The sequence below is a fragment of the Ursus maritimus genome, unplaced genomic scaffold, assembly GCF_017311325.1.
Source record: "Ursus maritimus isolate PB19 unplaced genomic scaffold, ASM1731132v1 scaffold_31, whole genome shotgun sequence".
In the NCBI taxonomy this organism is placed as follows: Eukaryota; Metazoa; Chordata; class Mammalia; order Carnivora; family Ursidae; genus Ursus; species Ursus maritimus.
This window is the reverse complement of record NW_024425675.1, coordinates 7,042,516-7,114,604: the sequence shown is the minus strand read 5'-3', so window position 1 is coordinate 7,114,604 and position 72,089 is coordinate 7,042,516. Positions and strand designations below refer to the sequence as shown.

Here is a 72,089-nt window from a genome sequence, read left to right as displayed (position 1 = left end):
AGTCTAAGACATGAAGCGATGACCGCACGCCGTCACGTTCCCAGTGCGTAAGGACTTTGATGGATCCACGCGATACCTGTCTATGGCTCACGGGAACCAACCAGACAGATGTGCTTCGAAGGGTCTCACTCTGCCCGTGAAACGTTCTTGCCAAATACCAAACCTGAATCGGATCAAACTTCTGGACCCAACCACCAATCTACAGCATACCCATGAGCCACAGAGATGTTATAAACATCACGGCAGCAAGCCGTGAGGACAATCAGCCTATGAGGAAGTCCACAGGACAAATGTCTAGCTTCTTCAGCTGTGGCACAAACTGTCATGAGGGAGAGAGGAGAGAAGGATGAGGTCGTGGAAAGGGTGGGGGGGCAGAGAGAGAAAGAGAGAGAGATGGAGGGAATCTGCAGATTCAAAGAAGTTTAAGAAACCTTTTTATTTAGCTCAGGATCAAACAACCTGCAAAACGTTAAACTTAGGAGACAGAGAAATGTGCGCATTCGGGATATTTGCTGACATTCAGCTCTTATAGCTAATTTTTAAAATGTGATGATGGAATTATTGTTACTTTATTTATTTTTGAGAAGGCAGGCTGTGCTCATCTAGTCTGTGGTGTTAAAAGTCAGGATGGTCAGTACTTTGGGGCAGGAATAGTGGCTGGAGGGGAGCCTCCCTGGGCCTGGTGGCATCGTATCTTTTTTTTTTTTTTTAAAGACTTTATCTATTTATTTGACAGAGATAGAGACAGCCAGTGAGAGAGGGAACACAAGCAGGGGGAGTGGGAGAGGAAGAAGCAGGCTCATAGGAGGAGCCTGATGTGGGGCTCGGTCCCATAACGCCGGGATCACGCCCTGAGCCGAAGGCAGACGCTTAACCACTGTGCGACCCAGGCGCCCCGGCATCATATCTTTGGTCTCCACCCTGACTCAATTGAATTTTAAGTTTGGGATAATTTACAAGCTGTACTTTGAATGACTTTGCACTCTTCTATAGCTATATATTTTTGTTTTGATTCAATAAAAGCTTTTTTTTAATTTTTTAAAAATTAAAAAAAAATTTTTTTTAATTGGTCATGAGTCGATAGTTGTCCAAACTTGGTAACAGGTACATAGGAGTGTATCACAGAATTATCAATGTTTCTGTTTTAGATTTTTCTATCATAAACTAAAATGGTTATAGTAAATAGACCAAAACTAAGATTCAACTCAAGCTTCATCTTGAAAAACTAAACTAGCCAAGCCAAAAAAAGTTTGTCCGACATTTCACATGATGCAGGTTAAAATTGTATCCGTGCACCAATTCTTAGAAGGAACAAAGTGAACCCTGAGTAGATCAATGACATCTTTGACGGCGCTGAGTTTCACAATGAATCTATAAAGTGGGTCATGTTTTGTTCCATCGCAGTCTTCATCCTCTTCTCCAGGGACCTCCCCTAATCCTTCGACAGTAAAATCACTCTCTGCACCAGCGCGGGGCATCATTCTTGCTGAGTGTCTCTCCCACTGTTGACTGTTCCAGTTCGGCCAGATCCTCATTTGTCAGTGACTTTGCAGATGTTCTGAGCTGTTCTCCAGTATCTATTTCAACACTGTCATGAAATCCCACCTCTTTTGCAAGATTTGAAATTCACTATGCAGTAATACGCAGTCTGTTTGGGCTGTTGCCATTCAGAAGTTTACCACATCGGTCAACACAGAAAGGGTGACCAACAAAACAATGGCCGGAGACCAATTCTGCTTCTTCATTTTAGATAAAAAACACAACATGCAATGTACTATGTATACACAATATACTATAGACAACATACAATATACTATAGACAATATATTATAATTTAGGAAGAAGAGAGGAGAGAGATGATTTAGCGCTGACTGAGTGCCACTATGTGGCCAGTCCACTAGTGAATATTTTCGTGCTACTTAGCTTGGGTTTCCCTCAATAAACTGGCAACTGGGGCCTTTCAGATAGCGAATAGTCCAGTAGCAAGGGCCCCTGTGTCCGAAGGGTTAGAATCTATCTGACATAATGACATTAGAATGACATAAGCAAGCGTTGAAGAATTTCCTGACATTTTTGAACCATCCCTGAAGAGGCTTACATACCTCACATATTCCATATTAAACAAGTTAAGACGTTCTTCCCAGACCCTACAGCCCCAACGGTTATTCTTATCTCTCTGTCCCACCTGTCATGTCCACCTCTCTCTTGATCCCCTTTGCCTCCCTCTAGCTTAGTATTTTGCCTGTCCCCCAAAATGAAGCTCAAAATCCTCTCCCCTCTTTTATATAGAGGGGTTCAGCTTGGCCCAAGCCCCAATCTTCAACCTGCATTCCTCACTCATCACCACTCAAAGCACAAGATGACCCAACAGCCACCTTCATGTCTCTCTTTAGAGGGGCATTCAGGAGACCGGACTTTTTATTTGAGTTTATGCTTTGTGGCTTCTGCTGACCAAAACATCAGTATGTTCCTTCCGGACCCAAACAGTGCTCTCCTCAGGACAAACTCTGCCCAGTACTGCTCTAAGGAAAGAAAACGGAAAACCTATTTTAACATAGGTTATCTCAGAATGGTGTAATTGTGAGAGCCTTGTATTTTCTTCTTTTTTGCTTATCTGTGTTGTTTAAATGACCTAGAATATAAACCTCTATTTACAACATTTTACCTTTTTTTAAAAGATTGCATTGAGCATGAAAAGTTAACATGTGTGTAATAATGTCCGCAAAGCTGACTTTTTACCTAAAAATTATATCTTAGAAAGAAAGACGTATACTTTTTTTGTCTTTATCTCAAAGTGAAGAGGCATGAAAAGTTTTATGTTTATTTTGTTTTTCCCTATCTATTAACAATTGTATGCTCTATTGTTTGATTTTCTCACATCACTTTTGGGAAAATGTTATTTAACAAGAATTCTGGTAACTGTGGTAGCATTGGCCAAGGGGCAGTTTGTAATCAGCACACTGCTTATACAATCAGCAGGGTTTTAACGATTCAGGAAGGAACTTCCTGCCCTGTGTTTAATTAAAACAGCTTCTCTTGAAAAAAAAAAAAAGTCTCTTTCCTGACTAGTATTTACATGAAGAATTGCCCGTGTTAAAAGAGGCAGCAATCTGTGCAACAGCATTATTAAGCCAGCTACGTGTTGTGTTGTATCAATGGCCACTGTCAACAGGGAGATGAGAGCTATCTTAGCCTTGAAAAGACAGAAAAGCCTGTCTTAGCCAGGGTGATCGGGAAGTGAGGTTTAGATCTCCCCACAGTGTGATAACAGCTTCTGGGAAATTTACTCTGGGCTGTGTATCTATCACTAGCCCTACATCAACAAGTTTGCAATCGACTGTGTCATATTCCTACTGTACTTAGCAAAGCTTGACTCTCTTCCTCATCCTCCAGCCAAAATCCTCTCCCGGCACAAAGGATTAAGAGGATGGAGCAAAGAAAGCAAGTTCCAAGTAGATTAATTTAACCAGTTCTCTGTCCAGCAAACCGAGCCAATGACTAATGGTTCTACTCCGGCGGGGAGTGTCCCATGGAAGGTTGTAGAGGTCCCCTTCATTGCTGGTGGTTACCTGGGCCTCTTCCCGTGCCCCAATGTCAGGGTTCTACCATCTGGCTCCAGACCAGATGCCCAGAAGTCACCCTTAACTCTTTCTCCCTTACCTCCCACACCCAATTAATTGTAAGTTCTGCCAGCTTAGCCTTCTAAATTTTTCTTAGTTTATCTCTTCTTTTCATTCTTGCCCCGTGGACATGACAGCTCTTTTCAGTTCTTACTTACAGATAATTCTTCGGAGCTAATTAAGCTGAAGAAATCTGGGAATAAAATTTGAAACAAAGGTTACCCAAGTTCTTTGCCTAGTAACAAAACCAAAAAACTGGCACTACTCTCCTTCAGGTCCTCATTCTCTGTTAGGTAGAGCCTCCAGGGGCCTTGCCCTTTCAAATCCATCAGCTCTTCAGTATCACTCATTTAATGACATCTTCCACTGGCTCACTGTGAACGACAAGCTGAAGTCTGCTCCTCAACACGGGGCTCTCGAGCCTCCCGCTCTGGCCAGGCACTCTAGCCACCCCTCTTCTCACCTCTGCCTCACACTGCCTGCTCCCTACGGGCACCTGCTCCGGTAGCTGTGTCTCAGCCCATGTGCCTGCCTCCAACACACCACTCACATCCCATATGCTTCTCATGACCCACTCCTACTCGTAATTTACATCTGAACTCCAATATCTCTTCCTTCCAGGCCTTTCCTTATTTGCACACTTCCCCAAACACACCCACAGTCCTCTGAACCCCTGTAATGCCTGTGCGTGTCTACACTTGGCACATTGAATTAATATTATTCTTCAATCATCATGCTTTTTCTTATTGAATATTTAGTGATTAAACATGTGAACGTCAAAGAAGAGCCACAGTGATGTTAAAGTTTTGGCCAAAAGATACAAGATTTTTTAGATAGAAAAGATGAATCAAAGAGACACTTCAAGATGACAACATAGGAAGATCCCGAACTTACCTCTCCCCATTGACACTACAAATCTACAGCTATATATGGAATAATTTCCTCTGAAGAAGTCCTGAACACTAGATAACAGTGTCTCTGCAACAAGGCATAAAGAACCACATTGATACGAGTGAAAGAGGCAAAAATACCCCCTACGCACAGTGATCCACAATTGGGAAGGCTCCCCAAAATATGAAGCTTTTCCCTGAGGAGCAAGGAGTTTGCGCCCATATCAGGCACCCTAGCCCTTGGGTCCTGAACTGGTGAGATGAGACCCCAAAATGTAAAATCAATGGAAATTATGTCCGGGGGAACCTAGAATTGTAGGGAACAGAGAACTGTCCTTAAAGGGCTGGAGTACAGATTCATTAGCCCTGGGACCCAGCAGTATGAAAAGCATCTAGACCACATGTGAAGAAGACTCACTTATTAATTAAAGTGACTGCCAGAGAGGCAGGAACCTACTAGGACTCCCTTCAGAGAAGGAAGTGTGGCCAGGTGCCACTTTTGTGATCTCACTCTACCTTGCTAATGCTGGGGCTGGTAGGTATCATTTTGGCAATCTTCCTCTAACCCACTAGTGCAGGTGGGTGTCCCCCGCTACCCCCACCCCGTGGCCACACTACAGCCAGTCAGGCACGCACCCCACCTCCAACACACTACAGTGGCACCTCAGCCAGGCGATTTCCCTGTCCCTGCACACACACCACAGGCTTGGGCTCACCATAGCCGGCAGGCATGTTCGGCCCACACAGGGGACACCCTTGCAGTGCCTAGTGACAGGGGGATTGAGTTTCTGATCCCCATGGGGCATGTTCTACAGAAGGCGTCTCCTTCAATACTGGGAGAGGTAGCTGGTTCACTTAATACAGACAAACACAGAGAATCAGGCAAAATGAGGAGACAGAGGAGTATGTTCCTAACTAAAGAGTAAGACAAAACCTAAAACAAACAAACAAACAAACAAAAAACCTTACTGAAAATGTAAACAATCTACTTGAGAAAGAGTTCAAAGTAATGGTCATAGTGATGCTCACTGAACTAAGAAGAGTGGAGGAAAACACAGTAAGAACTCCAACAAAACTTCAAAATATAAAAGAAAGCACCAAGCAGAAGTTACAGAACTGAAGAACACAATAGCTGAACTAAAAAATACACTAGAGGGTTTAAACAGCAAACTGGACGGAGCAGAAGAACAGATCGATGAGCTGGAAGACAACGCAAGGGAACTCACCTAAATAGAGCAGGAAAAAAAGATTTTAAAGTGCAGCTATCTTAAGGTACTTGTAGGGCAACAGCAAGCTGAATAACGTGTGCATTATAGGGGTTGCAGAAGGAGAAGAGAGAGAGAAAGGGCCAGAGAACTTACTTGGAGGTATAATGGCTGAAGACTTCCCTAATCTGGTCCAGACAAACAGGTCCAGGAAGTCCAAAAAACTCCAAACGAGATGAACTCAAAGAGATCCACACCAACACACATTATAAGTAAAATGTCAAAAGTTAAAGACAGAATCTTAAAAGCAGCAAAACGAACAAACAAACAAAAACAAACTTGGTATGTACAGAGGAAGCCACATAAGGTTATCGGCAGATTTTTTGGCAGAAACTTTGTAGGCCAGAAGGAATGGCATGATATATTCAAAGTACTGAAAGGAAAAAAAACTTCCGACCAAGAGCATTTTCCCCAGCAAGATTATCACTCAAAATAGGAGAACTAGAGTTCTTTGAATAAGCAAACCTAAAGGAGTTGATCATAACACTGACATTACAAGAAATGTTAAAGGGACTTCTTTATCCTGAAAAGAAGTGCTCTAAATTAGTGACGAGAAAATGTACAAAAGTAAAATCTCACGGGAAAAGGTAAATATATAGTAAAGATAGTGGGTGAACCACTTACAAAGCTACTGTGAAGGTTAAAAGACAAAAGTAACAAGATTAAAACTGCAATAATTTGTTAAGGGATAAATAAAGTTAAAAAGATGTAAACTGTAACATCAAAAACCTAAAACATGGCAGGGGAATAAAATTTAAAAAAAAAGAAAAAATGGATCTTCAATGAGGAATACATTCTTAGGACGATATTTAAAGGATGATTTATGAGCAAGTGGTTTATAACTAGCAATTTTCCTATCATCGCAATTCTGAGTTTTTTTCATATTGCCAATTTCCGTTATACAGAGGACAGGGTTCTCTACAGAGATTTATATAAATGGTAATTATAATTCCAGATAATTATTATGAAAATTATATATTTAATTCTTGAGAGGAAATCAAAATAAATATTAAGAAATCCAGAGAAGGTTCTTCTTTCCTAATGAAGGGATATCTCTAAGAAATTGAAAAGAAGAAGGAACAGAGCTACGTATGGAAGAACTACAAGAGTGTCCACAAAGCAAAAGAAATTTCAACATTCTGGTATTACCCCAAATGGAGAGAGGAATTTGTGCAGTTAAAATATCTACAAAGTAGAAGTCACTGAAAGAGAAACTAAAATGAAGAGAAGGGACAAAATAGAAGGACAGGAAGTGTCAGAAACAAAGCTGGAGTGACTAATGTCCAGTTTCATCCAGGTTAAAAACAAAAAGCAAAAGACAATTCTGTGTATTCGAATAGGACATTGGCAGCTGCTCTGTTGAGTCTTTGAAAGTTCTGAGTGGATGCGGGATTCCTTCTGATTCTATTGCTAAATTCTTCCACAGTTGATTCAACCGTGATCTTCTCAACAGCAAGATGTCCCGTTAGTTGTGTTATCTATCGCTGTGTAACAACATACCGCAGAACTTAGTGGGTTATTGTTCAAGATTCCCTGGTTGGCAAGTTGGGTGGGGCTCAGCTAGGCAGGCCTTCTGCTGGTCCCACCTCAGGTCACTCATGGAGTCCCCAGTCATCTGATAGACTGCTTGAGATGACTGATCCAAGATGGCTTCATATGTCTGGAAGGTGGTACGCGCTGCCCTTCTCCAAACATCCTCTTATTCTTGAGGAGACCAGCCCAGACTTCTTTACGTGGAAGTCAAGAGAGACCAAACTCCAATGCACAAGTGCTTTTTGAACCAAACAATGCCATGTGTGCTAATGTCCCATGAGCCAAAGCAAGTCGCATGGCCATGCTCCTGTTTAAAGGGAGGAGCAAACAAACACACTCCGTCCGTTGAGGGAAGGAGCAGAAAAGTCACATGGCACAGGACATCCACAGAGGAAGAGGAGGAATTTGTGACTATAAACAACCTACCTCAAATATCATCTAATTTATTTCTGATGGTTCTGCAACTGTTCAAGATGCCACTAGAATTCATACCTGGCACTTCCGGAAGTGAGGGCCATCTACTGGAGGCCAATAAGGAAATCAAATGAGCAAAGATCTGAGAACAAGATTTCGTCTGTGGTTTTGAACCTGTCTCCTGTTCATTCCCTACCTGCACTCATCATATCGCTTTCTGTTTAAAAATAACCCTCTGGATCCCTGTTCCTGCAGTAGTAAGCCTAAATTCCTTGGTGTGGCATTCGAAGCCCTTCACTATTTTCCCTCCTTGACTGTGGTTTATTATTTACAGTAAGCTAATTGATTTATATTTAGTAAATACACAGTAAGTTATTAGATTTAATATATAATGAGTCAAAGACACTAGAATCGATTCCTTGCTCATTTAAAAATGTCAGTGGTGAAATATTGGTAGGGTAGCCTTCTTTCACAAAATTATTAAGGTTGCCAGGGTGATAGAGTCTCTGCTCTCTTCAAACACGTCTTTTATAGCCACCTGAGAGGTGTCCTCATTCCAACTATTTGGAAGGAGATAGAGCATGGGAGAGCATGCATGGAAAGTTTTAATGTGCCAGGCTTGGAGTGATGCCTCGCTTCTGCTTAATTCCTTTGGAACTTAGTCACGTGGTTACCAAAATAAAGACTTATTACCCTGCTTCCAAATCACTCATTGGTTCCCCACATCTTGGTGTCTAATGCTCTTCTGTCCTTTCTCCAACTGATAAACTCACACTTATCATTTAAGATCTAGCTTTAATGTTGCTTTCCCTGTGAAACCATTCCCAACTCCAGAAAGTTCTTCACTCTTCATACTTATCCCCATCAAGGCACCAAACATACTGATTAGCTAGATGTATTATTAAAAGTTCTGATTACCTACACTTACATAGATTACAAGGTCTTCCCAGGAGGTAGATGCAATATTTACCATTGTCTAGGGATTGCACAGCTTAGTACAAAATTGTTGAGTGAATGAATGCAGTTGTAGTTTCCAATCCAGGTCTTGAGGTGAATCATAAAAACTCCTCCTTTTGCTCTGTGCCCATTCAGTGCTCTTCCAGACTATCCCAAGTCATACCATGGAGCGATCGTGGAAGGCTTGACACTCTCATCTCTGCATTGTGACGAAACTATATCCCACACTTTTTCTTCATGTTCTTTAATATCTGGGAGACCTTACAGATCCAGAAGAAAAGAGGAGCTCTGTAATAGCCAAACCGAAGCTCACTAGTGAGCCTGAGACCAGAGAACCATTTTAATTGCACTAATTCCCTCATCAAAAGGAAGCAACAATATGTACGCTCACTGATGATAAAACACAAATTAAAATAACCACACTTTTTTCCCTATCATCTTAGCAAATATTTTTAAAATTCAATGCTACTCATTGCTGGAAAGGGTGTGACACTTTTCCTCTTAATTTAACAAAGCTTTAAACAGGTTTTCAGGCTTGACACACAAAAATGTGTTGAGACAGGCACTGCCGTAGTCTTCAGATAGAAGTAGAACCTTAGTACAACAAGGAACCAGCTTGGCAGTACATAGCAAAAAAAAAAAAAAATTTAAAATGTTCATATCTTCTGCTTCAAGATTCTAATTTTTGAAATATACACTAAATAAATAAGCAAAGATATCAGCAAAAACTAGGCACACTCTTGTCCGTTATAATAGTCCTTGTAATACAACAAAAACAAACAACCTTAACATGTAGGTTTAAAAACACCTAAACTTTTGAAAGATTAAAAAATACACAGAATGTATAAATAACATGAGTCACTACTGATATAAACAATGGAATAGCAAATAATTGGGGGAAGAAGAGGCAAATATATGAAGAAGTCCAAATTGTTTTATGTAAATAGTCCATTTTCAAGGAGGCGAAGCATAACTCCCCACTCCTGCAGTGTGGTTTCTGCAGAATGGCTTCCTTCCAAAGAGGACCCTGTGGAGAGGAGCGTAATGTTACAGGGGAGAAACCTGACCAAGTCTGCTTCGGCCAGATGACGCCAGTGAGCATCAACAGGGATCAATTATGTTGATAGCATGTGCCCTTGATATGATGCGATGAGAATAGAACTCTACTTACGCGGTCTTCCTCCCTCAAAACCCATAGTCCCAGTCCAGCCATGAGAAAAAAAATATCAGACAAATCTCAATGGGGCAATATTCTACAAGGAAACTGACCAGTACTCCTCAAAATTGTCAATGTCATCAAGGAAAGTCTGGGATTGCCATAGCCAAGAGGAGCCTAGGGAGACGTAACAAATAAACATAATGTAGTATCTTGGATGGGATCTTGAAACAGAGAGGAGACATCTGACAAAAACTAAGAACATATGAATAAAGCACCAACTTTCGTTAATAATAACATGTCAACAATCGTTCATTAATTGTAACAACTGTGCCATATTAATGTAAGATGATCATAATAGGGAAAATTGGGTGCAGGGTATATGGGAACGCTCTGTACTATCTTCTCAATTTTTCTGTAAATCTAAAATTGTTCTAAAAAATAAAGTCTCTTTAAAACTGTATTAAAAACACACAGAATGGAGTATAATTAATACGTAGCCTAATATGTGGATTTACAAATTAAGGTCACTTCTCTTTAAATTATTCAAATTCAGTGATTCCTAGTGTCCATGTGTTTACCGTGAAATTATCTTTTCCTTCCTTATCATCCCCCCTTAGAAACAAAAACTGGGGAAATCTGGCCAGCTCAGAGGGTCATGTTGGCTGAAGGGTTCTATTGCAGCCACTGGGGACCATTGCTGGCAGCGGCTGCTCCCCCGGCCCAGCACCATGCTCGACCACCGGCTCCACTGTGCCTGGCACCGTGCTGTCCTCAGCACCAGCACTCACAGCTCGGGGGGGTGTGGATATTGCCAATTCCTAGGCTGCCTTTATTGTGTATGAAGAAGTTGTGCATGGGCCTAATGACATTGGTAATAACAGTAATGATAATTGCTAACATTTACTGAGTGCCAGGCACTGTTTTAAGCACTTTGTGTATATTAACTCATTGAATCCTCACACCATCCTGAGAAAGTCCTATTTTATTGCATGCCTATGATGATGTTTGGCAGTTTCTTATAAAATTAAACACATACCACTTGGCCCAGCCATCCTGCTCCTATTTATTTACCCAAGGGGAATGAAAATTTACATTTATACCAAAACATGTACATGAACGCTTATGACAACATTATTCATACTAGTGAGAAACTGGAAACAACCCAAATTTCCTTCAACGGAGAATGGATAGACAAATGGAAGTATATCCGTACAATGGAATACATTCAGCAATATAGAAAACCCAACTACTGATCTCCATGCAACATGATTTCATTCTCTGCATGATCAGGATACTGTTTAACATGCTCGCCTGTGCCCTCGGTTTCCCATAAGCAGGAACTGAAATTAGTTGTTGAGCTGTTGAAGAGATTCAAGTTCACTTTCTTAACAAGACTACTTCGTAAGTTCTTCTATTAGGAGAAACAAAATTTCTGATGGTCTCTCTTTTGTGAGGTTAACACCATTGATGATCATTGCTTAGATATATTAATTCACTAAGGATTTGCAAAATGAGGAGATTCTAATTCTGTCATCCACTCTGGAATACTTCTGCAAAGAGAAACTTCCCTTCACTGACTATCTGGTCAACCACAGGCACAAGATAAATGTTGAAAAGTGATTGCACAGCTTAGTGCAAAAAAATGATTAGTACAAATATGCATTACTTTTGTAGTAAGAGAAACAACATATATTTTTTTAAAGATTTTATTTATTTATTCGACAGAGATAGAGACAGCCAGCGAGAGAGGGAACACAAGCAGGGGAGTGGGAGTGGAAGAAGCAGGCTCATAGCAGAGGACCCTGATGTGGGGCTCGATCCCATAACGCCGGGACCACACGCTGAGCCAAAGGCAGACGCTTAACCGCTGTGCCACCCAGGCGCCCCAAGAAACAACATATATTTTTAAACCATGGAGGCAGAAGGGATGCTTTAATACCTGACGAGTTTAAGTCCTCACTCCAGACTGGGGATCCCAGCCTCCACCCCGGACACCTACAATGGTGTGAACCCCTACATTACCAGGCCAGGTTCCCAGGCTAACATACACAACAAGATGCCTCATTGCTTATGATGGAAGCTTGGTCCCATTTGAGGTCCAGAGTCATTCCAGGCAGGGCTGCTGAAGGCATAGCAACCAGCTGCCAATATTCCTGCTGTCCCTCCCAAGCCCCTGACCATGAAAAGCCTGTAGACTTCTCCAGCAGGTTTCTGGTCGAAGGACCAAGCGTTCCTGCCTGTCCCAGAAGCCTGACCACATGGAGCCTTACTGCTTCTCCAGCCACGTGTCTGAATAAAGGAAGAGTCTTCTGTAGGTGGCCCCACTTCCACAAGCAGGAAGAGGCAGTTAGGATTCCTTTCCACAGAAAGAACAGAGAAGAGATTGGTGAGTTTTCCAAATGTCCATGCTGGTAAGAGCAGGCTTACACCAGAGTCATTAAATTCTGGTGCTCGTTCTGGGAGCTGGGACATGCCGCTTCCCGTCCAGGCAGAGCTGGTGACAAATTCAAAAAAGAGCATGGCTCATGAAGCATCATAAAACCCCTAAACAGGGCTCTATGGTGTGATGTATTTTCCCAAACAGTCCATGAAAGACACACAAAGGTGGAGAGAAAATGCAATCCCGGGAAGGGAATACAAAGAGTTTCATTCTGAGTTCCTGTTGGAAGAGTAAAAAGGCAGTGAAGTCACCTGTGAAATTCCTGGGTTTTTCTAGAATTGGAGAAAAAGATGTTTCACCTGAAACTGTGTGTTTTTCTCTAGTTCACAATTTCAAAATGCTTTGGAGAACTTAAAGGGGAACTTCCTGTCGCTCTTTGGGTCAGAAATGTGAATATGCCAGGGGTGACTAATAACTTTCAGTGTCCTGACCTCTGGGACACTAAAATGTCTAAAGATTGTAGAAAGATAGCAACAGGGAAAGTGTCAGTATGCTGACTGCAATTTAGGGCAAAGGCCACAGCTTGCTCTAAAGCTGCTCTCGGTGAACATTCACGTTAGCTTACCAGAGAGAAGGCAGTGACTCACCGGCTTTTCAGATCAGCACAGACACTTCTTAAGCCAACATAGTTCTAGCTTACTCATCAGGCTAAACCTAGAAGTCAATGTCATGGCATCCGATGTAACACTAAAGAAATGGAGACATACAGAACTGCAGAAAGCTGATAGAGCATTTCCTTCTGTCCAGGGCTGTTTGCTCAGCTGGCAATGGGCACACGCCATGATTGATGTCATGGGTAGATCACGTAACGAGCAACCAAGAGCATTTAAATGACCGTGGTGTAACAAGAATGTTGCGTACAGCTAGGCATGGTAAACGAAAACACAAACACCCCAAAAGCTGGGAACGGAGAGGAAAAGTATATCCGTTTTGTGGTTTGGACCTGAACTGGTCCTATGACGTCCAGAGCTTAAATTCTCTTTGTGTCCAAAGGAAAATGAGCAGTAGGGCAGGGCTTGAAATGCCAAGAAGGATGTGACAATGTTTAGTCTGGAGAAAAGAAAATTGAGGCAAGACAGAAGTCTTCAAACGTTTGAAGAGCTGTCACGTGGAAGAGAATTCGATTGTGCTCAGACAGGGGGCAGGGCCCAGTGTGAAATGAAGCAGGGAGATTTTAGCTCCCTAAATTCTGTAACAATCAGACCTCTCTGAAATGGGAGGAGCTGCCAGGAGAATAGAGCTTTTCTGCTGGTGGGGGTGTGTGAGCGGACAGATGCTGGACACACGTCATAATAGCTGCAAAGGCCTGATTCAGCCCCAGCTGAAGCCAGGATTGAGAATTCAGCCTTGTGCCCTCCCGGATGGCAGGTATCAGACCAAGGCCTTTGGTTATATAAACTGAACCCTCACCAGTCCAGGTTTCATCATTCCTTCCACATTGCAGACAAAGAAACTGAGGCTCAGAGAGGCTAAACAGTCTGCCTGAAGTTGCCCCACTATTACGGACCTGTACTCAAATATCGCATGCTCTCCATCACACTAAATAAGACATTAGTCTCTAAGCTTCTTAAGGAAGCAAAGGTATTATTTTTAAATGTTATCGAAATCCTACATTCCTAGAGCCATAAATAAAATTCCCTCAAGTATAAAATCTAATGATTCCCCTTGGGACGCCTAGGTGGCTTGGTACTTAACCCAACTACTGGTTTCGATTCAGGTCATGATCTCAGGGTCATAAGGTCAAGCCCCACATCAGGCCCCTCACTCAACGGGGAATCTGCTTGAGATTCATTCCATCCCCTTCTGCCCCTCCCCCACCTCACTTGTACGCCCTCTCTCTCTCAAATAAATAAGTAAATAAAATCTTTAAAAAAACTAAACAAACAAACAAACAAAAAAACTAACCATTCGCCAAGCATCTGATGGCATGCCAATGGCTCTGTCTGGTAGAAGCCCGGGGGTTTCATAATTAACAAAAGGAAATAGAATGAACAAACTCTTCCTGAAACTTCTACCAGGGATCTCAGAAATTAAAGTTTGTGCTATTCATACCATAAACTCACTGCAGCACTATTTCTTAAACTAGTGGTTCATATGTTTTTGTGGCTACCATCCTTGTTTTATCTTGTGACCATGCTGGCTCTGTATCAGTCATCCTCAGAGTGTGGTCTGGGGACTCTTGGGGGTCCTCGAGGTCCTTTTAGGGGGATCCACAAGCTCAAAGCAGTTTTCAAATAAATATGAGTACACTGTTTGCCCTTTTGGACTCTCATTCTTTTCTCTCTGTGGTGGTTTTTGGCAGAGGTTACATGACCTAAGAGACCACGACAGATTGAATAAAGCAGCAGATGGGAGATTCCACATGTCTTCTGTGAAGCCTGACATAGATTTTCAAAATCATAAGATAATGCCACTTTTTGCAGTAATTTTTTGTTTTTTGCAAATTAGTTATTTTCCCAGAAGTTACTTACGTGTAATTGTTTTATTATTTTAAATAAATTAATGAATACATATTTTTAAATTTCTCAGTTTTATGTTCTAATACCATAAATATCAATAGACACAATGACCATAAACAGGAGCTTTCTGGGATCCTCAATAAATTTTGAAGAGCATAAGTGTTTATGTGACATGTGTTTACAAACTAAGAATTAGTTACTTTACTTTGAATTTCCCACACCATAAAAAGTGTTTACCTGGCCTCTATTTCTATCCATATGGACCTTAAAGGCATCCCTCTAATGGCTTCCAGGAATCTGAATTCTCCCTGTCTCCTGCCAGATAGGGCTCAGACAAGGCACCCCAACAGAACGACAACCCAAAGGCCTAGCTGTCGAGCCACCGTATTCGTCTTTCTCAGTTTTACAGATGACACTAATATATGAAGGTTGTAAGGTTGTAAGCTTATTTCTTGAGCATTTATTCATCTCATCTCATTGGTGCCTCCCTGTGACTTGGACTTCTTGGCCATCTGAAGGATATGTCATTTGAATCACCATGCCACTGAGTCACTGATACTTTTTGTTATACTGTATGCTATATTCAAGAACTTGAACCATTGGAGATTTTACCCTGCTTGCAAGCTAACAATTTAGCATGACACAATTTCGTGGATACTGACAGAAGACATGAGACTCGTGGGTCAGAAACAAAGGACATTATTACTCATGGTAAAAGCAATAGCCTGAGTGTCAGCATTTGGGCCACTTCTCCAAGTCCAAATTCCCACAAGGCAATGAAAAGCGGGCCAGGTGATGCCTGCACACACACTGGGTTGAGTTATAGGAGAGGAGCACTGAGCTTAAGGAACCCAGATATTTTATAATGGGCAGTAAACCTGCCTGATTTTTGTCCCAGAAGAAGACATTATCTTTATTATTCTGGATGGTAAATAAAGCTGTCCTTTGCTCCAGAAGACACTATCTTAATCTTATGAGGCTGTTTGCTATATACATATCCTTGAATAGATGGTATAAAACAAAAGCAATTAGTGCCTTTGCAGAGAAGACAGAGAGAAAATGGAGAATTGTCTCTCAGCAACCCCTGCTTCCATTTATAAACAGTCATCAATCTTGGGCCCAAATTTGCACCACAACAAAATTCAGAAAAAAAATTCTTTTAAGATTTTATTAATTTATTAGAGAGAGAGAGAGCATGAGTGGGCACAGGGGCAGAGACAGAGGGAGAAGCAGACTCCCCACTGAGCAGGGAGCCCAGTGTAGGGCTTGATCTTAGGGCACCAGGATCATGACCTGAGCTGAAGGCAGACACTCAACAGACTGAGCCACCCAGGCGCCCCCAGAAACAAATTCATAGAGATATCAAAGTAAGAACTAAAGAGTTGAAGAGGGGAGGAGAGATTGCAAAGTAAACACCAAATGAAAAACTCATTCTAGAGGGGCCTGGAGGGATATGGATAAAATGGCTCCCTGTCCTTTTCAGAAGGGGTGTTCTTAATTTTCTGTAAAGAAACTTTTTCCTAGACCAAATAAATACAATGTTCAATTCAACATTCACCTTTTAAAATCTACTTTAATTTCTGGACGCATACCCAAAGAACTGTCAATAACTATTTCTTCTGGAAAGAACAACTCTGGTCAGAGCAGGGATGAGCACTCTCACTTTATTGCATTCTATTCCACTGACTTATATGATAATAATTTAACATTATTATTTGGTGTTTGCTTTATTGTCACCATTGTGCAGACTTTCTGGCCAAGGGTTTCCCAAACTGAAGCTGTCCCTTCTCTGTATCTTGATCCAGCAACCTCTCTAGATCTTCCACTTGGCCTAGCATTAAGCAAAGCGGGAGATACCAAGAATGTCTCATGTGAAGAACCCTAACACAACAAATCCATGGGAGTAAGCCTGCCACTCAAAGTGGGTGGAGAAATGTTTCAAACCAATTTGTCCTGGATACTCTTCTTAAACCATCTCAAAAATGCAGACAGACCTCACCAATACCAGGGGAATGGAAAGTGAAAATACTGGACAGAAGTGTCTGTATTTGAGATAGAAATACCATGAATTTCAAATAGCAAAGACAACACGTACTCTAACAATCCTTAAAAGCTGAAGGGGACACTTCTTGTGAAAGTCAAGGCTTGTCTACCTTTATTATCCTTTGTAAATTAGCAACACATTATAATGGAAAGAAGCTAAGGTGAGGAGTCATTAACATCTGGGTTTGCAACCCAAATTCACCACTAATCAGCTGTGTGACCATGAGCAAGTTACTTGACCTCTCTGAGTTTCAATTCCTCTACTTGATTGCTTTAAGTAAGTAAAGGGTTTGTCACAGAGCCTGGTACACAGTGGGTGTTCAGTAAGGTGTTGCTGTGTTGACAGGCAAGGATTACAATTTATTTGTTCTCCGCAGTGTCGATGACACTGTGAGTCATCAGCTCTTGTTTGCTGATGAAAATTTGTGCCCCAACTCAGAGCTCAATGTCCACTTAGAATGGGATGCAAAGTTGGACGTTAAGAATGTGGTTTCTGGAGTCGAACCGCCTAGGTTCAAATCCCAAGTCCACCATTTCCTAGTTGATAATCTTGGACACACTCATAACTTCTCGCTGCTTTAGTTTCTTTGACTGTGAAGCAGGGGAAAACCAGCCTCCTACAGTAAAATGTTAGTTTGCTTGCCGCTTGGACAACAGTAAATAATAATACAAATAACACTATTAATTTGTATTATTTGAAGGGCAAGTCCAGGAGTCAAGCACAATCATTCCCCAAACCTGAAATTCAAAATGAAACAGGAAATGCAGATGCCATTTTTAGAAACAGAAGGGTCTCACTGATTCGGGTGTTTGGAAGAACTGTCTGAGAAGAGGCAGCTGCCAGAACGGAAGGGCTGATCTCCAAAAATTTCCTGTGCTCTTTTTTGTATGTGGAAAAATAAACTAGTTGCCTTCACAGCTAGTTTTTAATAGTCCTGCGTAAGAGCCTCACATTTACATAGCAAGTACTGATCAATCAAATTCATTGTACAAAATACAGCAGGTGAAGAGCTTAACCCCTTACCTGGTAATGGGAGGAAGCCCTTGGGAAACATCGTTCATTTAGATCGAGTCTTTCAGAATAATGGTACAGTAGACCCTTGCCACTCATGAGTAGTATTAAGACCCCAGCCCAGTAGTGTAAGACCCCAAACACCACTACAGGAGCCAATGAGCTTTGTCATGCATCACATTTCTTTGAGGGTCATGCTTTCTTTGCAGATCCTCCAAGCCCTTTCTAACTGTCATTTAAATTTTAAATAGGTTCTGTCACATGCAGTGAAGATTTTTCACAAAGACACGTGCCCTTTTTTCAATTCACAGAGCTACCGAATACACTGTGGAGCTGCAGCCGGGCTGCGTGGACTCAATCCCGGCTCATAGTTCTGGCAGAGGGACCGTGGGCATGTCACCCAGAGCCTCGGGACCTCAGGTCCCCACATCCCACCATAAAATAACAGCCCCAACTTCTCAGGCTTATTGTGGGATCAAAGCGAATAGATGGGTGATCAGAGCCCCGCCTGTGCAAAACCTATACTTCAGTGAGCCTTTGTTTACCATATGACGTCATCCTCTGCCCGTTCATAAAAATAAAAAGCGATTGTACGTCTGCCAATTTCATAGTCTAACTAATATCATCGCTCGGAGTGCGGCATATGTGCCAGGTGCTATGTTATTAGTTCTAATCTCTGCAGCGCTGCTCTAAGATTATTATCTTCACTTCATGGAAAAGGCAAATGAGGTGCAGAAGGAGTCATCCCCTGCTAAAGGTCACCCAACCAGAAACAGCTGCAGCCGGGCGGCCCCACTTCTACAGCCCGACGCCCTTTTGCTAGGCCACGTGGGCTTTCCATAAAACTTTATCCAACACCCTGCACGGAACACCTGCTTTGTAGCAGGCCCCAGGGCCACCCAGATGCACAGACCCGGGGCTCTGACTGGAAGGATCCCCGTCCCCTCGGTCACCGTTTACTTTTCTTTCCCAACAGTTCACCGATGATGACGCAGGTGATAGATAGAGCTTTTCACACCCTGATACATGTGCCTTAAGATCTGTTTGCCTTGTTAGCTGTTGTCATGCAAGATATGTCACCACCTGCCAGGATGAATTCGTAATGTCTTACGGTACTGGATAAGGAATAGGTTTTATCAGGGAAGGCAAAATGAAATAGGTCAAGGGTCAGCAAGAGAGAAGGCATGAGGCTTTACTTCAAGAAATAGGTACAAAAAATTAAAATAGGGGGCGCCTGGGTGGCACAGCGGTTAAGCGTCTGCCTTCGGCTCAGGGCGTGATGCCGGCGTTATGGGATCGAGCCCCACATCAGGCTCCTCTGCTATGAGCCTGAAATAAATAAATAAATAAATAAATAAATAAAAATAGAACAAATACAAGCCAATTTCACAGAGAATATAAAAAAGCCAAAGGTTCTGGAGGTTGGGATTTCCAAGAGCTTATGAAACAATACAAGTTATTTAATCCAGGGCACTTCCACAGCAACTCTACTCCCCAGAAGTGCTCCGAGTCAGTGATTTTTACCAATGGGACCAAGAATAAAGAGTTCACTCCACTTATGCAAGGGTGGTTTAATATTTGCAAAACAACCAATGTGATATATCACATTGATAAGAGAAAGCATAAAAGCCATATGATCATTTCAATAGATGCAGAAAAAGCATTTGGCAAAGTACAACATTCGGCAGAGTAGGTCTAGAGGGAACATATCTTAGCACAATAAAGACCTTATATGAAAAACCCATAGCTAACATCATCCTTAATGGTGAAAAACTGAGAGCTTTTCCCCTGAGGTCAGAAACAAGACAGGCGCATCCACTCTCACCACTTCTATTCAACACAGTCCTGGAAGTCCTCGCTACAGCAATCAGACAACGGAAAGAAATAAAAAGCATCCAAATCATTAAGGAAGAAGTAAAACTCTCACTATTTGTAGATGACATGATACTTTATATAGAAAACCTGAAAGACTCCACCAAAAAACTACTAGAACTGATACATGAATTCGGTAAAATCACAGGGTACAAAATCAATGTACAGAAATCCATTGCATGCCTATACACTAATAATGAAACAGGGGCACCTGGGTGGCACAGTGGTTAAGCGTCTGCCTTCGGCTCAGGGCGTGATCCTGGCGTTCTGGGATCGAGGCCCACATCAGGCTCCTCTGCTGTGAGCCTGCTTCTTCCTCTCCCACTCCCCCTGCTTGTGTTCCCTCTCTCACTGGCTGTCTCTATCTCTGTCAAATAAATAAATAAAATCTTTAAAATAATAATAATAATAATGAAACAGCAGAAAGTGAAATTAAGAAAACAATCCTGTTTATAATTACAACAAAAAAATAAAATATCTAGGAACACATTTAACCAAAATAGTGAAAGACCTGTGTTCTGAAAATTATAAAACACTGATAGAAGAAATTTAAGACGACACGAAGAAATGGAAAGACATTTCATGCTCATGGGTTGGGAAAACAAATATTAAAATGACTATATGACCCAAAACATCTACAGATTTAATGCAGTCCCTATCAAAATACCAACAGCATTTTCACAGAGCTAGAACAAACAATCCTAAAACTTGTATGCAACCACAAAAGATTCAAATAGCCAAAGCAATCTTGAGAAAGAAAAACAAAACTGGAGGTATCACAATCCCAGATTTCAAGTTCTATTACAAAACGGTACTAATTACAATAGCATTGTACTGGCATAAAAATAGACACGTAGATCAACGGAATAGAACAGGAAACCCAGAAATAAACCCACAATTACATGGTCAATTAATCTTCCACAAAGCAGGAAAGAACATGCAATGGGGAAAAGACAGTCTTTTCAACAAATGGTGCTGGGGAAACTGGACAGCTAGATGCAAAAGAATAAATCTGGACCCCTTCCTTATACCATACACAAAAATAAATGCAAAATGGATTAAAGACCTAAATAAGACCCCTGAAACCATAAAAATCCTTGAAGAGAGCACAGGCAGTAATCTCTCTGACACTGGCTGTAGCAACGTTTTTCTAGATATGTTTCCTAAGGCAAGAGAAATAAAAGCAAAAATAAACTATTGGGACTACACCGAAGTAAAAAGCTTCTGCACAGTGAAGGAAACAATCAACAAAACTAAAAGGCAATCTACTGAATGAGAGAAGATATCTCCAAATGCATCCAAAAGACATAAAGAACTGATACAACTCAATACCCCAAAAATAAATAACCTAATTAAAAAGTGGGCAGGAGACATGAACAGACATTTCCCCAAAGACGACATCCAGATGGCCAACAGACACATGAAAAAATGCTCAACATCCCTCATCATCGGGGAAATGCAAATCAAAACCACAGTGAGATATCACCTCACACCTGCCAGAATGGCTAAAATCAACAACACAAGGAACAACAGGTGTTGGCGAGGGCGTGGAGAAAAAGGAACCCTCGTGCACTGTAGGTGGGCATGCAAACTGGTGCGGCCACCGTAGAAGACAGGATGGACGTTCCTCAAAACTTTAAAATAGAACTATCCTATGATCCAGTAATTGTACTACTGGGTATTTACCCCCAAAGCACAAAACACCGATTTAAAGGAATACATGCACCCCAATGTTTACTGCAGCATTATTTACAACAGCCAAACTACGAAAGCAGCCCAATGTCCATCGATAGATGAATGGCTGAAGATGTAGATACACACAATGGGATATTACTCAGCCATCAAAAGGATTGAAGTCTTGCCATTTGCAATGACATGGATGGAACTAGAGAGTAGAATGCTGGGCGAAATAAGTCAGCCAGAGAAAGACAAATACCATATGATTTCACTCATATGTGGAATTTGAAACAAAACAGATGAGCAAAGGAAAAAAGAGAGAGACAAACCAAGACATAGCCTCTTTTTTTAAAAGACTTTATTTATTTATTTGAGAGAGAGACAGAGATAGAGACAGAGACAGCAAGAGAGAGCACAAACGGAGAGGAATGGGAAAAGCAGGCTCTCTGCTGAGCAGGGAGCCCAACGTGGGGCTCGATCCCAGGACCCTGGGATCATGACCTGAGCCAAAGGCAGATGCTTAACCAACTGAGCCACCCAGGCACCCTGAGAAGCAGACCCATTACTATAGAGAGCAAACTGCTGGTTACCAGAGGGGAAGTGGGCGGGGGGCATGGAGGAAATAGGGGATGGAGATTCAAGAGTACACTTATCATGATGAAATCAAATAAAATATATCGATTTAAAAAAAAGAAGAATTCACTCCACTTTGAGGGCAAGTCTCTCTGTGGGAATCACGTCACCCCCTGCCGAGGAGACCTGCTTCGCTCCGAGTTCTAACCCTCTTGTGTGACACAGAACAGTGAGGCTTTCTCCTAAACCCACTCTCCTTGACAGAGTAAATGTAGTTTATTGTTACCTTCTATCGGCCTCACTTTCGTGGGATTAACCATCATGCTTTGGCTTTTTCCCCACATCCCTGGGTGAGACCATGCTTTTGCCTTCTTCTCTTCTTCATTTTTTCCGATGTCCCTCACCACCCACCGCATGGTTTCACAACCCCCTCCGAAAAAATGCGTCTTCGGCAAAAGCTCCGCTAGAACAGAAGTGACGTCATTCTCATTTGTCCAACACGTGTCCAGCGTGGGGGTACATGGGTGCTGAATAAGTGAATGAAGACTCAAATGACTGAAAAGCGCACAAGGTGCCCTTAAACTTTAAAAGCCGAGGAGAAGGCAACTTTCACCACTGCATGGATCAGAGTTGGGCTTCGGGCGCTTTTTTTTTTTTTTTTTTCATCTCTTGCATTAAAAATAAAGAAATACAACTCGAGTTCGGCTTCCCACTCTCTAATACCTTCCGCTCACCCACTTCCCTAAATGAGTTTTTGGTGGAGAATGAGGATATTCAAGGTTAATAAGCACAACCTTAGGGGCGCCTGGGTGGCTCTGCTGGTTCTTGATTTGGGCTCAGGTCACGATCTTGGGGTTGTGAGATTGAGCCCCGCATCAGGCTACGTGCTGGGCCTGGGGCCTGCTTAGAGGTCTTTCTCTGCCCCTCCCCCCAAGTCTCTCCCTCTCTAAAAAAAAATAAATAATAATGATAATAATAATCACAGCCTTAGCCCATCTCAGAACAGAAGTATATCAACCAACTTTTTTTTTTTAAAGATTTTATTTATTTATTTGACAGAGAGCCAGCCAGCGAGAGAGGGAACACAAGCAGGGGGACTGGGAGAGGAAGAAGCAGACTCATAGTGGAAGAGCCTGATGTGGGGCTCGATCCCATAACGCCGAGATCACGCCCTGAGCCGAAGGCAGACGCTTAACCGCTGTGCCACCCAGGCGCCCCTATAAACCAACTTTTTAAGATTCCAAGTGAAACACAAAACAAATGAAAACTTCCACGTAAAACTCCCACGGATGGTCGCGTGCATGAGTCGGTTAAGATGTGGTCAGGCAATAAAACAGAGGAATGTGCCCATGACTTCTCCTGGGGCTTCTGGTTCCCTGATGTTCTCTAGCATAGGTTCTGCATGGCGTTGGTTGAGGTGGCTCCTTCTATTCCCAGGCTTTCCAGGACAGTGTTGAAGAGAGATACTGCGAAAGCAGGAGAGCGAGCCTGAATTTTGAAAACTCAGCACTAGATGGCATCACATATTTGCCAAGCCACTCAAGGAACCGGTTTTTCTATGTTCAGAACTCATCTCTAACTAATAAAATGCCATGGCAATTTTTGGTGCAGTATTTTTTTTTAACTTGTTGGTATCCTGTTGTGACTATTTTTCAACGATCATTCTATAATCAGCAACATTTAAGCCTGAAACAGATGCATGAGAAGGCTGTGAGAGCCTGGTGCAGAAATTCGATCTCCAGGTATGTGGCCTGGCCAAAAAGCAGCTCTCCGTAAACCACGGTTATCAAATTTCTGCCCAACCCACTTTCCTATGCAGACTTCAAAGGCTGAGAGCAGAAGGATGCATACACACAAAAGACGAAACAGAATTCAGTTCCGAGTAACACCATTCAGTGTTCAAAGAGTTTGCGACATTTCCAAGGTTGAGTCTGTGCCTTTCCGACAATAGAAGAACGTCAGGTTTTAATTGGGTCACGATAAGATACATGGGTTATTGCTCTTGTGTTTTCTCCCCCCCCCTCCCCCCACAGACCTTCCTGAATGGCGAATTTCAAGTGCATGAGTCAAGTCCAAAGACATGAGTCTCTAGTGGCCAACCGGACTTGGCCCCTGGCATTGACTTTGGGTGCTAAGAATGATACTCACCAAATCAGTGAGCAGCGAAAACTATAACTCTTCAAGTCTCTTGCACGAGCCCAAATGCTCTGCAAGCTAAAAACAGTAATAGCTAACATTTACTGAGCACCTACTGCATGCCTGGCAATGTGTTAAGTCCTCTGAATGCATGTTTCATCCCCCAAGAAGCCTTTGAAGAAGGTACTATTAATACCACACCCATTTTATGGTACATGAAGGGAGACTTAGGTACATAAACTCCCAACGTCACACAGCTCGGAAGTAGTAGTTCTGGGTTCAAACCCAGGTTTAATTAACTGCTGCGTTATGCCACCCCTCCGAGACCAATAAACTGCCAAGACATTTTTTAAAATTCTTCATGGCATTTTCCTGTGATTCCTCAAGGGAGGTTTATGGGGGCTGAAGGGCAGGGCTGACCTGGGAGTGTTTCTACCGTCTGTCTGCTGTGTGGCCTCCGAGGGGCGCAATCACGATGCCCTTTATAAAGACTGTTAGGGCACCTTCGGTAAGTTGTTTCCATGCAGCTGGGAAATGGCATCTTCACCGCTGGAACGTGGGGCGCCTTATGCATGCACGTGTGTCACGTGATGCCAATGTGACATCAGAAGTGAGACACCACACTTAAGTAATGGAGTGCCGGATGTCTCTCCGTACATCTAGAGAGAGAGCGCGTGCGTGCACCTTACACTTCTCAGAACACTTCCTCTCACTCCTCACCTGGTTCTCACAACCCAGCTGTGAGGTAGAAAGAGAGGTATTATTATTTCCACGTGACATACCAGGTAACAGCTTTGCGCGTGCCATCAGTGTGGTCACCCAGGGCTCCACACTCCAAGGGCCCAGCACTTGGGGTTCAGTTAATTCCCAACTGAAATTGTGGCTCATGTGATCTTTGAATTTGTGCTTTATAAAGGAAGTCCGGCAGGCAGTGTGACAACGTGAGCCAGGGTCGGAGTGTCAGCTCACCCAGAGTCCTGCCCTCTACTGGCTCCTGGCCCCGGGTCCTTGGCCACCACCCCTCGCTACAGCCGCCCTCCACCACGCCTGGTGAGGACATGGAAAGGGCCGGGGTAGGACCCAGGGGATCTGTGTTCACCCTGCAAAGATCCCCGTGCCTGAGGGAATGAGATATTAAAGGGAAAATACAAAGCACCGTGACAGGCTGAGAGAGAGACGACAGAAGAAAGGAAACAGCTTTCTTCGCCCTGCTTTTGGAACAAGAGGCCCCCACATTTTTGTTTTGCACCTAGCCCTGGCTCTCTGAGCTGCTCGAGGTTCCAAAAGCCAAGCAGAACCAGACGGGCCTCCAAACTGCTGGCCTACTCTGCTTTCCACTGCAACAGGCTGGGAGAGAGCTGTTGTCTCCCCAAGCCGCTGTCTCCGACGGGGCACTTAACAACCTGATTCAAGGGCGCCTGGCTGGCGCAGACATTCAGCGTCTGCCTTCGGCTCAGGGCGTGATCCCAGCATTCTGGGATCAAGCCGCGCATCAGGCTCCTCCGCTGGGAGTCTGCTTCTTCCTCTCCCACTCCCCCTGCTTGTGTTCCCTCTCTCGCTGGCTGTCTCTCTGTGTCAAATAAATAAATAAAATCTTTAAAAAAAAATACCTGATTCAGTTTAAAAATGTATTTGTGCGCGTCTAGAATGGACGTTTCCCACGACAGGGCTCTTAGCCCGGTTTCGTCACTGCTGTCTCCCACGTGCCTGCAGCCCATAGTTGGCGCTCAAAAAGCCGTTTATTGAATAAAGGAATGCGTTACTGTTCGCCACTCCGTCTATGGGGAGGTGTTCTCCGGAAGGCGAGGCCTGCGTCTTTGCTCCTGTTCCTCTTGGAACTAAGCACGAGGCCGAGCTCTGCGGAGGAACCAGGTTCATTCTTGCCGGTGGATCAGTTGGTCATCTGGGCAAAGAGGCAAAAGTCAGGGGCGCCTGGGTGGCTCAGTTGTTAAGCATCTGCCTTTGGCTCAGGGCGTGATCCCGGCGTTATGGGATCGAGCCCCACATCAGGCTCCTCTGCTGGGAGCCTGCTTCTTCCTCTCCCACTCCCCCTGCTTGTCTCTCTCTCACTGGCTGTCTCTCTCATTGGCTGTCTCTGTGTCAAATAAATAAATAAAATCTTAAAAAAAAAATTAAAAGAGGCAAAAGTCAGCAATCCTTTTCTCCAGTCAAGTCTCACTCGCTGTGATCCCATAGCTGCCAAGGGCCCCAGAGAACACGGACCCCCGGGAGCGTGGTCCACGTGCTCACTGATGAATGGCCACGGAATAAGTGGCCGGGGGTGGGGGTGGGGGGAAGCTCCCAAGAAGGCACATGAATTGCTGGCCTTCCCTCTGCGTCTGTCTGGCCAAGTTCCTATTTGCCTTGGGTGGAGGACTCGGGGGCCCGGCGCACCCAGCCACGTGAGGCCCCGAGCACAGCGGCCCCGGCAGGAAGGCAGGAAGTGGCAGTGGTGAGCCACGGGAGTTCCAGTCTGCAGCGTTTCACAGATTTCACAGAACGTGGACGCAGCCTCTCGTAAAGGGCTGACCACAGAGCCAGCGAGGCTTGCGCACTTTGCCCGGCTTACCTGAAATCTTGTGCCTGGAGGCCGGTGACGCACGAGGAGTTTCAGCAAGAACGTCTGGTGGGCAAGCCACCTGGCCGACTAATCCGTTTCCACTGGAATACACTCAGTTACATGGAGCTGTCAGAATAAAGCCTTCATGATGCCACGCCCAACTTCGTAGGGAAATCGGTTTCCCCACCACTGGGGAAAGAGACGTTCCTTACTTACTCTTGCAAGAGAGACGTTCAAGAACCATGCTGATGGCATTGAGGTGTCTAAAGACTTACCTGTTTTCAAAACGAGAACGTTGCCATCAATTGTCCTCCATATTCACAAAGGGCAAAACAGAAGGAAATAGGTAAACATTTTAGAAAAGAGACTTTGAGTAAATTGAGCAGGAGCTTTTTAACGTAAAGATGACTAATATATGAAACAGGCTTCCGAGAAAATTATAAAACCTCCCTCACCTTTAGACACACAAGGCAAGGTACTTGCATATTCACTCAACACGCATTTAACAAGCCCCTAACAAGTGCATCGCGCTGAGCTGGGTGCTAGGGCAGACATAAAAGAAATGCAAAATAGGGACAAAAGGACAGATGGAACTCCATGTGACACGGTGGCAACAGCAATCACGCCGTCACTTAGCATACATGTGAGTGCCTGCCCTGCGGGAATGTCTGCGAGACTCTAGAGCGGCTTCCGAAGTCAAGTAAGAGTCCCGCTTGGAGGCATAAGGGGGACTAGAAATCCGGAAGCCCTCCTGCAACAAAACCTAAACATTTTAGATAAAAGAAGAGTTCAAAATTTTCAATGCATGGAGAAGCTTGTAAGAAACTAAAGGAGCTCCTGCAAGAACGAGGTGGAAGCCCAAGTTCAGGGAAGCAAGCCAACCATGCCTCGGGCTAATCCAGCCTAATCTCCAAATGGCCTCGCTTAGTGACGCAGGAAACAAGCCTTGGGCGCCACTGAAAAGGCATTAGCTCAGTGAACACTCACCATAACCCGAATACACACACAGCACAGACCCGATGGTGACCGATGGTGACTACACTTACCGTGATGGGCTCTGAGTGATGAATAGAATCGTCGAATACCATGTTGTGCACCCAGAGCTAATATAACATGTGTGTCAACTGTACTTCTAAAAAAGTCTCCACTTGTGGCTTTTCTAGGCTGTGCACACCCTACTGACATGAAGTCTGATCAGTGGCTATGAATTCTCAGGAAGGATCTTAAAACCATATCCTGGAGCCGATGCAGAAATAGACCTCGTCTCCCTCTCCCTCTACCCCTCCCCACCGTGTGCTGTCTCGAGCCCGGGCTCGCTCGCTCTCTCAAATAAATAAATACATAAATACATAAATAAATAAATAAATAAATCTCGAAAAAGAAACCAACAAGCAAAAAACTAAAAGACCTTAAAGGAAGCCAGAGAGAAAAGGCAGATTATGTACAAAGGAACGAAAATAAAATGAACAGCTGTTTCTCAAAGGCAAAAGGAGAAGTCAGGAAACTGTCCAAGGATATCTTCAGTATTAATGCTGCAAGAGAGTGACTATCAGCTCAGAACTGCCTGCCCAGGGAAATTATCTTTCAAGAAAAAAGAGTAAGATGAAGACATTTTTAGAAAAAAAAAAACAAAACAACAATTGAGTATGATTACCATGAACAGACCCTCTAAAAGAAACTCTTCAATAGACTTTAAGACAAAAGGTACGATCACAGAGAGAAGGTCTGAGATATGAGAGTTTTGCGAGTAAAGTGTAGGAAAATTATGTGGGGAAATCGAAATAATATGAGGCAATATAATTTTCTTTTTTTTTTTAAAGATTTTATTTATTTATTCGACAGAGAGAGACAGCCAGCGAGAGAGGGAACACAAGCAGGGGGAGTGGGAGAGGAAGAAGCAGGCTCCCAGCGGAAGAGCCTGATGTGGGGCTCGATCCCAGAACGCCGGGATCACGCCCTGAGCCGAAGGCAGACACTTCACCGCTGTGCCACCCAGGCGCCCCGAGGCAATATAATTTTCAATATGTGAAGTTCAAAATGACTGAATGGCATTAGCATGGGAAGTAGGAGTAAAGAGATTGGTGCTAAAGCATTCTCAGATTCTTTGATTTGGGAGGAGAATAAAGTGTATTAACTAACTTTGGGTTTTGTAAAGCAAGCATGTTAAATCCTCAAAGGCACCCAACAAAAAAACAGGTAACTTATCAATGGAGGGGAGAGATGAATGGAAAAAGGCCCCACTCCACGTGGCTGAGTCTCAAAAAGCATAATTCTGGGCCAAACCGAGTTCACGCAGAAGTTGATTTATATAAAGTTAAAAAATAAACACAATCAGATCATCCACTTATTGTTGAGGGATACATGAAAAGTGGTAGAATTATAAAGAAAGACGAAGAAATGATTAACAAAATCAGGACGACCTAGCTTTGGGAAAGGAATGTGAAGAGATATTTGGGAATGTTTATTTCTTAACTTGGGGTAAAACACGTATGTTCTTTTCTTAGGTTTAGTGTATTAGTATCATTATTTAAAGTGTACCTCGGCGGAGCGCCTGGGTGGCACAGTGGTTAAGCGTCTGCCTTCGGCTCAGGGCGTGATCCCGGCGTTACGGGATCGAGCCCCATATCAGGCTCTTCCGCTATGAGCCTGCTTCTTCCTCTCCCACTCCCCCTGCTTGTGTTCCCTCTCTCGCTGGCTGTCTCTCTCTCTGTCGAATAAATAAATAAAATCTTTAAAATAAATAAATAAATAAAGTGTACCTCGGCATTATAGAGCTGGTTCCCAAAGTTGGAATGTGTTCCTACTTAAATCAGCTTGCCATTGCTGAGAAACACAGCACGCCAAGACTCAGTGGTTTTGAACAAGAATCATTTATAATTGTTCACGCATCAGCTGATTCTCTGGGGCTCGGCTAATCTGGGCTGGGTTTGACAAGGGAAGAGAAATAAACATGCTCTGTTGCTTGGGAGCAACTGTAAAGTCAGATGGCAAAAGTTATTAATAAAGAGAGAAGTGAAAACCCGAGGTCAATAATGTACCATGTCACAGCTCTTAGGAAATTAAGAAGTTCAGTAACTCAACACATTTATTTCCTTCTATATTGGGGTAAAACTCACAGCACACCTACCATCTTGGTTAAGTACGCAATTCAGTGGTAGTAAGCACACCGATATTGTGTGCAACCGTCACCACCGTCCATCTCCAGGACTCCTTTCATCTTGAAAAAGTGAAACTCTCTGCCCATTGAACAATAGTTCCTCAGGGCGCCTGGGTGGCTCAGTCGGTTAAGCATCTGCCTTCGGCTCACGTCATGCTCCCAGGGTCCCGGGATCGAGCCCCGTATCGGGCTCCCTGCTCAGTGCGGAGTCTGCTTCTCCCTCCGCTGCTTCCCCCTGCTTGTGTTCTCTTTCCAAGTAAGTAAATAAAATCTTAAAAACAGAAACAAAAAACAATCATTCCTCAGTCTCTGAAGACCACCATTCTACCTTCTATCTTAACAAATTGGATGCTCCAGGTCCCTCCTATAAGTGGAATCATACGCTTGGGTTTTTTTGTTTTTTGGGGGTTTTTTTGTTGTTTTTTTTTTTTTTTTGGTGACTGCCTCATTTCACTTAGCATAACGTCCTCAAGACTCATATTGTTGTACAGTGTATCAGAATTTACTTCATTTTTAAGGCCGAGCAATATTCTCTTCTATGTACATGCTACGTTTTGTTTATCCATTCATCCACAGATGGAGAGTACGGTGGCCTCTGCCTTTTGTCTATTGTAAATAAGGCTGCTATGATTAAGAGTGTACATATATTTTTGCAGGTCCCTGATTTTATTTCTTTGGGGCGTGTACCCAGAAGTGGAATGGCTGTATCAGATAGTAATTCTATTTTTAATTTTTGGAGGAATCACCATTTTGTTTCACATTGTAGCCACACTATAGTGTATTGCCACTAAGAGTACACAAAGGTTCCAATTCCCCCCCATGCTCGCGACACTTGTTGCTTTCTGGTTGCTGGGTTGTTTTTTTTTAATTGTTCCATCATAATGAGTGTGAGGGGGTATGTCACAGTGGTTTTAATTTGCTTTTATTCAACGATTAGTGGTTTTGAGCGTTTTTTCATGTGTTTATTGGCCATTTTATATTTTCTTTGGAGAAATGTCTATTCAAATCCTCTGTACATTTTAAAATCAGGTTTTGGTGGGGAGTTGTTGTTGAATGCTTAGAGTTCTTTATATATTCTGGATATGAATCCTTAAGCAGGTAAGTAATTTCCAAATATTTTCTCCCATTCTGTGAGTTGTCTTTTCACTGTTTTGATTATGTTCTTTGATGCACAGAAGTTTTTAATTATAATGTAGTTACCTTATCTATTTTTTTCTTTTGTTGCCTATCCTTTACGTGTCATATCAAAAAAAAAATATTGCCAAATCTAATGCTGTGATTTGGTAATAATTTTGTTTTGATCTAAGCTTTTCCATTGTTTTCTCCTAAGAGATTTATAGTTTTAATTCTCATGTTTAGGTCTCACATTTAGGTCTTTAATTTTTCTATATGGTGCAAAGGTCCAATTTTATTCTTCTGAATGCAGATATCCAGTTTTCCCAACATCGTTTTTCGAAAAGACTGTCCTATCACCCATCGAATGGTCTTGGCATCCTTGTCAAAAGTAATTTTACCATATGTGAGGCCTTATTTCTAAGATCTCTATCCTAGCCCATCGATCTATATACCTTTCTGTAAGCCAACGCCAAACTATTCTGAGTACTGTATTTTGGTAGTAAATTTTGAAATCCGATCCAACTCTGCTGTTCTTTTCAAGACTGTTTTGCTATTCTTGAGATTACATATAAAGTCTAGGGCAGATCTTTCTATTTCTGCAAAAATACCATTAAGACTTTGACAGGGATTACATTGAAGATGTAGGTTGCTTTGGGTAGTATTGACATCTTAGCAATATTTAGTCTTCTGATTCATGAATATAGGATGTCTTTCCATATACTGGTATCTTTAATTTCTTTCAGCAATAGTTTGTAGTTTTTAGTATACAAGCATTTTGCCTCCTTGGTTAAGTTAATTACTAGGTATTTTATTCTTTTTGATGCTGTCGTAAATGAAATTGTTTTCTTAATTTCCTTTTCGATGTGTTCGTTGACACTTGATACACTTACTTCCTTTTTTAAACATGGTTACTTAAACATACGCCCAAGTGGGTCATTCATTCATTTACCAATTATTTCGTGAGTACAAAGAAGTTAACATTGAAAGTAGATATATTGTATAGTCATAGTGCCCTTAAAGAAAAGTAATCAATAATTAGGTATGTTACCACAAAGAAAATTCGGGCCCCAAAATTTTACAGGCAAGTTTTACCAATTATCCAATTATTCAAGGATTCGAGAAGTTGAATGATCGAATTCTTTTTTTTTTTTAAGATTTTATTTATTTATTTGACAGAGAGAGAGACAGCCAGCGAGAGAGGGAACACAAGCAGGGGGAGTGGGAGAGGAAGAAGCAGGCTCATAGCGGAAGAGCCTGATGTGGGGCTCGATCCCATAACGCCGGGATCACGCCCTGAGCCGAAGGCAGACGCTTAACCGCTGTGCCACCCAGGCGCCCCGAATGAACGAATTCTTTAAGAGGATATAAAATCAGGAAAACTTCCCAACATAGTCTACGAGGTTAGTAGAACCTCATTATTACCAAATCACATAAAGAGAGTATGAGAAGGAAAATATGACTCCTGAACACAGATGCAAATGTGTATATAAAATATGTGCAAAATGAATCCAAGAACGTGTTTTAAAAGCACACCATGGCCACTTAATTTATTCCAGGAATGCAGCAAGATGGGTTAATTTTAGAAACACTCATGTATTTCACCCCAAGTACATCAAAAGAGAGAATTTATGTTTATCCCATAAAAAAGCATTTGATCTTATAAAAACATTTGATAAAATTCACCAGCAATGCATTAAAAAAAAAAGTCTAAGCAATATATTAGGACCCTGCACACTCCAATGGGGTAATTTGAGAAGAATTTAATGATTTGCAATGGCAAGGGCACAATGAAGGAAAACCAGTTGAGATGTTGTATCTTTTAGGTCAAGTTCCCTTAAAAGGCTTGAGACAGGAGTTCAGTGGGTATATTTATTTATGGTGTTCTCAGGAGAAAGGGAGTGAGGGAAGCAGGATACAGCCAGAAAAGAAGCGAGAAACAATGTGATTTACCTGGAGCCTAGCTTCGGTCTGATTCCATAGGAAGGTCTGCAGCATCGCATGCACCAGAATTGGTCCCACCTTTCGGCAGCCTAGGGAACCAGCCTTTTGTGCCTCTGTTTTACTCAGTCCTTGGTTACGGACTACTGCAGCAGGGGGAGGTGGGAGGGAGAGTTCATTACATCCCTGGCAAGGCAGCTTCTCTAAGGCCAAAAGTAATTCTACCTGTTAAGGACACAGCATCACACAGTGGTCATTGGTTGAAGGTATATAATGAGTCCTGCAGCATAGTAATCTAGCCTCACAGAGTTTCCACCCCAAGTTGGCACCTTAGCTGCCCCTTCAAGAGACTATTCTGTCATCCTCTTGGGCTAGCCACTTCTGAATGCACAGAATACAGTAGGACCTAAAGTCATGTGCCTATCATCTGTGCCTATCATCACACCTTTGGCTATAAAATGAATCCCTTAGTCCAAGACAATGCTAAAAGGAATCTCAGATCTACAGATCAGACCTTCTGTGAAACCTTGGGTAGTGGTTCTGGCCAAAGTTCCATAGGCAAGAAAGGCAACACCATGCCTCAAACACATGACAGTCCCAGTCAGGGTGAAGTATTGTCTTTTCTGGGATTAGAGGTTGATTAATCAACGTGCCACCAGTGACTGGTGGCCTCTTCAGAGGCCAGTCATATATTAGAAACTCAGCACTTGTCTCTGTCTCTGTGAATGAATGGCAGGTCAGACACTCACCAGTGCTAGTGGCTGGGTCTGCCCTGGTGAGACGGAGTCCATGCTATTGTACATGTAGCCTGCATCTCTCCACCATCTCTACTCTGAGCCCATTACACCACGCTATTATGTCGAGGACAGGAACTAGTTGGCACCTATTGGCCAAGTCATCCTGTCCACGTGGGAGTTTATTGTCTCTTCTACGGTGGATGCTCTTTGAAGCATGAACAAGTGAGACACAAACTCTCACACTTGGTGTCCCCAGGAAGCATCCACCCTGGCCCGCACCCCCCAGTGAATGCCACAGGTGTGACCTGAGAAGGAGATGTTTGGACCAGCCCTTGAAAGAACAAGTATTTTTGAATTGCAATGATCAATAATAAACATAGTTCTTAGAAAAAATTTTAATTGATAGATAACATCAAACTTACATGGGCCTCTGGACTTTATCTCAATCCCAGATGTACTATGTCCATTTACAGAGGTTTTCTGCTGGCCTTCCCGACCTTAAGACTCGATGGGTCTCACCATGCCCAACTCGGGCTGGAAAGTTTCAGCTTCATGATCATTTGGTGTCACATTATTAGACCCTGTCTTTACCAGGACCCAGAAGCACAGCAGACCTGCTTTCCAAATGAGTCTAATGTCCTCTTCTCTAGATAGCATGTTCTTGCTCCAGAATCTTAGGAACCTTTGACCCCATACTAATACTTGCTAGAGGTTCCAAAAGATGTTTTAACTGTGACAGATTTCTAGTATACCAAAGATCTAAGTCATATGACCTGCTACAGATTATTTTCTGTAGCTGGACTTTATTCAAAACCAGCATCATTCCACACATCATATGGGTCAGAACAGGATGCTCAAACATGGAAAACACTGACTCTAAATTTGAAGCGAGCGACCAAGCCTTGTGCTTCCTCTGAGACGTAGGAAGTGCAAGGCACAACAGGTGTCCTTAACTTTAGAATGAATGTCCTGCCATGTTCTGGACCATGAACCACTGCAAACTGCACCAATATGCAGGTCCTTAAGTTTTGTAGGGTTTTTCTTCTACCCTCTGGAACACATACGCCTTACCAAAGCATTCAAAATATCTCCCACCTCTTGTTCATGTGTTTAACATGATGTCATCAAAATAATGAACCAAAGAGATTTTCTGTGGAATGTCCAAATGGTCCTGGCCCCTTGTGATGGAAAGCAGAGGAATTAATATAGCCCTAAGGCAAGACCATGAATGAATGCGTCTTGTTGTTCATTCTTAAGTGAATGCAAAGTATTTCTGATTCTATTTCTAGTAACTATCAGGAAGGACGCATTTGCCAGATCAATAACTGCACACCTGTTAATCTGCTTCCATAAAGATGCCACATCTGGCCCAACAACTGCAATTGGGACTTAAACTTGGTAAAGTTTGCAGGAGGTCACTGTCCTCCATCATAATCCATCGATTTTTTGCGGGGACTAGACTGGCGACATAAAGGATATGATGAGGACCACTATGCCTGCATTCTCTGTCTCTGAGGATGACACTGATCACCATCCCCTTCATGATTTTAGGGGATGCAAATTGGCTTTTTCTGCTACAATAGCTCTTACTCTAAAAATCAAGATACAGGTGTGAGAGTTCCAAATACTACTAGGTACGTTCACTCCAATCACGCATTCAGGAATCCAGGAAGTAGCCATTGGGTGAGTCTGTGCACTTCGTGGACCCACTGTGAGATGGACCTGGGCTAGGACTCCCTTTACCACCTAATCTCAATGTGCCCCTACTCTAACACAGGTCCAGGATGGCAGCAACCAGCTCAAATTGGCCCTCTAGCCAGTAGTCTTCAAAAGATGTGAGCATACCACTTTCCTCAGTATAGGGTTAGCCAAGTAGATGCTTTGGGGGAAGGACCAGGGATATCACTACTTTAGGCAGTTACCATGATGCTTCAGGATCCTTTATGGTGATGTGGCCTCTCCATCAGCTGATGAATTCTAAGTTTAAGGGCATTTCAAGTCTAGAAACAGAGCAAGAGGCCCTGACTTTCCATTGTGGTGACTGATCTCAGCCTTCTGTCCACCTGTTTTTGAGGCCCTTTGATTTTATATATCAAATAACACCCATCCCTCTTGTGCTAAGACCTACATACTCTATTAGCCCTCTTTATAGGCCCCTGTGGAGGAGGGCCATTCCAACTCTGCCCATTGTAATGACCAGAATGTCCATTCTGGTCATCATACTCACCTGTCTTCTGAGAGTTGAATGCTGCCACCTGGCATCACCTTGGCTCCAAGAAATCCCAATTCTGGAACAATATCTCCTCCCATCCACCCTGGCCCAAGGAGATAACCTCCATTGAGCTTCCCCGCAATGTCCATGCTCCCCTAACCAATACATTCTTTATTATCTTGGTAAACAGGGAGTCCTCCAGGGGCGTCCCAAGGAACGGTATCAGCTGGTGGTTTCCCTGTCTTAAACAGCAAATCCACAGCAGCAGGCCCACCTCTCCGGGCCTTTTCTGGTCCCTTCCTTCACATTCTCGCTGTCAATCTGCATGACCCAACCCTTTTCCTGAGCAAAACCATCCAGCCAAGTCTTTGTTCTTGGGTCCTCACCAGCGTTTTCACTACTCCGTAACAGGAGAGTTTCTTTGTATTGACAAACACTCTCTTTTCCACACTTACACGGATCCACCTTGATCCTGCCCCTGCAAGAACTCTTGCACCAGTGCACCAAGCAACATGAAAAGAATGTTCATAGCAACATTGGTAAAAAATCAAAAAGGCCAGAGACAACCCAGTTGTCCCTTAATGGGAGAATAGATCAAGAAATAACAGTATTTTCTTATAATGAAATACGAACCATTACCAGACCAATAATGAAAATGAACAAACTACGGGTACATCAATATGAATGAGTCCCCCAAAATTTTAAAAACAAATTGCTGAAGAATACACTCAGTATGACATTGTTTTCATAAAGTTCAAAATTAAGCAAAAGAAATAATGCTTAGGGACTCATACACGCATAATAAAAACTAGAAGCAAAGCAAGGAAATTCAGGAAGGCAGTTATCTCTGGGTGGAGGGCAGGACATGGGGCCAGAGAGGAGCACACAGGTTGTTTAATAATATCAATCCCACGAATAACATGTGTGTTAGATTGTATTTTATGCAATCTAATTTTTAATTAGTTCATAATTTTTAAATAAAAAATAAAACTAATTAGACACAATCCTTCACCCGAAGCTGTTCACAGTCTAGGAGGAGAAGTCAGACATATAAAAATAAACCCAAATACAAAATGTATAAGAAAATTGCATCAGCGGAAAAAATAGCTAATTATAACTGGGAAGATCAGGAAAAGCTGGTGACATTTGAGATGAGCTTTGAGGAGATTTCGAAGTAGAGAGAGAGAAGAAAGTTCCATCCAGGGCTCGAGCATATTATCATATTCCCTGCAGAGGATGCTGGGAAATGAGGGAGATAGTCCATGAGTCCATCTCTTTGCTATTCCTCCACCCCACCCCTTAGAACAACTTCTACCACATCCAGGGTGTACTCACCTTTCTCCAGTGAAATAGAAAGAGCACAGCTTTTGAGCATAAAAATGATTTGAATTATAGTTCCACCGTTCGCCAACTCTTGGCTGTACCCCCGTCTTCTGTGTAAAATGGAGACGTCATAGTTACCAAAGAGTGATTTCAAGGGATGAAAATGTGGGTGAATGTTAGCTCCTTATTCTCCAGTGGCTTGATTTTTGTCTTTGGTTTGACTTTATCTTTAAATTCCAGGTAGAACAGATATTGTTTCCTTGGCCTCAGAGAGCAGGTGGCCTCAAAGCCAACCCAGCCATGACGTATAGCACAGGAGGAAAGTTACTTGACTTCCCTGAGCCTTAGTCTCCTCCCTTGAAAAGCGAGAGGAAGACTGAATCCGGGGTTGATAAATAGATTTCATCTCACTTGCCATCCACGGGCGGGGGCTGCCTGGCTTGAGCAAGGAAGGTTTCCGAATCTGCCTTTCGCCTCTGTGGGTGTGAAAAGTCTCGGCCAGTTCGTGTCTGATCAATGGGCCATGAGCAAGGGAGGCAGTCTGTCCTCTTTTAAATGCCTGTGAAGTCAGAGGCAAAGTAAAACAGCTCGTCAGCCGGGCAGACAGTCTCAATAATGAAGGTTATGATGAATTCCCTGCTCACCCAGCACTTTTTTCATTTAAGAAAACAAGTCAATGTATGGTTTAGGCTGATTTCATTCCTCAAATGAATGTTGCAAAAAGCTGAGTGTACTTTTAGGAAACGTCCCCTTTTAAAGAGTTCATATCTATGGTGACATCATGCAGAGGCTTCCAGATGGAGAGGAATCTTTTCTGGAGGAAAGTTCTGACCTTTAAAGAGGGGTATTAAGTAGCCCGTCCTCATTGCAACCAGGTCTTTGGGTTCCAGCTTTGATAATCGATGCCCATAACACTCAGATGTGAAACTCTGATTTGGTATATGAGTCACCATAGGCCAGCTTGGGGCAGGGGAATACCCTGTCCACCAGAGAGAAACCTCACTATGGCATGGGGGGGGGGGGCGGTGAGTCAGACCACAGCTACTCCTGAGAATCTCCGAGCTGATGTTTCCCCCACTTATCTCAAGTAACTGAGGGGCTTTTTCCTTTAAAACAAAAAAAGGGACACACCAAATGGGATTTCAGAAGCTAATTTCCAAATCGTTCCATTCCAAATTGCTTTGAAGGAATCTTTTGTTTCTTTGTATTAACTTTTTTTTATTATGGGACATTTTTAAATGATATAGAATCAGAGAAAATAATAAAACAAACTGCCATGTATGGATCACTCAACTTCAACAGTTATGAATTCACAGACCATCTCTTTTTATCTCTACCCCCACCTGCTGCCCCACCCCATCCTCTGGGTTATTTCGGAGTAAATCCACATATATCATTTTACCAGCAAATTCGATGGGGTCCTTATACTGTGCTTCACAAGTTGAAAATGTTAGGACTGGGGCGCCTGGGTGGCTCAGTCGGTTAAGCGTCTGTCTTCCGCTTGGGTCATGATCCCGGGGTCCTGGGATCGAGTCCTGCATCAGGCTCTCTGCTCAGCGGGAGCCTGCTTCTCCCTCTGCCTGCTCTGCCTGCTGCTCCCCTGCTTGTGTTCTTGCTCTTTCTCTCTCTGTCAAATCGATAAATAAAATCTTTAAAAAGAAGAAAACAAAAAAGTTCTGGCCATGCAAGCCAGCTCTGTCAACATTAGTATGGCATCTGTTACCAGTTCCTCTTACAGACCAGACTGCAACTGGCCCTGGGTCACAGGGGTAGTGAGTGACAGAGCCAAGTTTAAGCCCATGTCAGTCCAGCTCAAACCAGAAGATAAATTATTTAAACTCAGAGCCCTTATCTGATTGCAACCAATACTTTTCCAAGCACCTAGTCTGTTCACAATAAAGCATTTACACATGAATAGGGCCTTGCAATGTACAAAGCCATTGAAGCTTCCAGACGGCCCTTGATTAACTATGACTCTGCATATGTTATGAAGTAATAAACTGAAGTTCCGAACAGCCAACTCAATCGCTCGAACATTTGCTGGTAAGATGTCTCCAACTCTGGCTTCAAGGACAAGTCTCCTTCCAATACGAGTTCTGTGTCGCTATCAGCAAAAGTAAAGCCTGGAAGAGTAAAAACCACTGTACAAATGTAAGTTACATGTCTCCCTCTCTCCCAGAAAAAGATCTACCAAAGAGAACAAATGAACGGTGAGCCGGGTTTCCTGAAGGAGAGAAAACAGTATCAACTCCTGAACTCCCTGCAAATGACGTCAAGTATCTAAAGGACTCCTCTTGCAGATGACTGTAGCCACAATTCATGCTGTGGTCATCAGCTGAAGTCTGAGCAGATGAGATGTGCTCTAGAGAAAATGAGAGCCCCGTAGGAAACTCTGAATTACTGCAAACCACTCCTCTCCAGCTCGGCCCTACCCCACCCCAAGCCGCGGCGCCTGGCCCATCCCGTGGGAGGAATGGGTTTGTTTGGTTGCTAGACATGACACAAAGCCACATGGGGAACATCTGTCTGAGAGCAGCCTCAAGAGGGAAGAAAAAATGCGATAGATAAAGGAATCTCAAGAGGCTACAGAAAAAAAAAAATGAGTACTGAAATTACATTTCCTGCAGTTTCAGGGAAAACATGTGCTGTCGTCATTCTGTGAAACATCCACTATTCTGCTTGTGGGCAGGGAGTTCGAGGAGAAGGCTGTGGAGTTCCTGCCACCTTCACTCCTGCGAACTCACAAAACCGCCTATCCGAGTCTTACACTGTGAAGACTCTCGAGCAGAATATTTAAGTCACCCTTTGCACAAAGTGCTCTTTCTGCACACGGAAAAGCAACGTGTGTATTAATGTTTTCAGCCTCCCCTAAGGAAAACATGTTTACTTCACTTCTGCTGCTTAAGCTGTGTTTCTTGAATTACTTTTGCCTGAAATACTTAAAATATATTTCTAAACAATCAGATCTCTGCTACACGCACATTCTAAAGCAATTACAGATTTAGTATGTTCTAGGGAGTTATTCCCTATATTGTAGATTAACCAAAAAGAGTCCTTTGAAAAGTCATGGTTATTTTTAAAAACAAGAGCTAAATATTCAGTCAGCTTGCTGAGTGTCTTTGGCTATGATTTTTAACTTTTTTTTTAAATTTTGACCTAGCTTTTCCCCAGATATAAGCCAGAAAAATCTGCTTGGAGATACTTTCAAAGCTACAGTAAGATCGGGGCGCCTGGGTGGCACAGCGGTTCNGCGTTTGCCTTTGACTCAGGGCGTGATCCTGGCGTTATGGGATCGAGCCCCGCATCAGGCTCCTCCGCTGGGAGCCTGCTTCTTCCTCTCCTACTCCCCCTGCTTGTGTTCCCTCTCTCGCTGGCTGTCTATCTCTGTCAAATAAATAAATAAAATCTTTAAAAAAAAAAAAAAAAGAGCTACAGTAAGATCACCAATGCCAAGGAGGCAGATTAAACATAGTTTCTCCTATGAGAAGGATCTAAGTTAAGATGTGGATCTTCCAGGAAGAGACAACGGGGTGGGTGGGGGAATCAAAGCCAACCCATTGCTGGAAAGTCTACAATGATAATGAATCTTGTGTATGACTGGCATGAGCCTGCTTGCATCATTGACTTTTGCTTCCAGTCCTGCTGGTTTCCTTAAAATGAAATGTCTAAGCTATCCCTATCTCACTCCCACCCCCAAAAAGCCAATAAACTAAATTTCAGTTTTATTGTTCCTCTTATTCCCTAGAATCAAATCAGACATTTTTTTTCTCACTTGAGCTTAGCAAATACTTGCTTGCTGCTGTGTTCTGGGTCTCCTGAGCGCTGGAACCCCCTGGGGACCTCTTGTCTGGTGGAGGTACTAAGGGTCAATAAAACTTTAATTGAGGATTTGGAGTTTAGATTCTATCCTGAAGTTTTTTTTTTTTTATGGTGGAAAATTATATTTCGATTTAGCGAGCTGGACTCAGTTTACATGATGCCATTTTGTTGGCAACATTCAAAGTATCACAGTTAAGAGCCAGTTGAACTTCTTCTGCCTCTCAGGCCTGATCAGGGTGTTGACCTTGGCCACGGCAATGTCACAGAGCTTCCTCACAGCCCGTTTAATGTGGTGCTTGTTGGCCTTGACGTGCACAGTGAACACAAGAGTGGTGTTGTCTTCTATTTTCTTCATGGCTGACTAGCTAGTCGGGGGGAGCTTGATGATTGCACTGTGGTCAAAGTTCTTTCTTCTGGGGGTGCTCTTCTAAGGATATTTGGGCTGCCTTCGGAGATGCAGTGTCTTGGGCCATCAGAGTGTAGGTGATGTGCGGATCTTGTGTTTGTGACGGGGGACGCCTCTCAGCACTGTTTTCCTAGCCTTCAAAGCTTTTGTCTTGGCTTTGGTTGGAGGGGGGCAGGAGTTTCCTTCACCTTCAGCCCATCTGCAGGAAAGCTATCTTGATGTTTCGATGCTGCAGACCACAAATTTATTTTTTAAATACACTCTTAAGTAACAATCTAGATCTTGTTTGTTTTGAAGAACATTAATGACGAAACAAAAACACACATAGACCAGATGTACCCCTGCTCCAAAGGAACCAGAATAAATTTTCCAACCACATCTCCTTAAATCCCCAAACAAGGGAACGAATGAGTGACCTGGTATCCTCATTTTCCATGTGAGAGTCTGATGATCCAAGTTCCTCAGAGAGTGAAGTCAACTTCTAAAGCCATACCTCTCTGTAAAACTGGCTCTTCACCAAAGTGTAGACCACTACACCCTCTACGCACTGAGTTTTGCGTACTTTACACGTCTGGGCAACCTAACACCATGCACATAGACTATTAGAGTGACATCTGTCTGGTCTTACAAATACAAACAAGAGGGGCGCCTGGGTGGCTCAGTTGTTAAGCGTCTGCCTTCGGCTCAGGGCATGATCCTGACCACACTCCAAGGTTCCAAGGCAAGAAGGACTCAGTGAAGACGCATGAAGTGTTGAGACCCTGACCACACTCGGCTCCCAGAGGCTGACAGCCAGACTTAAATCACTGGGATCTGGGATCTGGGATCAAGCCCCACATTGGGCTCCTCTGCTGGGAGCCTGCTTCTTCCTCTCCCACTCCCCCTGCTTGTGTTCCCTCTCTCGCTGGCTGTCTCTCTCACTGTCATATAAATAAATAAAATCTTTAAAAAAAAATACAAACAAGAACAGATGGCATATGACGAAAGAAGGAATATGGAACTTTTGCTTTTTCAGAGCCATTAAGAAGGATTCCAGGCTGAGTAAATTGTTATGAATAGTTATTTGCTGAGTTATCTGTGTGTTCAGCTAATGCTGAACATAAGGAGTCATCGTTTAGTGGCAGAGCATGGATAATAAATACAGCATAGTCTATGTACTATAAATCAGTAGTTCTCCACCTTAACACCAAATGCCTCCTTTACTATCGTGAAATGGACTTGATAGAAAATAAAACCTAGACACATATCAAAAAAAGTTAATGTATAAAGATTTGGGGGACTTAAGAGAAGTTACAGAGTTATGCTATTATAACAAAGGAGAGATTAATTGTGCTGGAGGAGTCCTTTACTGACTTCCATTTGAAGATGGTGAGCTGGGCACACGTTTCAGCCTCCATGTTCTCCTGAAGCTCCACTGATATAATAGAAAGGAGTTTTTAAAGCATAAACCATAAAGACCAAAACAAATGGGGGGGATTAGAAAATTATATGGTAACAGACTTGGCAGAAAACAAATTGAACACTAGCCCAATATTGGGAAAAGTCAAAAAAGAACCTGATATAAATGGTAGACCTCCAGAATGCTGAAGAAATGGCATCATCTGGTACTTCCAGAAAGACTAAACACCAGAGAGTTTGTTAAAAGTCTGTTTAAGTAGCAGTAAAATCTCCGTATCTACTTACTCCCTTACTTCTGAGACTGTCCCTTCCTGCCTGATGCAAGCCTGGAGTTGTATTCTCTGGAAAGGGTAGAACAGAGGTCATTTGGGCTGGGGGAAACCAAGCATCATTGAAGGGGATGCTTAGGTTCCAAGGAAAAGAAGGACTCAGTGAAGACGCATGAAGTGTTGAGACCCTGACCACACTCGGCTCCCAGAGGCTGACAGCCAGACTTTAATCACTCAGACAGTAGACCACCCAATCCAAAATCCACTTCAAAAGGAAAGATCTAGAGATACAAATACTGGTACAGAAATGAGTTTTTCTCAGTGGAACAGCATATCCGGATCATGCTAAAGTTCACCCCATTGTTAAAAACCATGCCCAGATGCCCAGCCCGGCCACTCAGCTCTGAGCGCACGACTGCTAACTATGACTGGACAGCGAAGGAGTGGCAGACATTTGAAGAAGCCTCTTAATAGGAAAAAGAGAGGTCAAAGCAAATGAATCAACAATAAAAACATAAAGGAGAAAGAGAAGAAAACTTAAAAAGAAACTACCATCAATTTCTTCAGAATAAAATAAGACAAGATATTCTCTCCATGAAGTCAGAACAATGTTTTCAAAGACGTTTTTCTAAGAACGAGGTGCTTTAAAATTCAAATGAAATCAGAGGGAAAAAATGTTTAATCTCTGGAAAGTTTTGAAGTTAAAATTGAGGAAATATCGGGGCGCCTGGGTGGCACAGCGGTTAAGCGTCTGCCTTCGGCTCGGGGCATGATCCCAGCATTACGGGATCGAGCCCCACATCAGGCTCCTCTGCTAGGAGCCTGCTTCTTCCTCTCCCACTCCCCCTGCTTGTGCTCCCTCTCTCGCTGGCTGACTCTATCTCTGTCGAATAAATAAATAAAATCTTTAAAAAAAATTGAGGAAATATCCCAGAAATTAAAAAAGAAAAATAGAAGGAAACACACACACACACACACACACACACACACACACACACACACACATGAAAATTGTAGCATCTAATGAAGAGTCCGGAAGAGCCAACTGAAAAAATGAATAGGACAATAGCATTAAAGAACTTATGCACCCACAATTCCCAAATCTGAAAATTCATTTCCAAATTAAGAGTCTGGAGTCCAGAATCATGTGCTAAGACACACTGTCATGAACTTTCAGAACAATGCAGTCAAGGGTCAGGAATCTGCATGACTTGGAAGTTGTCAAGAACCATATTAGAAGGGAGAATAAAATAGAAAAAAAAAATACCTGCAACATGTTGAAGGGAAATCATTTCTTATCTAGGCTTCTATACTCAGCCAGCTGTCAGTTAAGCATGGGAGTAGAATCAAGACATTTTCCAAAATACAGGTTCTTACAACTTTGCCTCCCGTGCACTGTCTCTCAGGAAGCTATGAGGAAAGTCCTCTAATGAAATCAGTTAAGAAACGTACTGATGGTAGGAAACCTCTTGATGGTGAAAGGTACTCTCAAGACCTCCAGCCTCACCTCGTGGCTCTGTGGGGCAGTAGGCACAACGTTGAGCAGAGGACCTAGAGATCAACCAGTCTGGGATGACATGGGTGAGCCCCTCAGCACTTCCCTTCAGGAGGGCACCTGCTGGAAAAGGAATAGTCAGGGACAGCCTCCAGCTGCCATGCTGGGCTGTGGGCTCTCACCACTCTGCTCCCAGGCAACACTTGAGCACTTCCACCCAACAAGGGATTCCTCTAGTGAGGTTCTCAGCCAGCCCTGCCGGGATCTACTCAGAGCTGCCCTGAAGTCTGAGGTTTTTTCTTCCCCCTTTTCCTTCCCAGTTGTCAGACCTGCATCCTGCTCTGAAGGCTTTCCCTGACTCCTCCTGCCCTCACCCTCTATCTTCCCACAGGCATTTTCCCCCCAAATCTCTCACTCTTCAAATGCCATCTTCATGTCTACTTCCTGGAGGACCCAAACTAACACAAATCCAAAACACAGCTTCAGAAACTCCTGGGAAAGATCCATCGAGAAGACAAAACTATTCAAATACCCAATATGTTTGATTTTATGGAACAATATTAGGGGGGGAGCTGGGGATAATCAGTGATAAATACATAGACAATTAGCCCCCCTCTGTTGGAAAAACAGATGGGAAGTGTCCGAGAATGTGGTAGTGGTTGGTTGTGAAAAAGAACTATCTTCACCTTTGGGTGCCTAGCTGGTTCTGTCGGTTAAGCATCTGCCTTCAGCTCAAGTCATGATCTCAGGGTCATGGGATCGAGCCCCATATGGGGCTCCCTGCTCAGTGGGGAATCTGCTTCTCCCTCTCCCTCTGCCTTCCCCCCGCCCCGCTCTCTCTCTCTCTCTCAAATAAACAAATAAAATCTTTTAAAAAATAAAAATAAATAAATCTTCACCTTTAATATTGGGAAATGTCAATAGGTAATGCCTACAACAGGAAAATAAAGGAGCGAGTATGCTACATAGTGAAATAAGGTGAATGTTACCAAAAGAATCAGAATCATTGAAAGTAGTTGTCCCTGGAGAGCAGATAATGGAAGGGAACTGGGTTTTTTAAGTTAAAAACCATAAAGAACAATTTAACTCTTAAACTATGCACAACCGTAACTTCCATTAAAAAATAAATTGCAAAACAAAAGAATGCATTGCAAGGAAGCTAAGTATGGAGAAAGGGGAGGGACCTAAGCAGATGGTGAAAGAGAGGGAAGGATGAGCCATGAGACGTGGGTGGGAAAGGCCTGGGAGCTAGAACCAACCACCTATGCTGTGTCCGAAATAGAGAGACTAGAGGTCAGGGTGGCTGGAGTGTGCTGAGCAGTGAGGAGAAAGGCACGCAAGGAGCCTGGACACACAGAGGGGACATGCAGGGCCTTGTCAGCCGCGTTATCTCAGGACCTTATCTTAGGAGCCATGGGAAGACTGAAAGGTTTTCAGTGGGAGGATGTCTCACATTCATGTTTAAGGTCACTGTCGAGGGTGCTGAGAATGTGTTGGAGGGAGGCGGGGAGAACAGCAGGGTGAAGAAGAGGGGAGAGTCCCAAATGATGGCCAGTTGTCTTCCTCGAGGTCCTGGGGGGGGTAACTGTGAATTACTCGGAAAGCACATGAGGCATATACTCAGGAGAGGTGGATGTGGGACCAGAGATCACTTCAGTTTCAGCGATGATGGGTTTAAGTTGCCTGAATCTAAGTCAAGACGTTAAGTAAGCAATTAGAATCACAGGTCAGGAGCTTAACAGAATGATCTGGCCTAGGGGCACCTGGATGGCTCAGCCAGTGAAGCGACTGCCTTTGGCTCCGGTGATGATCTCAGGGTCCTGGGATCGAGCCCCTGGTCGGGCTCCCTGCTCAGTGGGGAGCCTGCTTCTCGCTCTGCCTCTGTACACACTCTCTTGCCCACTCTCACTCTCTCTCAAGCATGATGCTGGTCACAAAGGCTGGGGCACAAGAGGGTTCAGATGATGAGAAAAAGAAAAAAAAATGCAAGGAAAAAAAGGCATTGTGACAAACTGGAAATTAGCTAAACTTCTGAGAGTTTCGACACCCGACTTCATAGGTGAAAAACTGTTGAAACCAACGGGTTTATTTGTTTGATGCCTGAAAGCTAAGCTGTATGATTTCTCTGGCTTTTTGTCATTTATTTGGTCAGATTGATGCAAATGCTCATGCTTTATCCTAGCCACTGACATGTGTCATTTCTGGATGGTTCCTCCCAGCAGTGGGAGGCCTGGGCGTGTGTTGTCAGAACCTCCCCTTCTGCCGTGTGCAGTTATCACACTCTGTGACTGAGGTCTTTCCAACGGCTGAAACCACTTCCTAAGTATGAGAAATGAGATGTTTTTCTACTCAGATAAAACATAAACTATAAACACAAACCCGCTTGAAAGGGTAACCGTATGATATATGCCAAATCGGAATACCTACTTGAAAAGTGTGAAAATAAGAAGTCTTTTGCTGAGAAAGTCTTATCGGTTGCTGTTTTCTCTACACACTGTCTTCATAAAAACAACATTAAAAAACCCAATTGGAAGGTGTTACAGTATTTTCCTTCAGAAAAAAAATCAGGGGCGCCTGGGTGGCTCAGTCGTTAAGCATCTGCCTTCGGCTCAGGGCGTGATCCCGGAGTTCTGGGATCGAGCCCCGCGTCAGGCTCCTCCGCTATGAGCCTGCTTCTTCCTCTCCCACTCCCCCTGCTTGTGTTCCCTCTCTCGCTGGCTGTCTCTCTCTCTGTCAAATAAATAAATAAAATCTTAAAAAAAAAAATCAACACAGCTGAGTGTGTACAAGCTTCTGGTCTTTGGAAGGGCCATCCGGGTACATTCTGCATAGATTCTGCGTATTGTCTTGATTGGTGTGGATAGTAAATAAATAGTAAATGCCTCAGGAGGAGACTACTTCGTACTAATAAATGCTACCTCCTGGGAGTAAAAAGAGGGTATCAGAAAAATCACAAAACAGTGGTTTTGACCACAGAGGCCACAATATTTATGGTTATAGGCTATATAGGTAAAAGGAAGTACTTTCTTCTCTTACTTAGCCTTCCCCAAACAATGCTTGTTAAATAATGCTTTGGAAAAATAATAAAGGAATATATATTTTTCGCGTCTCATCTGTTTCTTTACTTCTTCATTTGCATTCCATTATTTTCTGGGGCTTGAAAATGTAGGCGAAGGGGATAGGCGAATCACATCCAAAGGTCAGCTACCTGGGAAAATCTGTGTATTTCGATCACAGTTCTTGGCGGCCAACGATAAAAACTGACTCTCGTATGCAAAACTTACTGGAAATATAGTGAATGGCTCTGGGCATCAGAAAACAGGTAGCAGCCAAAGGAGGACGGGTGGCTGAGCATACCACGGAGTCAGGCTGCTTACAGTGCTGCCATTGGCCTTCGCTACCAGATCCCAGTCACTTCCCACCTTTGATTGGCCATCGTTCTGCCACTCAACCCCATCCTGCCACCATAGTGATCTCTAACTGCCCTGAGTCTCTGCCTTAACCCCTCAACGTTCAAGGTTTTAGGCAAGAACAGCAAATTGTGCTAGCCTGGCTAATGAGATCCTACTCTGACTCCAGGGAGAGAGGCTACAGAATGTTTCTCCATTTGCATTCTGTAGGGTCTTGTCTCCCTCAAGCCGTACAATTGAGCATTCGTCAATACCAGAAAGGGTGTTCCAATGCTGGGCAACCAAAAAATGACATGCCCACCATAGCAAGCTTCAAACTGTTTTGACTATCATTCCAAAAAGAGACACATTTACAGCACACACCAGCACGCACACGCACACACACACACATACAAACACACTCATACCCAAGCTATAAAGAAAAGTTTCATATGATACTTATTACTTTTCAGACCCACCACCTTATGACCTGTGGATGGTGCACAAAAAATACTAGGGGTGTTATCCACATAAACTAAAATGCAAGTGACATTCTTAAAATATGCAGTGCACAACCTGCACAACCATACCCAGCAGCCTTGTGTGCAGTGCACTTTGTTCTCTTTTTTTCTATTTAAATTTTTGTAAACATTCATTGCAAACCACTAAATTGACTTCATAACTCATGCAATAGACTGATTGTGCCCCCCACACACACACACCAAAATTCAGATGTTGCAGCCCTAACCCCCAATGCTACTATATTTATAGATAGGGTATTTAGATGGTGATTAAGGTTAAATGAGGTCAACAGAGTGACGTCCCTAATTCTATAGGACTGGTGGCCTTACAAGAAGAAGAGATCCTCCCCCCGCCATTTCTCACCCAACAAACACACACATAGGAAAGGCCAATGCACCCCTCCGCAAGCCAGGAAGAAAGCTCTCATTAGACACCAACCCTGCTGGCACCCTGATCTCAGACTTCCAGCCTCCAAAACAATGAGAAAATAGATTTCTGTGGTTTAAACCACTCAGTTTGTGGTATTTTATTACGGTCACCCTAGCCGACGAAGGCAGCTCCACAGTGTGAAAAATAGTACATGACACTGTGCTTAGGGCGATGCATTAGAAACATGGGGACCCCCTTAGCAATCCATTTCCAGCTGCAGAGGTTCCGGATCATTCCAGGCTGCAGCTGTTCCCGAGCAAAGCCAACCCATCTTCCACTTCAGTTCCCCCCTATTTCTCTCCCCACGGCTTTTTTCTCCCTTTTGCTTCCCGTTGGACCACTTCCTTAACTCTACATGGACAAACTCAACAAGCCATCTTCCTTCTTTCCTGGCTTGCTTGCTTACTTTTCCTTCCTTCTTTTCTTTGTTCCCTCTTCCTTCTTTATGTCCTTTGACAAATGGGTTCTTTAAGATCTCAACACTTCCTTAAGCTACAATACCTGTTGAGAGCGTGTTCATTAACTCACAGTGGATTTCAAGTCCGTAGGGATTGGATATCTGGCTTTGAACGCTTTGTTAAGCTGCTCTTACCCTGAGCATTCTCTCATTATGAGCAAAATTGGAGCTTTTAAAAATAAAGACTAGAAAGGCCAATTTTTTTCCTCATTTTGAAAGCAAGCCTAGCCCCACCCACTGTGTAAAATCAAATTTCATGTAGTGTAGATTAGAACATAGCCAAGACTGGTCTCTATCAAAGGTAGTCATAAATTAAGGGACATTACCTTAAAAATTGTGTTGTCTCGCCTGTAATCTGTTCCTGCTTTTCTTATTTCATTTCCTCTCAGCCCTGAGTATTGGCTTGCACTCCAGATAAGAATGCATTTCCAATTGCTTCTTTCATCCAATCTCTCCTTTGCCGCCTTCTACTTCTTAAAATGTTGAAAGGTTGGAGAATTATCTTACCTTGACATTTACTATATTCCACTTACCTTGTACGCATTATCTCACCTTAACTACACGCACACGGGGTAAATACTCTGAACCTCACTTTACAGGTAACGACTTGGAGATTCGGGCAGTTCAAGTTCACACTGGAGTGAGTTATGGATTCATGTTTGTCCAATTCCAAAGATTGCAACTGTTTGTTCTATATAACATTGTCTTCCAACTGCATCCTTGTATTCATATCCAACCAGAGCATCGTCTTTCAAAAATTCTGGATTTGGACATCAGAGGGTCATAGACACGGATACCATAGCCTACAGCTCTGCAAGAGCTCACGAGCCCACGGTCCGATGTGAGGAACCGCACACGACACCCTCGGATGACAGTGTTCATCCCATAAGAATTTATATTCTCCAGCCGAATGGGCTTCCATTGAAGATGCTCGTAAATTTCGAGGACAAATTCACCAAGCTGAAAGCTTCATGGTATTCCTACCACTGACCACCTTAAACTTCTTACATCGCACTTTGAAAAATAGGTCCAATTTGAATGCATCCAGCCTCATCTTTGCTCTGTAAACTGCGATATGATAGGCCTCTCTCTTCCGTCTTTGGACCTGACGTCGTACAAGTAGGACAGGGCCCATAGTCAGAAAACCCATGCTTTCCTTCTGGTTTTGATTCCTGGCAGCTCTGGGTCTTTTAGACCATCAGCTTACTTTCTTGGAAGATTGTCTCAGCAGCTCTGCATGAACAGAATTCTACTAAGTCCTTTGCCAGGTCTCTTTTTGCTCTGGAATTCAGTGATCTTTTCATGTTATTTACTTTTCAGGGCTTTTTCGCCAAAGGACTTTTAAAAATGGTTCTAAACTGTTCTCTTGAGTTCCGAATACCTCTATTTGTTCCAAATAGCTAATTCTAAATGCAGTCGTTTAGAAGCAACACTGTTTTCTGGATTAGGAAAACTCATTTCTCCAAAGACTTAAGTACGAGTACTGTAAGGTTTCTAGATTGGCAGGGAAAGTAAGGGAAGGCGTGGGGAGGAAGTGGTGAAGGCGAGGTGCCTGTAGTGTGCTCAAGGAGGTAAACAGTGGTCAGTGAAGTCCGGGAAATTTCTCTCTCTGGCCCTGCAAACAGATCTGCACGCTAGAGTGATTCCCCTAGACGCCTCTTCCGGAAGTGCCCCAGGGTGCCCTCCACTGAGACCTGGCTGTGGGCCTTGACTGACCAACTGGTTTACATCAGGTGGCCGGGGAGAGCTGCTCTCACTCTGTCTCTTCTTCTCTCCTTTCGAGATGGAATTTCAGGTTTTCAAGCAGTAAAACTTTGAACAAAATTTGGTACAAATCCAAGAGCTCGTGTCCTTACCGACTTGCAGCTTCACAAAAGTGTAAATGCATCCGTCCTCCAGAATAACAGTGCACCCACATGCTTGCAAGTCTTGGCACAGCCAGGGCCGCCTGGAGTTCAACGGTTTCAGGGACCTTTTCATGTACTTTGGCTAATCAAGCAAAACCATTTCCAACGTACACCCAAGTTCAACAGTTTATACCTTAGGGAAATTTGAGGACCTAGGCCAGTGAGGAAGACGGAGACAAGGGAAATCCATAAAAGTCTGGACAGCGGCACGGAGCCAGTGGAACACTAGACCCCACCAGCGGTCTAGAGATACCTAGAGGTCCTAGAGGTGCCTGGCAGAGATCCAAGGTGCAACAAGACCACACAACACCTCTTCGCCGTGGATCAACCTTGCAGGTGGGTGGGGATCCGGTTGCCTACACCGTGTGCTTTGAAGGACTCGGGGAGGATAACCCTTCCTCCGTCCTTCCTACAGAACAGTCTTCCCTACAATGCCTGAAATTTTGCCACCTGTCATTTGTTCTCTTAGCCAAGCACCGCCCCCTCTCCAGTTTTCATTCAAATTACAAATACTCGGGAACTAGATCGTGCTCCCTCGCGGGTACTTTACCGTGAATAAGTCTACTACGTGGTATTGGGAAGCAAGAAAGGCCAGTGGGGACAGAGATCAGATAGGAGGGGGAGGTGGCGTCTCACGAGGGGAAAACCTCTGGACATCACAGATGTGCCTGGAAGCAGCCCCATCTCTGGGCTTTCCTCCACACACTTTCCTCCCACTGCAAGGGAAAACCTGAGATCGTGGGTGTGTTTTCTTGAATCATTCAAGCATCTTCCGAAGACGGCCTAGATTTGAAAACAATATGGCAAAGGAAAGACACCAGATGAGAAAACCAGTAGGGCCTCTCGTGTGGAGCCTGTCACTTCCTAGGTGTTCAGCAAACAACCGTTCCTTCCTTCTTTCCTTAGTGCCTCAGTATCTCTACTGAATTAATTCATTCCCACACAATTAGATTCCCTCATGGTGTAGCTTTCATGTCCAAATGACCAGAAATTCCAAATAAAGTTCATTAAAAAATCGACCTTGGAGTAGGAACTGTTGCCATGGAGATCAGCAGAGCCCCACACCTGTTCAACATAGCCTGAGCTGCTTCCGGCTTCCAGCTAAACTGCAAGTGGGAGTTAAAGAAAGTCAGCCAAACAAGCAGGTTAATACGTACGTCACAGAGAAGGCCCTGGCATGGAGGGCACTTCTCTCCAGATCATTTACTATTGCCAGTATTTCTGTTGTCCTTTCATTTATAAGGGGTCTAACCATACAAGGCTGATCACATAATACGCTGAGATTGTAGCTCCTTGGTCTTCCGTAGTAGTTTGGGCGTTTCAAGGAAACAGACCTTTCCTGTTTCCTTTTATACACGTGCAGCGAAGGTGCTGTCTTCACTAATCCCACTGCAGTCTTCACCGACTGATGCATTCGAATTCCTTTCCGGTACCGTTTCTCGAATCTCGAGCCCTAGCCTTCCCCGTACGTTCATGCTCCTCTTCCACTTCCCTCCCTCTTTGTTTAGGTCCTCCTTTGATGTTTCTGTCCTTGCTTCTTTCCTCGGCGTCCGAGCCACGTCCCGTGTGTCTACTTCTCACTGTTGCTTTCCTTCCTCCGTACGGAGACCTTCATTTCTTTACGAATTCACTGAACACACATTATGTACTTGGTATGGTAATAAATTCAGGGGAAACAGAAAAGAAAGGCAGAGTCTTTCTTCAAGGGACCCACAGTGGAGGGTGACAGATGAGTCAACCAGTCTTTGTCATATAGCACAAGGAATAACATGGCCCGGAGGAGAGACTGAAGGTGGCAGGGACACTTCCTGGAGAAGTTGACACTTGAGCTGATTCCCGAGAACCCAAATTCCCAGTGGCGAAGCAGGCAGAGAAGGGGCTGGAAGGTGGGAAGGACATTTGTCAGGGTGGGATGCAGGGGAAAGCATCTCAGCGCTCGGGTTGCCAGGAGTAGGGCCGGAATGTGTAGGGCACAAGAGGGCAGGGAGTTAGGAAACGGGTGTGGAGAAGTGGCAAGGCAGGGTCATTGTGCATGACGTGCAGGGTTAAGGAATTTTGGTTTTATGTGGAAAGGATGTAGAGCCCTCATGCTTAAGTAGTGGAGTGACAAGGCATGCCGGAGTCCCCAGGCAGGAAGAGCAGGGAAGCAGAGGGGAGTGTGGTGCAGGTTACGACGACTGCGGTACGGGAGTGGGGGACGCGATTCAGACATAGAAGATACAGGGTTCAGGGAGCAAGTCGAAGGTGCAAAGAGGGGACAGTGCAGAATGGCTCTCAGAATTCTGACAAAGGCAAAGGGGTGCATAGTAATGAGGGTCCTAAAGACTTGGGAGGAGGAGTGGACCTAGGAAAAGAGGAGAAAAGCTTCCTTCTGACCCACCCCAGACTTGCATGACGGTCCAGATGGGGGTGAAGGGAGCTTGGTGGGGAGTCTGGGCTGGAGGGACCCCTTGAGGTCTCCAGGATGGGGTGGAGACAGGTGGGCGCAGAGAAAGTAAACCAAGGGCTCTTCTCCCCAGAGCTGGCAGCCCTGGGTGACCTGACCCCTGCCCACCTTTACTCCTCCCAACAGGACCAGCACTGGGGCCGCTGACATTTCTTGCCAGCCCGGCGTGGCCAGCAGTAGCAGCCCCTGGCATGCCCCAGCTCACCCAGCACATTGGATGCCAGGAGTCCGATGGCTGCCTGTGACCCCCACCCCCTGGCTGCCACCTGACCATGGCCTCCGTGTCAGCGGCCACATGCACATGAAGGAGATGGGTGAGCAGATGCTCGATGTCCACGACAAGAACAGCGGCTCTTTTGTTGAGTGGACCCCCCATGAAGTGAGAACAGCTGTCTGTGACATCCTGCCCTGGGGGGGCTAAAAACGACCCCCACCTCCATCAGCAAGAGTGCGGCCATCCAGGAGCGATTCTCACACCTGCAGCAGGTCAAGGCCACGTTGCTGGCACGACTCTTCCCTGGCACATGGGAAGCGGGCCACACGGCGTTCATGAGGCTGAGAGCAACATGGACCCTTGATGGCCCAGTCCCCGCAGGACAGGATGGCTCGCAGAGGAGGGCAGGTGTGCAGAGAAGGCCGAGAAGAAGGTGGTCTAGAGCTGTCTGGTACCCAGTGAAGCATGGAAGCCATGCAAAGGCTTCCTCCCTCACGACCCGTTCACTGCCAGCCACTCACACTGGGTGTGCCCTTGTTTCTCTTCCTTCCAGGCGTGACCTGTATAGATGCCATCATAGATCTTTTCCATAGCGGAAAACAGACCAAAACAGCATGCCCAACACGCCAAACTCTCTCCCACCCGAGGACCTACCTGGTGCTTGTTATTTCCTCTGCCTGGAAAATTTTCCATCGGTTTTCCACCGCTTCGTTCCTCAGGTCTCACAGAAAGGACTTCCCAGGCCTTCCTGGCTAGATAGGTGTACCCGTAGCCTCACTGAGAGCGCTGGGCTTCTCTCCTTCCTAATACGCAGGGCAAGTGCGGTTCGGTCAGGTCCGTACCTCACTGTCGCCCTCACTCAGCTTCATCCTGGCAGGGACCTGCTCTGTCTTGCTCGCCTCCTTAGTGTTTGCCAAATAAATGAATGAATAAAGAATCCAAAGTCTCCACAAAAGAGAACTGTCTCAGCAAGGACACCACGGGAAACAATGACGAACTTAAACGGAGGAGAGGTTAATAAAGGGACTGCTTTTCAGGATGTGGGAAGAGTGTGGAGAAACCAGAAGATACAGTGCAGTCCGTTGGGCGAGGAGCAGTGGCAGCTCCATGGGGACATGGAGGAAGGGGCCACTAGGGGCAGGAGAGACAGCAAGCTAGGGCCATCTTGTTACGAAGGGGAGAGCCAAGGAACTAAGTGCCTGACCTCATGCTCCCCCTCATAGCCTACTGGCCGTTTTCATCACTAGAAGCCAGGAGGGAGGGGGACAAGGGAGCCCTAGCACCCTAATGTGGTTGTGCAGGTCAACCCTCTTAATGGAGGGCAGGGCGAGAAGGTGGGAGCGGACCTGGGGTGGTGAATGGAGAATGCACAGCATAAATACCGTAAAACCCAACAATACACACACACACACACATACACACACACACCGCGAAATTCCCACTTGAGACTCTTCTCATGCCCATATTGCAAAGGCTCCTGGAGGCAAAGGCGAAGAGGCACCCTCAGCCCCAGAGAAACTGGGTCTGTTCTAAGCAGTCGAAGACTAGACGGGTCTCATTTCCAAAACCTTTTCTTTGATGGGCATCTCAAAAGGAAGTTCTGCGTTACATAAAAAAAAAAAAAAAAAAAAAAGCGGGTGGGGGGCGGATACCATAGTCAAATGAGTTCTGAAAGTCCTGTGTTACGCTGATTTTTCACTTCAAGGTTTGTGAAACCCTTCGCTATCCTAGTGTACATTGTTAATTTCCAAAAGAAGGAGCTTCTTGATAGGATCGCATGGGCTGAGGAGCTCTTTAAAATACACCTAAGCCCTGCCCCGAGAATCAGGCCACGGCAGCTCTAGCTCTCGAACTCGATTGTGTGTGGACACTGCAAGCTGCTTAACTCCCTGGAATCTCCTTTTCATTGCCTGCCCGAGTGAAGGGGTGGGTCTTCGACGTTCGTGTTTCTAGGATTCAATGTCTGTCCCAGACCCAGCATTGCCCAGTCACCCTGGATTGCGCAGCGTAAATAGCATGAATCCTTCGGAGAACCTCAGAGCAACAGCCTCCTCGGAGGGCTCCCGGTGTCTGTTTTCTGCCCTTGACCTTAGTCAGTCCCGAACTTGTTTGTCATCAGCTCCGCACTGCTCTCGTCCCTGGCAGTGACACACGCCGACCCGACTGCCTGCAGCAAATTACTCATCCCTGGGATTCTGCCCCGTCTGGTTCTACCTCCATGACTCATTCATCTCCAGCTGTGACACTTCAGTATTCTCCAAGGTCATCCCCGCTGTGCCCAGGACCACGTGTCTTTGTGGCTCTGAGCTCATCAGACCTCCTCAGCGCGGCACCTGTTCTGTCCTCAACAATTTTCTTCTGGCTGCTGATTTTGTCCCATATCATTTTGTTTATTCTTTATATCTTCCTCTTTTTTCCTACCAATATTGGGCAGCAGCTCCCTTTTCTTCCCCTTTCTTCCCAGAGCTTCCCCCTCTCCTCCCCTGCTCCCCTCCCCCGCCGCTGCTCTGTGTGGCTTCCCTGCATTCCTGTGGGCAGAAGTTACCATTAACCACCATGTTGGGACCTTGAAACCCAATCCCCCCTTCCATCGTGACACGCTGGCAGTTAGCTGTTCGCTGGGGCCACCACAGAATTTATCGTTCAAACCAGGATACTTTGAGTGTGAAAGAGGGTGCTGTCAGTCATCACGCCAAAACAAGAGGTATAAACCAGGACTGTCCCAAATGGGGTTTTATGGTCACCCCAGTGTTTGTAGACATACAACCTGCCTACTATACTGCTGAGATTTCATCGAATTTTCTTTTAGGAGATGCATGTATGTCCCAATCCTGCAGATTTGAGTCACTATTCCTGACTGTACAGTTTCTTGAGTCACGTCTTGCATGTCTCAGACTGTCCCCCAGGTCAGCCAGATTCCTCCTCTGAATGACAAGCTCCCCGAATGGGTGGCTGAACCCTCTGTCGTATTCACGGTCCTAGTCACTGAAGTTGTAGTTGCAATAACAGCAGCATCTGCTGCTTGGCTTTTCTGCCTCCCTCGTCCCCTCCCCCGGGTTTCTATGCTACTTCCCTTATCCACCCTGCCCCAACTTTCCAGGCACCTGCAGCAACGTCCACCAGACATTCCCAAAGTCATGAGCAAGAACTTGTGGCTCACGAATCCCCAGACCATAACCAGCCTGCTTCTGCTGTGAGGTCTGTGCCCCTCTTACTCGGCAGCCAGTTACCTTCTGGCAAGTGCCACACCGATTTCCCTAGCCTCACTGTGTCAAGGGTAAGGGATAGACTCCCAAGGCAAGCTAGTTTAGCTCCAAAGGGGTATTCACTGATTCAAGGATCTAAGTAGGAAGGACAGGGATGCAGTGGGGCTGGAGGAAAGCCTGGAACCGGAGATCTGAGCGCCACCTGGACTCCATCTGCATCTCTGGTCCTATCTGGGGGCATCAGCTTGACTGTCTCTCCAAATTTGCTAGCATTACCATATGCCGGGAAATGTAGCTTCTGAGCGCCTAAGCTTTGCACCTTGATAATGGGTGTGTGTGTGTTTATGGCCACAGGAAATTTTCCATCAATTCCTACATGTGAACTTGAGGCATGACGACCAGGAACCCCTGAGGTCACGCATGGCTGGGCGGACCCAGCAGGTGTAGGCACATCTCCTCTCAATCTCCTCTCAAGAGGATCCATGAAATCTCTGTTTGGATACAGGGGAGAGATTTCCTAACTGCTTGGTTATTAAGGCCTCTGCAAGAAAGAGGTTTATTGGTGGTGTATGGACACTGGCGATGCCGCTTACATTCTCAAACTCTTCTGCCAAGTTGTGTTGATACCTGGGGAAGAAGAGCTACTTTTATTTAACTGATGAGCTTGGTGAATGTCTGACACACCTTTCGTGCTTTCGACCCGGAGGTCGACATCTAAGACCATGGCATTGGGTCTCCAGTCCGAAGCTCCGACTTTCCACACCTAAGCGAATCAGCCAGAGCTGGAGCGAGAAGGGCGGGGGTCGTTTCCAGGAGTATGGAGTTGCCAGGCGGAGAGGTCCAGAGGCTCCTGGACGCTGAGTGCCCCCCGCAGCTGGGGAAGCCCTTCGGGCAGCCCTGCTTCTCATCCCCCCCACCCCCCAGGGGTGTGCTTTCTCCCGCCCAGCATGAAGCACACCGGGAGAAAAACTCACACAAGCTTCCTTTCCTGTTGTTGTTTTATTTTATTTGTTGTTGTCTGCTGCTCCCAAGGTTGTTATTTCAGGAAGGTCCCCGGAAGCTGTCATTACACGATTGCCCCGGCCTGCCACCAAACAAGCCAGAAGTCCTCCCTGACACTCCCCTGCAGCCAGGCTCCTCCAGCACGACAAACAGGCCCTGGTTCCCGCGCCCTCGCCCTCGCTGGCTCCTCCAGCTCCTGCCCTCGCCCGCCGGCTTCCTCCGCTGAGTGTCACCTCACGGCGACTTACTCATCTTTGCGCAAGCTCCCACGTTCTTCACCATTGACACCTTTCCTTCTGGCACCGAGCACCTTTTGCGTAGACGGAATCTAATGTTCCCTTTCATCAAGCTGCGTGTACCCTTCTTTGAATTTCTCCTGGGGTCTTCTTTGAGGCCTTTGTTACCCACGTGCCTGGGGATACACACACACACACGCACACACGCACACACACACACCACCCCTGCCGCCGACAACCCCACTTGCTCAGCTTGCCCTCTGTCCCTCTCCTGCTTTCTGTTTAGGACCTAAACCGAGCAAGGCCAGCCTTGTACCGGTGGGGCCGATCGGCTCCAGGCAGTGCCCCGTGGCTTCTCCAGGTCATCCCGAGCGTCCCTTCGGGTTCCTTCAGCACCCACTGGGACATTCCGCGTTCCTGCCTAGCACCTCTCCAGCAGGCCCTGCCCTCCAGCATCCATGACGTGGTCTCCGGCCTGTGCTCTGGGCACGTGCTAGCAGCCCGTGTTTCGTTTCCCTTCTCACTCTGGGCCCGCCTCTGCTGCGGCCGGCACATGGGTAGTTTATATAAATGCTAACTTCCCTCCACCCCAAGGTTACCCCAGGTGTTTTTTGTTTTTTTTAAAGTCAAATCACAGTTGTTGGGACTACCCTTGAAATGCTATTCTCAACTGCAAGGTTGAATTCAGAGGTTCCTCTTTTGTGTTGCATTTTAAAAATCACAAAGTATGCTTCTTTTTCATTGTAAAAATAATACATAGTTGCAATCAAAATGTAGCCATTAATATTAATATTAATATTAAAATGTTAACATTTTGTTATATGGTATGTCCTTCCTGTCATTTAAAAGATAGTGTATATATATTTTTTTAAATCTTACTTATTTGTCAGAGAGAGAGAGCAGAAGCAGGCAGAGGCAGGCTCCCCACTGAGCAAGGAGCCCGATGCAGGGCTCGATCTCAGGACCCTGGGATCATGACCCAAGCTGAAGGCAGACGCTTAACCAACTGAGCCACCCAGGAGCCCCTAAAAGATATAGTTCTTAAAAAATACTTGTAGTTATATCACACGTACAGTGTAGATCCTTCCATTTTCACTCAGTATGAAAACTGACTCATCAAATACTCATCAAGCACTTTTATGAGAGAAGGGTTGTATCGGGCTCCAGGGATACAAGGCTCCTCACCTCCCCCCCACCCCCACCGCCCCCGTGTCAGAAGTACTAGGACAGTCATGACATCGTGCAGACAGCATGTGCTGTGGTCCCCAGTCTGGTCTTGAAGGAGGTGGTCGAAGAAGGCTTTCCCAAGTGAGGTGAGGCCCAAGCCAGGACCTGAAGAATTAGTGGGAGTTGCCTGGCCGCTAGGAAGGACCGTTCTAGACAAGGAGAATAGCACGCGTGCAACAGAGAAGGATGTGGACAGGACAAGTTCTGAAGTTTGATTCTAGAGATAACCTACCATGTAACCTAGGTTATTGAGTTTGAATTTTATCCTAAGATCAATGAAGACTTCCTTTAGAGCAAAATCAGGTTTTCTGATCAGATACCTGTATCTGATACAACTTCTTTGTATAATTATTAACTCTTCTTAATGCAGATTTTTATTTTTTTTAAGATTTTATTTATTTATTTGACAAGAGAGAGCAGGAGAGCACAAGCAGGGGAGCAGCAGAGGGAGAGGGAGAAGCAGGCTCCCCGCTGAGCAGGGAGCCCAATACGGAGCTTAGTCCTAGGACCCTGAGATCGTGACCTGAGCCCAAGGCAGTTGCTTAACCAACTGAGCCACCCAGGCGCCCCCATAATACAATTTCTACTGATAATACAAGACCCGTAAGTAAATGTACCGTAATTTACATAAGCATTTCCCTGCCGTTACTGATATTTTACAACGATAAACAAAGTTGCAAGAAGCATATTTCTCTTTGACTCTCATTTACGCAAACTAAAACCCTTTTGGGATGCCAGTTAAATAACCTCTTCTATGTAAATAACCCTATCTTTTCTTTGTTCCAATTCCAGCTCCTGTTTTATGCCTCCAGTGCAACCCCCCACTGGTCTACAAACTCAGCACAGCCTATTAGGAATAGCAGCTAGATATCCCACCCGGGCATGACCATCGATGCCTACCCACCCACGTTCACTACCAAACTTCCCCTAGCACACTCGGTATCTCCAGAGAGGCACTCAGTACATTTCACAACAAAAAGAAAGCCCCAGAGGGGCGCCTGGGTGGCGCAGTCGTTAAGCGTCTGCCTTCGGCTCAGGGCGTGATCCCGGCGTTACGGGATCGAGCCCCACATCAGCCTCCTCCGCTGGGAGCCTGCTTCTTCCTCTCCCACTCCCCCTGCTTGTGTTCCCTCTCTCGCTGGCTGTCTCTCTCTCTGTCGAATAAATAAATAAAATCTTAAAAAAAAAAAAAAAAAAAGCCCCAGGGACCAGACTGCATGTGGTTTGTTGTTGTTGTTGTTATTTAAAGATTGTATTTATTCCTTTGAGAGAGACAGACAGAGCACAAGCAGGGGGAGAGGCAGAGGGAGAGGGAGAAGCAGGCTCCCCGCCAAGCACAGAGCTGGACACGGGGCTTGATTCCAGGGCCCTGAGATCATGACCTGAGCCGAAGGCAGACGTTTAACCCACTGAGCCACCCAGGCGCCCCGTCACGTCTTTTTGAAAGGAGTCAGGAGCTGGCGTAGGGAGAAAGCACAGTGATACGTTGCCAGGGTGCACACTGACTGAAAATGTACTGAAAACGCACACCAACCATTTTCACACACTTCCTCTTTTTTTTTTTTTTTTGGACCTTTTTTTAGTTATCCCAGTTTAGTTCTTAATTACCATCAGTGAGTGTAGAGGGGAAGGAAGTAAATACCACCCTCCTCGAGTAGTTGGGCTATTTTAGGTCAAACGTGAGGGATCCACAATTGAAGCTTTGAACTACAAGTTTTATTAAGGTTCACACCGGTGTCATCAATTACTGACCCTCATTTCTCCGGTGTGGGTGTCAAAGGGCCGGAACATGTGTTGGCTATAACTGTTGAGGGAAGGTGGTATCCCTCCCTTCCGTGTTATTTCCTACTCATGCAAACTTTTTGTTATTTTGCCCTCTTTCTTGACCACTTAGCTTCCTCTCAAGTTAAATTTTATTCATTAAGGAAACACTCAGTTTTTATGGTCGTAATTTTTTGCTAACTAGGCTGTGTACAACCGAGAGATTAAAAGCCGGGCCAAAGTTTATAAAACTTCTGGAACCCCTTCACTAATAAATTTTCTCATCCTTGGTATCTTACAAGTGTATTTTCAAATACCTTCCAAGTCCTATTAAGATTCCACATGATCCTTTGTGCAGAACAGAGACTGCCAGATAGAAGAGTCCTTCATTCACTTACTCATTCTCATTTGTTCAAGAAATGTTTATTAAAGCGCCTACTGTGCGTGAACTTTGTGCTATATCCTCTCATCTACCATGATCTGGCTACAGTGAAACAGGATTCAAGTCCCAGACCTAGTCTCAAAACTCAATCAAGAGTTGAGAAGTTAGGGGCGTCTGGGTGGCTCAGTTGGTTGAATGTCCCACTCTTGATTTTGACTCAGGTTGTGATCTCAGGGCCATGACATCGGCTCTCATATCATGCTCCATGCTCAGCAGGGAGTCCGCTTGAGTATTCTCTCTCCATCTCCCCCTGCCCCTCTCCTTGTTCATGCTCTCTCTCATTCTCTAAAATAAATAAGTAAAGTCTCAAAAAAAAAAAAAAAAAGAGCTAAGGAGTTATTCTCTGTTCTGAATACCTTAGCAAAAAAGGACCTCTTTGTACAACTTGCAAAGATGACTCTATCACGGCGGCAGACCTAGCATATCCCTGGAGCAGATCACTGTTTAATACTCACCTCCTCTATAGGACAAAATCATTTGCAGGCATAATCATAAAATGAAGCAAATTCTAGCTGTGACTAGAAAAGAAGCCCAGACAATGAAAATAGTTTCTTACTGAACTTGAACTATATAACCATGCCAGTAAAAATAGATAAATAAATAAATAAAAAGAAATACTATATTTAAAAGATAGAGGGCTAATATCCAAAATCTATAAAGAACTTATCAAACTCAACGCCCCCCCAAAAAAAAAATTCAGTCAAGAAGTGGGCAGAAGACATGAACAGACACTTCTCCAAAGAAGACATACAAATGGCTAACAGACACATGAAAAAATGCTCAACATCACTTGGCATCAGGGAAATACAAATCAAAACCACAATGAGATACCACCTCACACCGGTCAGAATGGCTAAAATTAACAAGTCAGGAAATAGATGTTGGCAAGGATGTGGAGAACGGGGAACCCTCTTACACTGTTGCTGGGAATGCAAACTGGTGCAGCCACTCTGGAAAACAGCATGGAGGTTCCTCAAAAAGTTGAAAATAGATCTACCCTATGACCCAGCAACTGCACTACTAGGTATTTATCCAAAGAATATAAACATAGTGATTCAGAGGGGCACCCGCACCCCAACGTTCATAGCAGCAATGTCCACAACAGCCAAACTATGGAAAGAGTCCAGATGTCCACTGACAGATGAATGGATGAAGAAGACACACATACACAATGGAACATTACTCAGCCATCAAAAAGAAGGAAGTCTTGCCATTTGCAACGACGTGGATGGAACTAGAGGGTACTATGCTCACCAAAATAAGTCAGTCAGAGAAAGACAAAAACCATATGACTTCACTCATATGTGGAATTTAAGAAACAAAACAGATGAACACAGGGGAAGGGAAGGAAAAATAAAATAAGATGAAAACTGAAAGGGAAGCAAACCCTAAGAGTCGGTGAACTCTAGGAAGCAAACTGAGGGCTGCCGGAGGGGAGGTGGGTGCGGGGAAGGGATAACTGGATGATGAGCATTAAGGAGGGCACGTGATGTAATGAGCATGCGTGCTATATGCAGCTGACGAATCACTAAATTCTACCTCTGAAACTAATTTTTAAAAAAAGCAAAAATTTTTTTAAAAGAGAAAAATGTAAAAGATTAATATTTTTAATCATATGAATGTGTTTTAGAAAGAGGAAAAAACTTTTTTTTTCTGTTGCAGTAAAGAATAATAAATTATAGTTTCTGGTTTCCCGCTGTAACTTACGCAAATCTGCCTATGAGAGACTGATCTTGGATCGATCCGTGCACAGGCATGCGGGGTACAGTCTATGGCACGGTCAGATTTGTACGTCTTTCTTCATTCATAGTTGATTGAAGAGCAACAAATTTTAATTACAAAGTGTTTCTTCCACATGAGACAACAGATATACACATAGTTACAAAAAGAATATCGTTTAACAGAGATTCATATAAATGGCATTTCACAATAAGTTTCAGAAATCAGAATACTGTCAATGTTTTCTTCTCTTGGGGTTTGATCCCAGTGGCTTTCAAAAGTCTTCACATTAAAAAAAAAAGTTTCCATTCGCTTCTAAATATCTTCTCCAGAAAAGTCACCATCGAGTGTTCTCTATATTTGCTAAAAACTTCCACAGGTTTCCTTCTTCTGCAAAAATAGAACATGAGCACTGACATTGTTTGACCTATTCCTTTATTTTTAATTTTTTTTAAAAAGATTTTATTTATTTATTTGACACAGAGAGAGAGCAGAAATGGGGGAGTGGCTGGCAGAGTGAGAGGGAGAAGCAGACCCCTTTGCTGAGCTGGGAGCCTGACATGGGGCTCCATCCCAGGACTCCGGGATCATGACCTGAGCCAAAGGCAGGCGCTTAACTGACTGAGCCACCCAGGTGCCCCTGACCTATTCCTTTAGTGTCTAGTTCTTGGGGAAAACAACTGAGACATTCAAACATTGCCCTTTGGGTTTCTTCTGGCAATGGAAGGCCAGCAACTTTTGTCATTTCTCCATGTTCTTCTTCAAAATGTTTTCTATGTCATATTTTCTATGTCAACAGCCCTTGTTCAGTATTTTGTGGTTGCAGAGTTAAAGGCCTTCTAATCTAAGCTGATCCTCGCAACTTCTGAGTTGGGATTACTTTTTCATAATTAGTCTTTGTGGTCTGCACAGATTCATAGTGACCACCCCATTACTCTGGGAAAGACTTTGGGTTTGTTACCTACAGTCTTTGGGCATTTTTAATTGATGAAGTGAAATGTTGAAGAATGAATATGATTTCCTATAATTCCGAAAAAGATCACACATGAAATAAACATGTCCAAAAGTGTAAACCATAAAGGTGCAGAGAATGATTTGCAGAAGACACAGTTAAGAACCTGATCAATCTCTTAGGTCTTTGCTGGACACTGGCACCAAATTGGATATGTCCACCCACATCCACTTGTTCCAAGATTTCTTTGATGCAGTCAGTAGTAATCTCCCCTGAAATACAAAAGATGTCCAAAACTGATTATTTTAATTGACCATCTGTAAGGACACATCTGATCACTTCAAATATTAAATAACTCTGAGAAATACCAGGAATGCAAGAAAAAGAAGGCCAGTATATTCTGCTTTTTTAAAACCTCTACCACTATTTTCAAGTTGATGTAATTTCTCAGTTGAATGAATGAATTTTGAATATTTTTGGAAATGTGCATGAAATAAAACTCTCTTCTAAGAGAATAGTATGCTTAATTTTTACAAAATGTTCCTTCAAAACTGGAAATAACCACCAGTGCCAACAAATTTCTTTTTTTTTTTTTTATTTTTTTTTTTTTAAGATTTTATTTATTTGTGTGACAGAGAGACAGCCAGTGAGAGAGGGAACACAGCAGGCGAGTGAGAGAGGAGGAAGCAGGCTCCCAGCAGAGGAGCCCGATGTGGGGCTCGATCCCAGAACGCCAGGATCACGCCCTGAGCCGAAGGCAGACGCTTTAACGACTGCGCTACCCAGGCACCCCAACAAATTTCTTTTGATGCAGAATGATGTATCCACTCTTTAACCCCAGAGAAGTTTAGTTGGGCTAAAAACACAATTAGGTTCAAATGATGATATAAAATCTCTCAAGCTTTTCTCTTTCCCCATCTATTTTCACTTGATAGAGCTGATCAGTAATTTTTAAGAGCTTGCATTCCGTTGCCTCTCTCAGGAGAGAGATGTGATTCTGCTCTCCTGCATTCACAGACTTGAAGACCAAGTTTCTTCAGGTTTTAAAGCCAGACCAAAGTTGAATGTTCCATTTTTTTAAACCTCATCGGCAAGCAGTCTTCAGCTTATGAAACCATGAAGTTGTCAGATGTCAACTCCCTGTTTCATAGTTTTCTCCTTTCTGTGAAACAGGAGAGAAGGGACCATCTTTATTGTGAGAGGTTCATTTTTCCTCCCAACCAGGTTATTCTTCAACTGGTATTGCCCCCCCGCAAAAAGAAAGTTTTTTGATCTATTTTTTAGTTTTAAAACCAACAATTATTAATGTAGCACTGTGTGTCAATGACATGTAATAAAAAAAGAAAACCAACAATTAGGAACTGAGAAATGATTTTAATTTTGAAGGTGTTATTCAAACTTAAAATATTTCCCGTAAGAACCAGAGTTTACGCTTACCAACCAAAAATACTTCACCTCACAGCGTGCGCTCTTTTTTACTATTTTTAAGTTTAAAACACAAATAAGAATTCCAAATGGTCATACAGAGTGAATGAACTAAAGTGATTTAAATTCTGTAGCTTCCTCTCTAAAAACCACTGGGCTAGCAATCACTGTTCATTGTGAATCTCCTGTTTAAACATAGGGATGTGTGAGATCACGGGGCTAGAGACCCCAACCACACCTGGGTGAAGTTCATTATGTGACATTAAAAACGTACTCTTGAGGGGCACCTGGGTGGCACAGTCGTTAAGCGTCTGCCTCTGGCTCAGGGTGTGATCCCGGCGTTCTGGGATCGAGCCCCACATCAGGCTCCACCGCTGGGAGCCTGCTTCTTCCTCTCCCACTCCCCCTGCTTGTGTTCCCTCTCTCGCTGGCTGTCTCTGTCAAATAAATAATACAAAATCTTTAAAGAAAACAAAAACGTACTCTTGAAACAAATAACACGTGACTGAGTTCTCTGTGTGGCGGTAACTTTATAACTAGTTCCCCAAAGTAGCTACCACATGATGCTTAGTAGAGGTAAGTAATTGTTCCACTTTTGGGAACCACTCGGGGTAGTAAAATTCATAGAGACAGCAGAACAGTGGTCACCAGGGGCAGGGCGGAGGGGGGTGCAAGGGAAAGTTTGTTTAATATTACTGTTTGATGGGGACAGAGTTTCAGTTTTGCAAGATGAAAAAAGTTCTGTGGATGGATGGTGGTGAAGGTCACACAAGCTTGCGAATGCTTAATACCCCCAAACTGTACTCTTAAAAGTGGTTAAAATGGTAAATTGTCTATTTAATGTGGTATATTTTATTACAGTTTTAAAAAAATAACTTGTTTTAAAAAAAGGGACAGGTGATTAAAATGTGCTAACTTCAAGCATGGATGTGTTGTTAAAAGTCAACAGTAACCATAGCAACTGTTTAGAATTTAGAGCAACGAAGGAGATCTTTCAGGAAGGAGCATTTAATCACTGACCAGGGCATAGTAATAATCAAAAGCACATCAACTTCTAGTTGATTTCGTGATTGTCGGTGAGTTCCGGAGAGACAACGCACTTCCTTGTCCCTTGCGCTCTGGAGGACAGCTTCCACCGCCCCAGCCTTGGTGCACCACTGCTCTGTGCTTTCCTTGATAATAACTTTGGTCCCACATGTCAAGATGAAGAGATGATTAAGGAGTGGGTTTCCCAATCTCAACACGTCCCAGCTGAGCCTGTCATCACCTCAGTCCCCACCCTTGTCCCGGAGGTCCACCCATCTCACCTTCCTCCCTCGGTCAAGCGCCGTACCATTTCAGTCCCCCAGACTTAAACATTTACGTTCACTGGCTCATTCCTCTCCCTCACCTCCACATCCAGCAATACACAACTCCTACCCATTTTCCCTTTGAAGCACGTCTTATGATTCTATCTTCTACCATATTCAAATCCAGGCATGCATCAGTCCATTCTGTATTTATTTAACAATTTCCCAGCTAGACTCCCTGGATCCAATTCCCCTTTCTTTTCAAATGAATTTATTGTTTCTGCCTCGGCTGATCTTACTGAGTGCTGCTTTCATCTCAAAACCTTCAATAGCAGCCTCTTTCCGGCCACACCAAGGGGAAACGGACCTGCCTGCTTTCAATGCCCTTCAAAGGATGATCCCACCCATTTACCAGTATTTCTCACAGTCCTTCAACTTCTGTTGGGTCAGGATGACCCCAGTGGTGCTCCACGAATTTGTCTTGCTCATTTCCGGCCCTGGGCATTTGTTCACTCTGCTTTCCTTGCCTGTGGCAAGCCTCCCTGTGCCCAGCCTTATCCTACTCACGTTGCAAAGGTCTCTCCCAGGGCTCTAACCTCAAGCAAGCTACATCATCTCTCAACTAATTAAAAAAAAAAATGGCAGGAATGAGAAAGACCTAAACTAAGTGCTCCTGAGACTCTGTTTCAGAGATCTGCCAAATGCCTCTCCAGATCTGAAATTCTCCTTCTCCACCAGCTTTCAGCCCAGGGGGGTGACCCCCATGGGCTACCTCAGTAGACTCTTAATCTCTGGTTTCTGGTGGGAACTGATAGCTTCTAACTCCTTGTGTTGTCGCCCTGGGGTTGGCCGTGTCCGTTGACCGAAGGTTGCTGTTCCTTCCAAGGTGACTTCTTCTACATGACTGTCTTTCTGGGCTCAGTAACTGCTCTCCCCCTTATTCCCTCCAGCCTGGCATTGGTAACAGTTCTGCTGCTACCAGCCCAGAGCTATTGAATATCCCCCCGTGCTTCCCCAACATCGCTCTCTCTGGAAGAGTGTCACTGCGAATACAGTTTTCTCAGATTACCTCAGCTCTTGAATAGGACACCCCAGAATATCCTATCTCCTGAATGTCCCATCTCTCTTCTCTCGGAACTCTGTATCAGATGCAATTTACACACCTGCTCAGATGCACTTGACCCCACTTGTCTCCAGCGCCCTTGGTTGCTCACTCAGGGAGCTTCCCCGCACCACTGCCCATTACCTCAGTTGCCTGCACTGACCGTGTCTAAGTCTCCACCAAAGGGCCAACATGGCCTCTGTCGCTCCTGCTTTGGGGGAAGCCATAGCATTTCTGATGCCCGGGCCTGACAGGACCCACGCGGCTCCAGTCCCTCCCCTCACTTATGGATTTGGATGAAGCGATAAGTTCCAGCACATGGAAACTGGCTTCCCAGCGACTGCCCAGAGGTGTCTGGAAACCCAACCCGGGTGTTCAGGGATGCTAACACCCATGCAGGAAGCTCAGCCAATGGGAGATGAGATAGGAGGGGGAGAAAATGAGCCTCTTCATCCCTTCAGGGGGCTGTTCTGGGACACGGTGTTCTGTCCGGCCCTTCTGAAGATATTCCATGTGATGAAGCAACCAGCTCTGTCTTTTCCTAAAGCTGTGGCCAGCTCGGTAATATTATTGTTTATTTGCTTCCCATCCTTTCCTGTTTTACTTCCTTCTTCCTTCTCTTCCCTCCTCCCTCCCTCTCACAGTTCAATACACCCTATAAAATATCAGCACATGACGTCGGCCTCATGCTCTCTTTTCTGGGGAGCCCAGTCTAAGAAAGACCCTAACTGAAGCAGACCCCTTCCTGCTCTCATTTCGGCGTCTCCCCCTTCGACTTGATGTTCTCTGTGTACTCACGCAACACTCTGTGCCACGCAATTATGTTCTGAATTACGTGCACTGACCTGGTGGCTTCGTTTATGGGTTTTGCTCTAATTGGAGAGCCAGACTAAATTTTTTAGGAGTCGAGACCACATTCTATACAGTTCTGTTTGTACTGGAGAAGAAGATGTGCCCCGTTAACAAATATTACAACAATTCAAGTAACTTTATTTCTAGAGTAGGCATAGGTCGCAGTCATAGGATTTGGATTCTCGCCGTATGAGGTTTGGTAAGGTAATTTGTTTCCCCTCTTCCCTCCAGTGACATGGGGAAGCAGTGGAGTTTAGAGAGAAGGGCATGAACTTTGGAATCAGATAGACCCGGGTTCAAATCTCAGGGCTGCCATGTACTAGGAATGTATTCTCACATGACTCACTCAACCTCCCAGAGTCTCCGTTCCCTGGTTTACTAATATGCATACACGTGGCTTCCCAAATGTCAGCCGCAATGCCTGCACTCAGTAAATGCCAGCCTCATTTCTTCTGAGGCTATTCCCTTGCTTGACGCTTGAAACCTCACATCACAATGGCTCAGCGACTGGTTGGCCACTTCTAAGTGACCAGATTTTGCAAATCCTGAACACAGCCTTTCCCTGCCCAGACCAGGGCTCTGGCTTACAGGAGGCAAATAGAGTCCGCTCTGGCTTCTGCTTTTTGAGTCTCAGCCACTGAATTACACGACAGAAGAGGCTAGCACTCTCCACCGTACCTGCCAACTCTAAGGTTAATGTTAGTTTGGATGAGCTTTGCTTTTAGGACATTTGGTATCACTTTGCCGAATTGATGATTGATTGATTCTGTGATTCTATTGATTCTAGACAGAAATAATAATGCTGTGATATTGTGATTTATAGTAAGAAATATGTATTTGGTCTTTGTCCCCGTATCCCATTGTAAAACCCTTGAAATTTATAAAAGTGATAAAGGGGTCTTGATATTCATAACAAACTCTTCTCAATCACACCTGAGTTGATGTTAATGACGTCATTTTTGGAAAGCACCTAAGGATGGAGACCAGATGCCAAGAAAATCGGCCATGTGATCAGAGGGTTGGAAGTTTCAGTCTCACTCCCCTAACCTCCAGGGGGAAGGAGGGGCTGAAGGTTGACTCAATCACCAGTGGCCAATGATTTAATCAACTGAACTTCTGTAATAAAGTCTCTATAAAAACCCAAAAGGATGGGGTTTGGAGAGCTTCCAGGTTGATGACCCAGGACACATGAGGTATCACCACACCAGACTCGAAACTCCGTAAGAATGAAGGCTCCCTTGTTCAGAACCTCTCCCTATGTATCTCTTCCCCTGGCTGTTGACTCGTGTCCTTTAATATCCTTTGTAATGCACTGGTAGTCTAGTAAATAGAATGTTTCTTTGAGTTTTTTTTTGAGCCCCTCTATCAATCAAACCCAAGGAGGAAGTCATGGGGACCTCTGATGTACAGCCAGAGAATCAGCTGCCTGGGTGACAATCCGGACTTGCAATTGGCATCTGAAGTGTGTTTGTGTGGGGGGCAGTTTTGTGGGACTGAACCCTTGGCCCGTGGGATCTGACATTGTCTCCAGGAGCACCATATCAGATTCGAGTTGAATTATAGGACACCCAGCAGGTGTCTGAGAATTGGTGGTGGTGATGTGGGGAAACCACCCTCTCCATCGGAATTGGTGACTAGAATTTGGTTAAACGCCAAAACTACAGTGTGATTTACATGGAAGGAGTTTGATTCCCATAGTTAGTTCATTGGAATAAGACAATGGCCACAACTGCATCCCCAGATCTCGAGCACACGGCTGGTACTTGGCAACACTCCATCATCTTTAACTTTAATGAGCAGCTCCTGGCTTTGTTTTCTACACCAAACACCACCAATTCTTCCCTCTTTAGCATCACCGTGAATCTACCTCCACGTGTAGAATCCTTTCTCCCCTGCATCCTTTACCCCAGAACCCATTCTCATCCACATAGATCACATATCATGACATCAACTGCAGATAAGATCCAGCCTCCTGGTATCAGGAGAAAGGAAACTTGATCAGTCTAGCCAGATAGTTCCTATCAATTCCCCACACCCCAGAGCTAACATGAGTGCAAACTGCTCTCTTGCTTCTGCTCTAGGATTCCCTGGGCCCTCCACAGCCAGAAGGCAGCAGTGAGTGGCAGACCGCAGGTGCTCTGGTGGCAAAGTCCTAAGAAGCAAAGGGCTTTGATTCCCATCCCTGCTCTGTGCACAATTAGATTCAGACCTTAGATCTGTAAACTTGTTGCCATTCCATTTAGTTGCCTATAAACTAAAAAAAAAATTTTTTTTGAGAGAGAAAGAGTGGGGTGGGGGAGGATGGAGGAAGGCAGGGGGAGGCAGAGGGAAAGAGAAAATCCCAAGCAGGCTCCACGCCCGATGCAGGGCTTGACCTCACAACCCTGAGATCATGACCTGGGCTGAAATCAAGAGTCAGATGCTTAATTGACTGAGCCACCCAGGCGCCCCTAAACTAAATTTTAAAGATTTTAATGGCTGGAAGCAAACTGAAAGGTCACCTGGTTCCACGCCTCATTCCCAGAGGAGGAAAGAAAAGCAAAAGGAGAGCCGGATTTGAGGCTCCCACCTTACGGCAGAAGTGGTTGGTAAAAGGCTTTGTGTAAAACTTATGTTGAGAGTAAGATCACTCTTATTTAAAAACTTCCATAATGGGAAATATTCTGTCCAAAAAACAAGACATGAAACTATGTATAAAGCATGCTAGCAGGTGTATATTTTATTGTTGGTTTACAAAGAAGGGTGTTACATAACCATATGTTTGTATACGCATAGAATACTTTTGCTAGCAGCAAGTGCTTCCGGGGAGCAGGCCTGGGGAATTGGGAGGGCGGGGGTGTTGGGCATGAGAGGCCGGGCTGAACCAGTGAGCAATGAAGGCACTTGCCAAATCTTTTCTGTTTGCTCTTGCCTGCTGGCCAGACGAGAAAAGAAACTTTGGGTTTCGATGAGAAAATCTGAATTAATTACCTCGTTCATTCTCTTTCTTTCCTGTGTAACTTAATTAAGATAGAAACAATTGGGCCTTTTTG

The 72,089-nt window shown here is 44.3% G+C and overlaps 3 long non-coding RNA genes across 3 annotated transcripts; all 3 read right to left on the bottom strand.

Moving 5' to 3' along the window:
* Positions 1-23,229: 23,229 nt before the first annotated feature.
* On the bottom strand, positions 23,230-27,835 carry LOC103656495. Its single transcript, XR_566631.2, has 5 exons — positions 27,657-27,835; positions 26,886-26,920; positions 26,620-26,799; positions 25,661-25,953; positions 23,230-23,380 (listed from the first exon to the last, which is right to left on the bottom strand). It is a non-coding gene; the product is annotated as an uncharacterized LOC103656495 (long non-coding RNA).
* Positions 27,836-29,979: 2,144 nt separating this feature from the next.
* LOC121106336 lies at positions 29,980-37,688 on the bottom strand. The gene is made up of 3 exons (XR_005838968.1): positions 37,106-37,688; positions 32,834-33,046; positions 29,980-30,038 (listed from the first exon to the last, which is right to left on the bottom strand). It is a non-coding gene; the product is annotated as an uncharacterized LOC121106336 (long non-coding RNA).
* Positions 37,689-41,021: 3,333 nt separating this feature from the next.
* LOC121106335 lies at positions 41,022-44,362 on the bottom strand. Its single transcript, XR_005838967.1, has 2 exons — positions 44,253-44,362; positions 41,022-41,547 (listed from the first exon to the last, which is right to left on the bottom strand). It is a non-coding gene; the product is annotated as an uncharacterized LOC121106335 (long non-coding RNA).
* Positions 44,363-72,089: the final 27,727 nt, after the last annotated feature.